This window comes from Natator depressus, chromosome 25 (assembly GCF_965152275.1).
Source record: "Natator depressus isolate rNatDep1 chromosome 25, rNatDep2.hap1, whole genome shotgun sequence".
Classification (NCBI taxonomy): Eukaryota; Metazoa; Chordata; order Testudines; family Cheloniidae; genus Natator; species Natator depressus.
This window is the reverse complement of record NC_134258.1, coordinates 5,823,585-5,889,964: the sequence shown is the minus strand read 5'-3', so window position 1 is coordinate 5,889,964 and position 66,380 is coordinate 5,823,585. Positions and strand designations below refer to the sequence as shown.

The 66,380-nt window shown below is 53.2% G+C and overlaps 1 protein-coding gene across 1 annotated transcript; it reads left to right on the top strand.

The window, feature by feature from the left end:
- Nucleotides 1–29,931: 29,931 nt before the first annotated feature.
- MKNK2 (MAPK interacting serine/threonine kinase 2) lies at nt 29,932–53,637 on the top strand. Its single transcript, XM_074939269.1, has 14 exons — nt 29,932–30,021; nt 31,447–31,616; nt 37,751–37,832; nt 38,440–38,541; nt 38,933–39,030; nt 41,949–42,028; nt 42,757–42,830; nt 43,534–43,638; nt 44,114–44,169; nt 44,755–44,850; nt 49,856–50,050; nt 50,495–50,659; nt 51,598–51,641; nt 52,779–53,637. Exons 2-14 carry the CDS (start codon nt 31,569–31,571, stop codon nt 53,041–53,043), a joined length of 1,410 nt encoding a protein of 469 aa, XP_074795370.1. The 5' UTR covers nt 29,932–30,021; nt 31,447–31,568; the 3' UTR covers nt 53,044–53,637.
- Nucleotides 53,638–66,380: the final 12,743 nt, after the last annotated feature.

The window sequence follows — 66,380 nt, the reverse complement described above, 5'->3', positions numbered from 1 at the left end:
TATTGACCTATGGAACCCTGTCGTCCCTTCATGCTTTAGCCACCATTCCCGAGGACAAGCTTCCATGCTGATGATGCTCGTTAAAAAAATAATGCGTTAATTAAATTTGTGACTCAACTCCTTGGGGGAGAATGGTATGTCCCCTGCTCTGTTTTACCCACATTCTGCCATATACTTCATGTTACAGCAGTCTCGGATGATGACCCAGCATATGTTCGTTTTAAGAACACTTTCACTGCAGATTTCACAAAACACAAAGAAGGTACCAGTGTGAGATTTCTAAAGATAGCTACAGCACTGGACCCAAGGTTTAAGAATCTGAAGTGTTGTCCAAAATCTGAGAGGGATGGGGTGTGGAGCATGCTTTCAGAAGTCTTAAAAGAGCAACACTCCGATGCGGAAACTACAGAACCCGAACCACCAAAAAAGAAAATCAACCTTCTGCTGGTGGCATCTGACTCAGATGATGAAAATGAACGTGCGTCGGTCCTCATTGCTGTGGATGGTTATCGAGCAGAACCCGTCATCAGCATGGGCGCATGCCCCCTGGAATGGTGGTTGAAGAATGAAGGGACATACGAATCTTTAGTGCATCTGGCACGTAAATATCTTGTGACACCGGCTATGACAGTGCTATGAGAATGCCTGTTCTCACTTTCAGGTGACACTGTAAACAAGAAGCGGGCAGCATTATGTCCTGCAAATGTAAACAAACTTGTTTTTCTGAGCGATTGGCTGAACAAGAAGTAGGACTGAGTGGACTTGCAGACTCTAAAATTTTACATTGTTTTATTTTTGAATGCAGTTATTTTTTGTACATAATTCTACATTTGTAAGTTGCACTTTCATGATAAAGAGATTGCACTACAGTACTTGTACGAGGTGAATTGAAAATAATATTTTTTCTATAGTGCAAATACTTGTAATCAAAAATAAATATAAAGTGATCACTGTAGACTTCGTATTCCGTGTTGTAATTGAAATCAATATATTTGAAAATGTAGAAAACATCCACAAATATTTAAATAAATGGTATTCTATTGTTTAACGGTGCGATTAATCACACTATTAATCGGGATTAATTTTTTTTAATCGTGCCATTAAGCGCAATTAATTTTTTTAATTGCTTGACCGCCCTCGTTCTTTTGTTAAAATAAAGACTCAGTTAGCCATCAAAGTTTGTCTACACGTATAGGAGTTTCTTTAGCAAGCATGATTTTTAGAGAGACTCTTTACTGAAACATTGAACGGATGTTATATTTATGGAATAGTGCACTGGAATTCCGCTGTGGGTCAGAGTATTTTCACAAAATAGGCAAGGATTGCTGTTGGGTAAAGTCTATTTTTGGGGGGGTATTTTTAGCCTTGCTACTGGAGGGCCTTGCACCAATCGTTTGGGCATAAACATGCAATGCAGGACTGGACGAAACCGAGAAGAAGGTTCCCCGCCAAGGGTCACCTAGCCGAGGGCCGGCCCCAGTGGTGGTGTTGTTGTTACTGTTCCGGGTCTTGTTGTCACCGCCACGGGTTCTGGCCCGCTCGTCCTCCTGCAGTTTCTTCAGATAGATGGGGTGGGTGCTCTCGGTGACCGGACCTGGGGAGAAGCCAAAGCCTGAGCTCCAAGAACAGCTCCTCCTCAGTGAGCTGCATGGCTGCCGCCATGTTCCTCTGCCCCACCGCCGCCACAGTGTTTCCTACACGCCCCGGCTAACAAAAAACCAAGCATTGTCATCCGCACATCACGAAGAATCTGGGATTCAAGTCCAGGTGGCAAACACAACAGCCTGAAATGATCGGGATACGGTGACAAGGAGGGGTGGTGTGGTGGTGGTGGAGGTTGCGGAAAAGTGAGAGCAATCTCATCGCCAGTCTCTTAAAGACTTGGGGTGGGGGGTTCTCTGTAAATCCTTCAGATGCACTCAGATGTTTTTGTTTTATACATCTATCTTTATGGTTTTCCACCGAAGTGTTGTTGAAGAAAACCCCCTAGGTATTTACCCTGTCCCTGTTTGCTGCAGTGGCTATCTGGCAGAATGGGTACAAGTTACAACGTACCTTTTTGTTGTGTGCACTTTAATGCTAAAAATACATTTTATTGAAGTTTTATAAAAACACCCCTTTTGAAGCGTGGGGCTTCTTTGGGATTGGGCTTGTTCTGAAACGGGATCAACTTGTTTTGGGGCTTGTTTTGAAAGCCGGGTCACTTATTTAAAGCGTGAGTTTCGGAGTGCCTGACTGCTGCTCTACCCACTAGATTTGACAGCCCATGTCCCAGTCACTGACAGCTTGCTCGTGTGTTCTTGCAAGGGTTGCTTGGCGAGGAGTGGGCAGTGCACGCTGGTGTGTTGTTGTATTGCTTGGTGGTTGAACTGGGATTGTGCAGCTGTGACCCCACACTTAGCAGTCACCCACAGGGGCCTGATCTGCTCCTCCCGGTTTCTTACTGCACCTCCTGTTCTGGTTTTGTAGGAGTGCTCGTGACGTCTCTGGTGTAACCCCACCAAACTTGTTACACCAGAGGTGCATTTGGCCCCTTTTTAGGGGAAAGAGAAACAGGTGGCTCTGTAAATAACAACAAATCTGCATTGGCTTTGCTAATTAACTGACCTGGACAACTTGCAAGTGGCAGAGCCCCCAAGTAGCTCCCCCTGGGCGTGGGTGGGGAGAGCCCCAGGCAGTGGGACCCCAAGGCCGCTGGCCTAGCGGCTGGCCCCTTTCCGGCTGGCAGAGGGGAACGTGTTCTGAGCGGCTCCGGTGTCTGCTCCTGAACGTTCTGGTTTTGCTGTAAAGGGAGCAGCTGCATCATGTTCTCCGGGAGCAGCCAGACCGTGTGCCAGCACCTGACTGTTTGCCTTGCAAAGCAGGCCTGGGCCAAACGCTGGCAAGCAGCGCACGCCAGAGTCACAGCGGCAGAGAAAAGACAGCCTGGCGCTGAGAGAACAGGGTGAAGGAGAGGCACGTAGCTTGGGCCCCTGGGGCAGCGGCTGGGGGACAGCCTGAGACGGCGACTTTGAGAGCTGCCACGGTGGTTCTGGAGCTGTCTTTATATGAAAGGAGCTCCTTAGATTAACAGGCCGGTGTGGTTTGGGTGGGGCCCAGCTGGGGAACGGGGTCGTAGGGCCAGGGAACGGCAGCTACTCTGATCGAGAGGCAGGATCCCTGCATCTGATGGACAGACCTGTGCTGTGTGCACGTAGGGCCCCGTTGCCGTACTCGAGGTGGGGGCTGGGGCTAGGCAAGGGGCTTTATTGTAGGGTTGCTCAGAAGGGCCGACTAGCAAATACCGGCTTGTCGTTGCACTCCGGAGTTTGTCACTGGGGCTAAGGTTGGGTTCTGTGGTTGGGGCTCTGCTGGGGACTAGGGCTGCACATGCTAGCTGGTTTTTGTAGGGTTGCTCCTGAGGACAGGGCTTCTGCCCCCTATTGTTTGCAAAACAAAAAAGCAGCATTAAAACTTGTGGCTTTTTGGGGTGGGGGGAATGAACCAACTGTCTGTATTGAATGGAACGGATTGTCGCCTACATCCAAGAAGCCATAAGAAGGGTCATGCTCTGGGCCTGCCAGTCTCGCTAGCACCTCCTCCTGGCTCCGCGCCTTGCGCAGGGCAGGGTCTCTCCCTTATGTGGCCGGGTTGGGGCTGGCCGTTCAGCAGGGTTTGAAAATGCAGCTTGTAAGATCAGCAGCCAGCGTACCTAATGCCTTCCTGCATTCTCCGGGCCGGGCGGGGTGCATGCGTGCCTCTGTGTGTGTCCGCGCTTCCTCGAGACCCCCAGGGGAGAGGTTTTGGGAGCAAAAGTTCAGACCCTTTCCGGGCCTCCTGAGTTTCCGAGAAACTTGAATTCCACTCTAAATGCTGCTTGTATAAAACCATAAAGAAAACCATGTTTTGCTGAAGCGCGGCAGGCTGGGGGGCAGGGAGGGGGTGAGTCAGTAGCCCATGGAGCCATGCCTGCTCCTAGCCTGCTGGGGATCAGAATGGGGAGATGTTTGCACCCTTATAGCAATAAGTGCATCCAATGCCCTTCTCACCCCACAGCTCTGCATAGACTCAACTGAACTGAGCCTCAGGGCCGCCCTGGGAGAAGGCAGATGTTGCTAACAAATGGCCTGGGTGTGTCCGCTGTCCTGTTCCTGCACGCGCTGGTGACACAGAATTTCACCATGAGACAGTAGGGACGGACTTTACAGCCTCCTGCTTTAAAAGCACATGGTCCTCATGTGCAAAGTGCATCTTCATGAGCACTATGTAGGCCCTGTGACGTAGAGGTGATATCAGCCCTGGTTCCATCCAGTAGGGGGCAGTTGTGCAGATACAGACTAGCCAGTTAATGTCACTGTTATCCCTGCTGACAGGTGGGGAAACTGAGGCACGGAACTTAAGTGGTTTGCTTAGGTCTTGCTGTGAGCCAGTAACCGAGCTGAGAATACACGCCCCTTCTTTTCTTATGATAAAGCTCTTACCTGTGCGGGACAAATGGGTAAAAACCTGTGTTTAAACAAAGCATGTCTCGTGCTATGCTATTACATAATGTTTGGCAGCTTGCCTGGGAGCGACACCATGTGCATGGTGATGTGCTCCACCCTCCCAACCCACCGTCTTATTTATTTTTGCTGTGGTAGCTGGATCAGCAGCTGGGGTGGTGCCAGATCCCGTGGGCCAGGTTCTGCTCTGTTACACCTGTGTAAATCTGGAGCAGTGGGCAGGGGGAGGGTGACAATCTGTCTCTCTAAAGTGCTTTGGGCTCTTAGGGGGAAGGTGCTCTTGGGCAGTGGGGTTGGCATTACGGTGCATGCAGCACGTGCAAAGTAGCTGGCCTGAGATGGACCCGAGCTCTGCTGTGATAGCCCCAGTGGGCTCCCCCGCTCTTTGCCTTCATGCTGAGTGAGCAGCCCAGGGCTGGAGCCATCCCAGCGTGCTGGGATTCCCTCCGAATCAGTCCTGCTTTCTGGAGGAGAAGGTAGTGGTGGGAGGCTGCTGAGGTCACAGCATATTGGAGGAGACATCCGGATGGAAAGCAAGGCTGGTCGGTATCTCTGGGCTCTGGCAGATGGCAGAGGGGTAGTGAGGCTGCACAGAAAGCCGGGAAGGGGTCAAGATATATCGAGGATTCCCCAAGCAGGAGATATCGGTTCTATGTCTTCTCTGCTGGGGAGAGGACGATTGCTAACTGTGCTACATGTGGGGACTGTGTTGGAATCGCAAGCTCTCACTTTGAGTGAATGTGTGGGGTGGGAACTAACAGGGGGTTTCCCTGACCCTGCTCGCAGGCTAGGGGGCTCCCCAGAGAAGCAGGAGGTCTGAGTCGTTCTGGAAAGAGCTGGTCTCGAACAAGATGGGGTGAGTTGTGTCTCGGTGCCTTGGGGAGCAGCCTGCTTTGTCTCTCTCTGGTTTTGGTTACTGTGTGTCTGTCATTCTGGATTCAAAGAATAAAGGCAGTGCTACACTGCAACCTTCCAGCAGGAGTATTTGTTGTAATCTAACGTCTCTGCATGTCTGCCCCGAACTCAACACTCACTCATGAGCAAGGCTGGATAGTCCCTTGGTAGCGACACATCTTCCATGCCCCGCCACGCCACCCCTCCTGTGCAGTCGTAACAGGGCAAAGTGGGTATAGAACAGGGGTGTCAAATACGCAGTTATTTTCTGCGGCCCGCCAGCTCTCCACGCCCACCCCGCCACTCCAGCGCTTACCTAGAGCGGCTCCAGCCTGGTGCTCACCAGGGGCAGGGCAGGCTCCCCGCCTGCCTGCCCTGCCCCCACGCCGCTCCGGAACCTGGGGGAGGGGGGGCACAGGGGTCTGTGTGTTGCCCAGGCCGCGCCTCCAGGTACCTCCCTCAAAGCTCCCATTGGCCACGGTTCCCTGTTCCCAGCCAATGGGAGCTGCAGGGGCCAGTGCCTGGAGGCGCGGCCAGGGCAACACACAGACCCCTGTGCCCCCTCCCCTCCCTGCCAGGTCCCGGCCGCTTCCCGGAGCGGCACGGGGGCAGGGCAGGCAGGCGGGGAGCCTGCCCTGCCCCTGGTGCGCGCCAGGCCGGACCCACCCCCTGAACCCCTCCTGCAGCCAAACTCCCTGCCCTGAGCCCCCTGCTGCACCCCACACCCCTCCTGCACCCCAACCCCCTGTCCTGAGCCCCCTGCCGCACCCTGCACCCCTCCTGCACCCCCTGGGGGTAGGGAGGGGGCGGAGTTGCGGTGGGGATTTCGGGGAAGGGGTTGGAATGGGGGCAGGGAAGGGGTGGAAAGAGGTGGGGCGGGGCCTCCTGGAAGGGGTGGAGTGGGGGCGGGTGGGGGGCTCAGTGGTGCAGCCCTTGGGCCAATGTACTCGTCCTCATGTGGCCCTCGTGGTCATTTGAGTTTGAGACCCCTGGTAGAGAACAACACCAGATCAGAATGGCAGCACAGTGGCAGTACAGAGCAGCAGAGTCAAGTTGGGCCCTGCAACATTTTAGACCCTTGCTCTAAATAAATCCACCAGCCTCTTCTTGCCTGCACCAGGCCGGAGCTGCGAGGCACTGTCGGTGCTGCACTTTCCCTACAGTCCCAAGCTCTCCCAGCTGCAACAATAGCAGGCTTCCTGGCTGGCAGGACAGAGGGCTTGGTTTCCTGTTTTGTCCCACAAAATTCTGAGGGTGCACGGACCCGACCGTCCATGCCAACAGCATCTCAGCCGGGACACGCTGGGTCCGACCCTGCCTTCGGTTTGAGACCAGTGCTAAATAACAAGCAAGCTGGTCAGTTGCAGGCCGGAGTCCCTTCCGTGCTCACCAGGCTCGGGCTTCGGGGGTCGTTGCGCACTGACACTAGACAGCTCAGGGTGGTAGCTCCAAAGGCGAAGAGCATCACAGGGTCGGTGTGTGTCCAGCAGCCTCCCTACAGACTCCCCATTAGAGTCAATACAGCCCAGTCCTGCCTGCTCTCTGCCACCCTTTGTCTGGTCTTGCACTTTGGGGCAGGGACTGTGTCTGCACAGTGGGGAGACAGTGTGGCCTAGTGGATGGGGCACTGGATCAGGACTCTGGAAACCTGGCTTCTGTTCTTTGCTCTGGCACTAGCCTGCTGGGTAATCTTGGGCCAGTCTCTTGGGCCCAGATCAATGGGAGTTTGGTGCCTAAATACTGCTCAGCATCTGGACCTGAGCTGTGCTTCCACTTCCTCACTTGACAGATGGGGATGACAAAGTGCTGTCAGGATTGGCTGATAGGAGAGCTGGGGATTAGCATGAGTTCAGTGGAGACCTGCGGGATTTACTGCGACGTCAATAAAAACCAACGGCATCTGTCTGCAGGGCCCGTAGCGCCAGCCCCTTTCCCTGGTGCGCAAAATGCTTTAAAACCAAATCTTAGTAGGAAAAGTTCAATGCACCAAATTGGCACGAAGGGGGGCGGTGTTTTCCTTTCCTCGATTTCACAGCGTGTTCCAGCTGGTGTGGCGGGAGCTGTTTCTGCCTCCAAGCCTCTCCAGCTGTGAGCTATTTGCTGACTGGGAAGGGAGGGGGGGCTTATTCTGAGCACAGTACATTACTCTGTCCCCTCCCCACCCCCTAGCAGCGTCAGCAGAGGATCAGAGCCCCTGGAGTAAACAGAACAGGCAGCTGGAGAGCAGGAACAGCGGGACGCCAGGGAAACCCGAGAGTCACCCACTGTCCCCTTCTGCCTGCCAAGGACCGGTAGTTGCGCGAGTTCCCAGCACTCACATGGGTCACTGGGTCCAGAGGGGGGGTGGATTCACTATTGACTCTTTAATCATGTACCTGCCCTGCCCTCCCCGCCCCTGGGAGCTGACACATTCTTGGATGCCATCGCTTGGCCCGGGGCAGGCTGGGAGAAGGGGCGAGGAGGGGGTGACCGTGCGGTTGATTCTGGGACAAATATTTTTCTGCTTGCTCTCTCCTCCCGTCTGTTTATGTCACAGCTGCAGCAAGGTCCTTGTGCCCAGTTGTTTTCACCCTGGCTGTTGCCTTATGGGGCACAGGATCTCCGTTCCCGATGCACAGGATTCCCCCACCCTGCAGTCAGCCCCTGACCCAGATTGCCTCAGCTGTTCCTTTGTGATCATGGCCCCTGCTAAAATCAAGCCCCAGCTGCTGGGGGGGCAGCTGTTTAGTGCTTAGGGTCCTGCGTGTTTGATGCTGAAGGTCCCAGGGTCAATCTCTGACAGTCTATCTGTGCGTAGCTGGGGTGTGTTACATGCACCCCGAACTGGAGCCCTGTCTGTGCCGCTGCACAAAGGGGCGCAGGAGTGGCTCTCTGCTGCATGGCCAAGGAGCAGGACAAAGGGGGCTGTGTCTCTGCAAAGGAGACCAGGGCTGCAGCCCCATCCATCCCGCCAGAGAGCAGCGTCCCGCAGCGCCCCAGGAGTTGGGCCCAGCCAATGGCTTGACAGACCTGCCAAGCTGGTTCCCAGGGTCTGATAGAAATGTACTACTGGACAGGACCTCCAGAGGTCAACTCCAGCCCCCTATGCTGAGGCCAACCTAGACCATCCCTGACAGGGGTTTGTCCAACCTGTTCTTAAAACCTCCAGCAACGGGGATTCTACAGCTTCCCTTGGCAGCTTGTTCCAGAGCTTCGCTATCCTTGTACTTACAGTTTTTACTAATATCTAACTTAAATCTCCCTGGCTGCAGATGAAGCCCATTGCTTCTTGTCCTGCCTTCAGCAGACGTGGAGAGCAATTGATCCCTGTCCTCTGTATAACAGCACTTAACAGATTTGAACACTGCTGGCAGGTTTCTCCCTCCCCAAGACTAAACAGGCCCATTTGTGGATTTTTAACCTTTCCTCAGAGGTCAGGTTTTGAAATCTTTTATCACTTTTCTTGCTCTCCTCTGGACTCTCTCCAATTTGTCCTCATCTTTCCTAGGGTGTGGTGCCCAGAACTGGACACAGGACTCTAGCTGAAGCCTCACCAGGGACAAGTAGAGAGGAAATGCTACCTCCCGTATCTTACAGACAAACACGACTGTTCAGACATCCCAGAATGATACTTTTTGGTCACCGCATCGCATGGTTGACTCAGACTCGCTTGGCGATCTGTTATCACCGCCGGATCTTTTCCACCTAGCCAGTTATTCCCCCTTCTGTAGTAATGCCTATGATTTATTTTTCTTCCTTCCTAAGTATAGTACTTTGCACCGGTCTTTACTGAAGTTCATCTTGTTGCTTTCAGACCAACTCTCCAATTTGTCAAGGTCATTTGAATTCTAATCCTGCCCCCCGAAGTGCTGGCGACTCCTCCCAGGCTGGTGTCATCTGCAGATTTTCTAAGCATCCTCTCCACTCCATTATCCAAATCATTAATGAAAATACCGAACGGTACCCAACCCAGGACAGACCCTGTGGGGCCCCAGTTTGCCAGCAAACCACTGATCACAACTCTTTGAGTACCCGTTGTGCACCCACCTTACAGCCCATGGTTCCCTATTTCCCTAAGGCGAACGTCCTGTGGGGCTGTACCATGCCTCACGGAAATCCAGATTTTGGTGAGGTGCTGAGCACTTGCATGGCCCCTGCTGTCACTAGGATTGTGCGGGGAGGTAGCCCAGAGCAGCCAGGCACTTCCATACCCCCTCATCAGAGAGATGAGCCTCTCTGGGGTGACCATGGCCTAGAGCAGACGCCAGCACTGTGCCCTGGCTCTGTGTGAGCTTTGCCTCTCACCTTAGCTGACCCTGGCACCGGGCTGCTCACCAGCCCTAGACAGGAGCATTTCCCAGGTTATCTGAAGGGGAACCCTCCCCCTAGCTGAGCCAATAGCCTTGCTGAGCTCCCAGCGGGAGGTGGCCTATATCCCAGATGTCTCTGCCCTCCTGCCTGCCCCCAACACACCCACCTGCCCTCTGAACTGTGTCTTGCAGCTGTGGTTATCCTGGATTACGAAGACCCTGGTCACAGCTCCATAGTGACAGGTTTCAGAGTAACAACCGTGTTAGTCTGTATTCGCAAAAAGAAAAGGAGGACTTGTGGCACCTTAGAGACTAACCAATTTATTTGAGCATAAGCTCCATAGTGAAGGTTGAGTTGCATTTAAATCAAGGATCGGAGGCTGTGTCCGTACAGCACGTAGGCCCATGGGGTCCTGGGCCATGAGGGGGGCTCCTAGGTGCTGGGGAATACAAATAATGAATAGCATTAACTAATTAGTAACATTCAGCCCTTCCAGCGCTTTCTGGCTGAGGATCACAAAGTGCTTTACAAACAGGAATGGATTTCCTCTCACATTAGTAGCAGTAGAAGGATTTGTGTTACAGGGGTGCCAAACGGCCGCCCGAGAACTGGGCCCCAGGGTGCCAGGCGCTGCACAGACAGTCAGTCCCTGCCCCAGAGAGATTCTGATCTCAACAGACCCCATCCATTGGGTGGGGGGAAAGGCTGTGAATGTTTGTGTGTGTGTGTGGGGGAAGGACAGGACAAAAGGCATGTTAATGTGGTGTGATTCCTGGGAGGGGATTGACTGAAGGAAGGGACAAGGGAAGGGACAGGAGACATTGACAGGAGGGGATCGGGGAGGGGAGGGGAGGGAAGGAAGGAAGGAGGGGAGCACCGAGGGTAGGTGTGGCATGAGGCTGGAGGGAAGAGCCTGAAGGAAGGGGTAGGAGATGAGTGGCTATTTGGGGGGACAGTAGGTGGGGTGTGCGTGTAGGGTCAACAAAGGGGGGGGTGCGTGTATGTGCACACGTGCGCAGGGGCAGTAAGGGGGGTGTCTGTATGCAGGGGCAGGACCCACTCTCATGGACCAGGCAATGGCAGGGTGGGCATGGGGGGAAGCTGTCACGGTGCAGGATGGTTTCCAAGGCGTTTGCGGTAGTCAATTCTCATGAGGTGCTGTGAACAATGCCAGGAGGAGCCCAGGGACAGGGCGGCAGGTCCCACTCCCATGCCTCAGCCACGGGGTCAGGTTCTGCTCTCAGATCCCCCGGGGCAGCTCTGCTGACCTCTGTGCAAACAGGAGCAGAACTCAGGCTGGCCCCCTCCATGCCCACACTGTGGAGTCTCTGCAGGGGACCTCCTCCATCGCTGGGGGTTCAGCGTTGGCTGAGGAGGAGCATTATGGCCACTCTCCCCACCAGATGAAGAACCTGATCCTGGCTGGGAACCAGTGTCACATCAGTGCAGCTCCACTCCTGATTTACACCAGAACGAGTAGGTGGCTTGCTCCTGGGGCCAGATAAGGGGCTTGATTCTGAGCCTCCCCCCCTCTGGTGTAAATAAGGCATAACTACACTGACAGCGGAAGGATTACGCCTGACTTCCACTGGAGTAACTGTGGGGAGAATCTAGCTCATTGAATTTAAAAATGATTTATCATCCGCCTGGAGAGGTGGGCTCCAGCTTGGTAGATCCCAGACCACGGCAAGGAAGGTGGTGGCTTCCTGCAGTAATCTGATGCCCTACTGCTCTGCCTGGCCGCCAAGAACCTGACCCAGACAGTAAATCAGACCTGCGTAGGTGGGAGGCATATGCTCTTGTTAAGTAAATCATTTGCCACTTTCCCACTGTCTTTACAAAAAGTTATAGATTCCAAAGGCTGAGGTGTTTGGATTAGGGGCTGCAGATGGCTCCCACCTCTGAGTCAAAGGGAGCTCAGATGGGGCTCCCAGTCTTCTAGGATTCATGAAGTCACAGATTTTTAAGGCCAGAGAGGACCGAACAAATCTGATCTCCTGCATCACCCCAGCCAGAGAGTGGACCGAGGCCTCAGCCAGAAAACTGTGTCCAATCTCTCGGAAAGATTTGGACAAATTAAAGTGAGCCCAGAGGAGTAACAGGTTTAGAAAAACTTTTAACAATGAGAACAGGAGGACTTGTGGCACCTTAGAGACTAACAAATTTATTAGAGCATAAGCTTTTGTGGGCTACAGCCCACTTCATCGGATGCATAGAATGGAACATATAGTAAGAAGATATATATAGATAGATAGATAAATTGGAAGTTGCCAACTTCTCTGTATGTATATATATATCTTCTTACTATATGTTCCATTCTATGCATCCGATGAAGTGGGTTCTAGCCCACGAAAGCTCTAATAAATTTCTGAGTCTCTAAGGTGCCACAAGTACTCCTGTTCTTTTTGCGGATACAGACTAACACGGCTGCTCCTCTGAAATTTATCGATGAGGAAAGGTTTCAAAAAACTCTGGGTATGTTTAGTCTTGAGAAAAGCAGACCTGATAACAGTCTTCAGATACGTTAAGGGCTGTTCTAAAGAGGACAGTGGTCAATGCGTGTCCATGTCAGTTTAAGCCCATTACTTCTTGTCCTGCATTAATCCGCAGCAAGGGACATTTAGGTTAGGTCTAGGTTTACTTGGTCCTGCCTCAGTGCAGGGGGCTGGACGTAATGTTCTCTCAAGGTCACTTCCAACCTGACACTTCCATGGTTATGACTTGTCCCTACAAGGGAAGTGACGCTCTTGAGCCCAATAACTCATGGCTGAGCTCAGTGGATCTTTCGGTAAGACGGCCAGGGAGAGATTGTCACAGGTATCTGGGCAGTACGGATGCAGATAGGGATCTGCTGGAGCTTTCAGGGGTTCCGAGGCGCCGAACGCCCCTAGAAATCACTAGGAGTTCGGCACCGAGGTGTTTTTGAAAAGGCTGGTAGGGGCCTACATTTAGGAACCTAAATTCCTTTGCATACCTGGCCCCCAGGCTCCGTGTAAAAGCAGCAAGATGAGAAATTCTGCATTTGACATTTCCAGCCGTTGAGGCCTAAATGTTCAAACATGGTCATGGATTTGGGGGGCTTCAATGATTGGAGCCCAGCTTGAGGGGAGCCTGGCTTTCAGAGATCAAGTGGGGGTTGTGGATGCTCAGTACCCTGGTGTGCCTTGGGTTGGTCAGCCAAATAAATGGACAAACCTAAAATCAGTGGGAGCTGTATGTTCCAAGACAGTCGGTTAGCATGTGTGTGAGTGTAATCTATATAATAACAATACAGAGCTTTTATCTAGCTCTTTCCATCAGTTGATCTCAAAGCACTTTACGTAGGAGATCAATATCATTATCCCCACTTTACAGATGGGGAAACTGAGGCACAGAGGTGCAGTGTCTTGCCCAAGGGCACCCATCAAGGCCAGAGCCAGGCACAGAATGCAGGCTTACTGATTCCCAGTCCAGTAATCCAGTGCTCTATCATTTAGGCAACACTGCCTCTCTCAGGGGAGAGGTTGGTTCATCAGCAGAGCAATCGCTCAGGGCTCTTATGACACCCCACTTACTGCATCCACCAATGAGCCAGAGAAGCAGAGAGGTGAGTGTTGGAGCAGGCAAGATGAGGCTGGAAAACCTCTGCAGGCTGGCTGTTAGGGTGGCAATAGGCAGTGAGCCCAAGCCAGGGAAGTAGGCAACGGGTATCATGGAAACAGAGCATGAGATTGCTGGAGAATCACTCTGAGAGACATTTGAAGCAGGGGTTGTATTTTGGCGGGCTCTCACGCTTTTGTAGGGTTCTCGGTAGCTAAGTAACAGAGGATGGGTTGGCCAGTTATCAGTGTCTGTGCAAACAGCATTGCTGAGTCTCATGAGATTAGGTATTTCTCTTAAAGCCCCAGCTCCTGGAACCCTGTGATCACATGAGAATCTCAGCTTTCATTTAAAAAACAATTCAGTTTCTAGACTTAGAATCTATGGCCAAAGTTTTCCAAAGTGAGTAGGGTCCAGCTCGTCATATGTATTTAGGCACCCAGCTCCCAACTGGAGTTAGGCACCTAAATACCTTTGAAGAACTCAGTCTAGGTCCCCAGTTTGAGACCTTAAAGGGACCTGACTTTCAGAAAGTGCCAAGCAACAGCCTACTGAAAATCTGCACCCTTTGAGATGTGAGCGACACAAGGTGGGAGAGATAATATCCTTTCCACCAACAGAAGTTGGTCCAATAAGACACAGAAAAGCTTTTGAGCTACCCTGAGCTCTTCTCCAGGGTTGGGAAAGATACTCAGTGTCACAGCTAAATACAAGGTGGAACAGATTGTTAAGCGTAGGAGTTAACACAGATGTTCCACCTTGTAGTTACCCGTGACACTGACTCCCTTTCCCAAACCTGAAAGCTTGTCTCTGTCCCTTCCACCCACAGAGGTTGGTCCATTCAAAGATATTACCTCATCTGCCTTGTCTTGCTCATATCCTGGGATCCAAACGGCTCCAGCAACTCTTTAAGATGTCTCAAGTTGGACACTCAAGGCTTGTGGCCCGGACTGGCCCCCAAAATCTTTAGTCAGTTGTGAAAATCTTGGCCTATGAATCTCTGAATAGAGACCCTTGAAAACAACATTTATGGGGGAAAATGTTGTTTCTTGTTACTGTTATTTGGGTCGATGTTTCATTTTTCAGTGGTTCTTTTTATGAATATTTTTACTGAAAAAATCAAATGAAATTAAAAAGTTCCTCTCTTCTGAATTGTTGTGAGGAACAGCCGTACCTTTATGTGACCAGCTCTGAGAGCCACCTGTAACTTGGCTTTAACATTCTTCAGTTTTTTTAAGGTTCAAGATACCTGCTTGTGTTTTGCTCCGTTTTCAGGGTGAATTTAATGCTGTCAAAGGGCACCAGATTGACAACTCTAGTATTATTATTTGGCTTGCAGTAGTGCCTAGAGGGCCCCTTTGTGCTGTACGTACAGAGTGGTCCCTGCCCTCAAAGAGTTTACAGTCTAAATAGGAAGGCGAAGGGTGAGAGGCATCCCTATTTTATAGGGGGAAACTGAGGCACAAAGAGACTAAGGCTATGTCTACACTAGGGACCTAGCAGCTGCACCGCTGTAAGATCTCTCGTGTAGCCGCTCTATGCCGATGGGAGAGAGCTCTCTCGTCAACTTAATTAAATCACCCCCACAAGTAGTGGTAGGGCAAAGCTCTCCCACCGACATAGCCCGGTGCACACTACCGCTTACGTCGGTGAAACTTTTATGTCGCTCGGGGGGGTGTTTTTTTCACACCCCTGAGCGTCATAAGTTTTGCCGACATAAGTGCTAGTGTAGACAGGGCCTAAGTGACTTGACGAAGCTCCCAAAGGGAGACTGTAGCAGAGCAAGCTTTCCCCTGCTCCTTCCCAGGCATCGCCTTCCCATGTGTCCTCTGTAGGCAGGGGATGGATGGGGAAATCGTTCCTTAGCCTCCTGTCTGAGGGTGTCAGCCAGGCTGCCGGTCAGTGGTGGCGAGATCACAAGAGTGATTTCTGCAGCTGCCGCGTGAATTAAAACACGTGAATGCCTCACCTTAGTGAATGAACGAGCTCTGGCTAAGCCACCCTCAGAGCCAGGGGCAGCACCCATCAGCCTGACGCTGCATCTTTAAAAGTGCAAAGTGAGACAGCCACTGTTGCTAACCCCATGCATTCAAAAACCACGAGTCAGCCCCTAAAACGTCATGACTGGCTTAAAAATAAGAAACGTGGGGTTCTTTTATGTGCCTTTCAGGGTCACATTGTCAAGCATTTTGCTGCAACATGGCAGCCAAGAATCGAGTTTAAAGGAAGCAAGCTCAGCGTCTCGCCTAGTGTCAGGGTTCCCGGGGCTCGGGCTTTAAGGAAAACATCAGCTAGCCCAAGCCCCAGTGGTAACAGCATGAGAGCTGACAACACTGCCAGTCCGTGGACCATGTGGTTGTCACCACACTGAAAGCCACAATTGCTCAGCTGCCCAGCCACTTGAGGGGTACAATCTGTATCCCTCCAATGCAAAAGCACAGGTCCCCTACTGCTTGACCTAAAGGGGAATCTCCATTAGCGGTGTGGGGACTATGACGTGCAGCTGAGCAGCCCTGATTCCGTCCAGGGCTAGTGTGTCTATTGCTAAGGGTGAGCATCATCCCTGGCCAGAGGCCTGGGTCTACGGTTGGGCGTAGGATTGTGTAGCTCTGCTGATGACAGGGGATGGGAGCAGCTGTGCGTAGGCAGTCACACCAACTGTCCAACCCGCAGACAGCACTGCCCTTCAGCTGCCGGTCCCTGTGCTTTGAAGTGGGTTAGTTCTGAGTGCGAGCCCTGGGGAACCCCAAGCTCCTGGACCCCCCCCCCCATACGCTGTGTCCATCACCTCTTTCTTTCTTTCCACTCCAGCAGAAATCAGTGAATAGATTGCAGCAGCCATCCAAATGGGTTTGTGATCTACCTAATCCGTCCCTTTCAGAGCCCCCCCGCCCCACCCCCGGAGACCTTTTCACCCGCAGGGCGCTCGCTGCAGTTTATTTCTGCACAGACAAAAGCCCCCTGAGAAGACCAACTGCTCCTCAGCAGGGCCTTATTTCTCAGCCGCCTCCACATCACTAGATTTGTAGCCCTGCCATGCAGTGGGAGCCACACAAAGGAGCTCCTGCTCCCCCGCCCTTCCTTGTAAACGAGAGCCGAGAGGAAAAATACAGGAATTTTGTTCTGGTTTGGATGCCGGCCCTATTACCTGGCTGCCTGCCAAGGCAGCAGTATGCTGCAGAGGAAGGGGAGGAGATGGCAGCCCTGCTCCATGGTGTCATTGTTCCACTTGTGTACCCAAGTCTGCACTCACTGACCCACACACACATGTATCTTCATCTATACACAGGCACGCACACAGACGTACATCCACAGTTACACAGCTCCATCCATGCAAAGCCTTCTGCAGAAATAAATCCACTTGCAACGTGGTACAAACCGATGGGGGCTTGGGCAATGATGCACATAACTAGGCGTGCAAATGTGTGCACAAACATGCCTGGACAATGATTACACATGCAGACTCATGTACCGGCGCTATGTGCATGTCTGCACACGCCCCCCCCCATATGCACAGCGACACATGTATGCAGGCACACCCCTGTGCATTAATCAGTGCACGTGCCCACATCATACAGGCGGATAGGCATGTGCACGGGAAGGCATGCAAACGCTGGTCTACCTGTAAACGCAGGGACAAATATCACAACCAAATGCCCCTCGTGGGCTAACATGACACACCCCAGGATGCACACACACACTTATCCACAGTGACAGGCATGCAAGCACCTGTGCATAACTGTGTTTGCAAATGTTTCAGGCATGTGCATGCAGATTAATGCATTAACGTTACCTACTCCCCTCCTTGCACATACAGGCTTATTCACACCCCCCCACAACCCCCTGCGCGTAAATAAATGTGGATGCACACACGGTACAGACTGATGGCTATGCGTACAGTGATGCACATAAATGCTGGCATAAACATACCCAAATACATGCGTGGATGAATATCCCATACACAGCTGCATGCACCCACCTGCAGACTACTGCACACACACACATAAATATCGCTGCCCACTGCGGGTGGTGGATCGGCCCTTGGAATAGAAGTGGGGAGAAGACCCCATTTGGCTCTGCTCCAGACCCTGGACAGAGGCGTGTCTATGTGGACCACCTTCCTCCCTGCTGCTTTGCCGTTTCCCTCAGAGGCTCCTGCTCCGTGGGTGGAGAACACTAGGTGGCTACATGGCTGTGTTTTTCCGTGCCAGCCCTCGCGCTGGGTTCAGCTCCCTGGGCGTGCTGCTCCAGGTCAGAGCCATCCGGCGCGTTCCAGGCCTTGGGAACAAAGCCAGGCAGCCCCTGCTCGGCGCTGGAGGAGGAGACCCGTGACAGCTCTGGGAGGAAATGCACCAGCTGCCTAGAAACAGCCAGGAGCCAATGCAAGCAGCTGAGAGGTGGAAAGTGAAAGAGAAGTGAAACCAGTATGCACGCTTCCTCGGGGGCTGCTTGGCCTTAGCCCCACCGTCACCATGGGGAAAACACACCTGGGGTATGCAGAACAGCTGCACCGTCAGCAGAGTGACCTCCCCCACCGCTCCCACCAACGTGCCTCAGCCCCATTCTGGAGGCCACTTCTAGGGGTCAATGGGGAGTTAGTCTTTAGGGCCCATCCACGGCCCCTCTGCTGAGTTTCCTGCTGTCCATGCCACCTTTTTGTTGTGTCCCAGGCCCTGGCTACCTGCTTGATATGTATCCAGAGGTGGCAGCACTGATATTTGCATCAGAAAGGGGGAGTCTTCAGCCAGGAAGTGAGGCACTGCCCGCAGGGCCGAGTCCGCAGCCAGAGAGCCCCAGCGTTCGGGAATCAGGTGTGGGGCTGCCAGCCTGGGGGGCCTGTGGATGTGGCAGCCTTGTGGCGCTGAATACAGTGGTGCCAGAACATTGAGCAAGCTACAGTCGCTCTGCGGGGAGATGAATAACCAGCTGCGAGGGGCTCAGTGCTGACAGAGGCAGGTGTTGGCGTTTGTGTGTCTGGGAGCTGATCAGTGACAGTGCAGCCATGCTGGTGGGTCCTTCATGCAGTCGCTTTAACAGTCGTTTTGTGGTGTGGGCGGAAGAAAAAAAAAATCCTTTTGGGTCTCCTTTCTCTAGCCGAAAGAAGCAACGGATAGCTCAGCCCCTGCCCTCTTCTTTTCCTTGACAGATCACCTTTGATCAGGGAAGTCTCTGTTACTATAGGTGGAGGAGAAAAGGTAAAACAGGTGGAGGAAAGTGGGGATCCAAATGCCCGTCCCAGCTCATCTATACAAGTAACTGAGGGTTGTGCCCTCATCCCACTTTTATGGGGTGTGTTTTGGGAACCCCAGCCAAGCTCAGGGCTCTGTTGGGCTGGGCACTGCACCCATGCATGGTAAGAGACAGTCCCTGCCCTGAAAAACTTACAATTTAAGTAGGCAAGACTGCCAAAGAGTGGGAGGGGGAACAGAGGCGGGCAATGATTTACTCAAGGTCACAGCTGGGGCTAGAGCAGGTCTTCTGTGTGCCAGCACAGGGCTCTAATCACTTGGCCGTGCTCCCACGGAATTCAGTGCGAGCTGGATCAGACCCTCGTGCTGGCTTTTTGGTTCTGGGTCAGGACCTTGGGCCATCACATGCGGAAAGACAGCTGCTCTGCTCAGCAGTGCTCCTGGCTGGTAGTGCCTTGCTGCACGGGGAGAGTGGGGGAAATCACTTGCTGCCCTCCTAGTGACCGGGGTACGCCCTACAACATGAGATCTGATCGGCCTTATCCTGCATGGCGGCACACATCCGAGCTCCGGGCTGGCGGTGCTGGAGCTCCCTTTGCCCCGCATTTAATTTGGTCCCTTCCTGCTTTTAAAAACCACAGTAAAGCTTCTGACTTGCAAGGGTTTTTAGGTCAGCCACATAGAAGGGGTCAGGCCCACCCGCGGGGTGTCCCTTGACCGGGAGTAACCAAAGCAAGTAACCAAAGTAACCGTTGTGCACTGCGCCCCGGCGTTATCATCGGCACAGCTCCCAGCCCAGCTCACACGAGGGAGGAATTATGGTCCAGTGGTCTGTAGGTGATTAGATAACGTCATGCAGCCAATCTGCAACCAAGCTAGAAGTGCAGTGAACCCAGGCCAAGCAAGCAGCTCAGGGCAAACCCTGCAGCCGTGTGTCTTTGAGACTTGTGATGATAATGGATTGTCACGCTAGCACCCACTCTGTGCCAGGTACTTTGCAGACACGCGGGGTCCAGTGACTAGGGCACTAGGGCGGGACCTTGGTTCAATTCCCAGTTCGGCCCCTGGAGCTGCTGGGTGACCGCGCTCAAGCTACTTATCCTTCGCCTCGGTTCCCATCTGTGCAGTGGGGTAATAGCACCTCGCCCTGCCCCACAGGAGGGGTGTGAGGTGCTGCAATGGGGAGGGCCGTGTCAGTACCTAGCTAGACAGAAGAGGGGTGGTCCCTGGTGTGAGGAGCTCACAGTCTATGATAAGAGAGGTCCCAGGGGTCCTGACCAATTGCTCTTTCCCAGGGACAACCAGGTCCTCCAGCAGCCAAAACCGCCTGGCAACCAAGGCCCAGATTCACAGAGGTATTGAGGCGCCTAACTCCCCTTGCTTTGGATGGGAGTTAGGCACCTATGCACCTTTGTGAGTCTGGGCCCAGGTGTGCAGTGACTCCGGGGAGGAATGGACCTGGCCCCTGAAGCAGAGGTGGGCCCAGAGCTGCTCCTCTGGAGGCTACCCGTGTTCCCTCCAAGCTTCTGGGGATTGGGAGAAATGGGGCCTACACCCACATTCCCCCTGGCCTATCTCCCTGGCTCCAGGGCTGTATTCAACACCTGACCCAGGAGGCCTTGTGAAAGCCAGGCCCAGCCTTGCCTGTGTCTATCCTGTCACTTGGTAAAGTGCTTTGGGGCCGCTTGCTTTTCTAGGGGCTTAATCCCACCCCCTCTTCCAGCCGCAGTGGAGCAGGACTTGAGGAGCTTGCTAAGGGGACCCTGCCACTGCCCGGCTTCTCCGCGAATCACGGCACTGCAGGGATTTGGGGAGGGGGTTGCCAGTGGGTCTGCAGCTCCATGGCTCCAGCAGTATTCCCCCACCCCGCCAGTAATGCGGAGGGGCCGCAGGGCACAAATGTTCTGGGGTGGGAGTGGCAGCCCTAGAGTGGAGCGGGCCTTCCCCCCACCCTAAGACCCTCCCGGCCGCTTGGCCCAGAGCCAGGTGGCCCCTGAAATTCAGCATGCGGCTTTGTCAAAGGGAGATTTCCGCCCCACCCCCCAGCTTGGAACTCAAGCCAAAGCCCTTTGCCACCCCCATGGTGGTCCTGGTGCCTGGGAACCACCCTGGGTCACAGCTTTCCCCTCCCCGCTGGGGAGCAGCACCGGTTGTGTATCATGCTAGAACCCTCAGCGGCCCGGCCCAGCCACTGTACTCTGTGTAACTCCTGTTGTTCGCTGATATGCAATTACCATCTCAGGCGCCCTACATAAAGTCTTGCTCAATCTCTTTGCCATGTCGGTTTGCACTCTGAAGGGGTGGGGTGAAATGGGCAAATCCAGCGTTGCTTACAAAGTTCATGTGTTCAGGACGCTGAACGTCACGGCGACGGTGAAGACAGAGCTGAGGCTCTTCTGCTGGAGACTCACAGGCTTCTATCACGTAACTAAAGGAAACTCTCCATTTGCAATACAGGGCTTATGACTCACAGTCAAGCAGTTCTGATTCTAGGCCTAGACACCACTAGTCCGCTACTGCGAGATGGGTGGGTGTAAATAAAACACAATGGCTATGCAAGTTTAAGAAACCTCTTTGCAAACTCATCTGAGCTCTGTGAGAGGCAGCAGAGACTAGTGGCTAGAACAGATGACGGGATATCAGAAGAGCTTTGTCTATTTTGATTGCAAGCGTCTTGGGGCAGGGACTATGCGGGTACAGTGCCTGGCACAACAGGGTGCCAATCTTGCTTGGGGCCTGTAAGTGTTACTGTAATACATATCATAATAAGAGTGGTGGAGAAGCACTGGAATGGGTTCCCTAGGGAGGTGGTGGAATCTCCATCCGTAGAGGTTTTTAAGGCCCAGCTTGATAAAGCCTTGGCTGGGATGATTTAGTTGGGGTTGGTCCTGCTTTGAGCAGGGGACTGGACTAGATGACCTCCTGAGGTCTCTTCCAATCCTAATCTTCTTTGATTCTAATGTTGCTTAGTCTAAAGAAGACTGGGGACTTCTTGTGTATTCACAAGTTTTATTACCCAAAAGAAACTGCAAAAGATTCACAGATTCCACAGCCAGAAGGGACAATGGTGATCATCTAGTCTGACCTCCTGTATCACGCTGGCCAAAGAACTTCCCAAAAATAATTCCTAGAGCAGATCTATTAGAAAAACATCCAGGCTTGATTTAAAAATTGTCAGTGATGGAGAATCCACTGTGACCCTGGGTAAATTGTTCCAGTGGTTAATTACTCTCACTGTTAAAAATGTATGCCTTATTTCTGGTTTGAAATTCTCTAGCTTCACTTTCAGCCACTGGATTGTGTTAGACTTTTCTCTGCTAGATTGAAGAGCCTGTTATCAACTATTTGTTCCCCTTGTAGATACTCATAGACTTCGTTCAAGTCACCCCTTAACTTTCTCTTTTTAAGCTAAATAGATGGAGCTCCTTGAGGACACCACTGTAAGGCAGTGGTTTTCAGACTTCGGGTCGCGACCCAGTACTGGGTCGCCTTGCTCAGCACCCAGGGAGACTGGCGGCCGGTCAGTAAACACGAGTAGTCCCTACCTGTTCTGACACTGCGCTGCGCCCCGGAAGAGGCAAGCAGCAGGTCCGGCTCCTAGGCAGGGGGGGCCATGGGGCTCCACGCGCTGCCCCTGCTCCGAGCACCAGCTTCACACTCCCATTGGCCAGGAACCGGCCAATGGGAGCTGGGGGGTGGTGGTGCGTGGGGGCGAGAGCCCGCGGAGCTGCTTGCATGCCTCTGTCTAGAAGCCGGACCTGCTGCTGGCTGCTTCTGGGGTGCAGCGTGGTCCGTGGTTCCAGGACAGGCGGGAAGCCTGCTTCTGCACCCCGGCTGTGCCACTGACCAGGAGCCGCTGGAGGTAAGCCCGCGCCCCAACCCCTGCCTCAGCCCTGAGCCGCCCCCAAACCCGGAGCCCCCTCCTGCTCCCCAAACCCCTCATCCCCAGCCCCGATGTGTCACGGGCATCAACAGTTTCCTTCAACTGGGTCGCCAGAAAAAAAGTTTGAAAACCACTGCTGTAAGGCACGTCTTTAATCTTTCTCCTGGCTCTTCTCTGAGCCCTCTCCAATTTATCAACTAGCTAGGAGCCCCGTTGTGTTACAAGCTGCACGACCCCCGGCCAAGAGAAGATTCAAACCCCACAGAATGTACAGCTTGAATACCAACACCAATACACTTACCAAAGGTTGCTAAGTGACACTGCCACCTAGCACATTATTCACAAGCCCCTAAGCTATCACAAGCAAAGACATGAATAGTTAAAAGACAGTGGTTCCCAAGCTGTACCTTTTGCTGTTGGTCTGAAGGGCCAGTCACATGGTGCTGGCTTTTTCTCTTTGTTTCCAGCTGCTGCCCCACATTAAAGAAAGCTTAGAATACACTAGATGCGTTCCATCACATTACTTTTCCATATAAACAGTGGTTTCCATAGGGCTGTTATATGACTAGGTCTGGCCCCAAAATGCCACTGTTCTGCTGGGAATTTCAAACGATTTTTCAGATTTCCCCCCCTCGATTTCCATTGGTGAAAAGTGGGGAGCTGAAAGGGGAGGGTCGACAAAAGCCCAGGTTTTGGAAAGGAAACGTTTCAGTTTCAAAAATTTCAAACCAAACCATCAGGGCATTTTTTCATTGAGAAATGTTGCCACTGGGACATTTTTGGACCAGCTGTACATGTGGTCGTGATAAGAGAGGACGTGCCCACAGGATGATCTCTCTGTTCAGTTATGGCCTACACTGTGGAAACATGTGAGAGCCCCAGGCTAAGAATATCCTTAACTTCACACCACCCACATACCCAACAAACACATTCCTCTGATCTGGTACTAAAGAAATTAGTGGTTTTGCCCTCATCACCCTCATCACCCTCTCTGGCTCCTGACATCCTTCCTCCTGCTATAGCTCCCTCCTACGCCCCCAGCCCCAACTATCTCCCTTCTGCTGTGGTGCTCAGAATCCAAAATCCATACTCGGCACGGAGGACCTAAGAACCAAGATCTGACCAGTGCTAAGAGTGGATTCAATCTATCGCTAATTTTGATACAACCAGAGGGGGGCCCAAGACTCAAAATTCAAGCCCAGATGGGTTCTAAACTTTCCTAGCAGGAAGAAGTGCTTGGATCAGCTCCATTGTAAGGTGTAATCCCAAAGGGAAAGAGAACAATGAACCCAAGTTTGTAAATCATACCCACAGCTGGGGAAGCAAGACTCAAAGGCTGCTCTTTCAGGGTCAGAAACACAGGCCACTCTTACTAGAGCTATAGGACATCTCCAGTTTAGGACTGCCAGTTTCTAGTCGCACAAAACTGAACACCCTTGCCCTGCCCCTGCCCCACCCCTTCCCTGAGGCCCTGCCCCTTCTCCGAGTTTGGGGTGCCGGAGGGGGCAGGGGAGGTGCGAGCTATGGCTGGGGGTATGGGCTCTGTGGTGGGGCCAGGGATGAGAGGTTTGGGGTGCAGGAGCGGACTCCAGGATGGGGCAGGGGGTTGGGGTGTGGGGGGGTGCAGGGTGCGGGCTCCGGGAGGGAATTTGGGTGCGGGAGGGGACTCCAGCCTGGGGCAGAGGGTTGGGGTGCAGCAGGGGATTCAGTGTGCGGGGTCCCAGTGGCGCTTACCGCCGCTCTCAGGAAGCGGCCGCCAGGTCCCTGTGGCCCCTAGGCACATGGGTAGCCAGGGAGGCTCTGTGTGCTGCCCGCCTGGTCGGCGGTGCCAACCGGTGCCACCAGGGTCCCTTTTCGGCCGGGCGTTCCAGTCGCAAACCGGATGCCTGGCAACCCTACTCCAGCTGTCAGCAGTAATAGGACTCTTATCCTGCCTGTGGGCTTAGCCACTAGAGAACAACATCCCACTCACTCATACCCACAAAGCCAGGCCACAGCAAGAGAGCATTATTTCACAATCAAGGTTGGGGCGTGAGTCCATGTTCCCATTCTTTTCACAAGAACAACAGGGTGTAAATCTCACTTGCCGGAGCCCGGGGCCAGTTTCAGAGGCACGGTGCGTCTGAGGGTATCTGTGCACTGCAATTGCAGGGTATAATTACAGCACATGTAGACAGGCCCCAGCTGGCTTTGCTCTAGCTAGCTCACACACCGATAGCACTGAAGCTGGACTTTAAATCAAGATTTGAGGACTTTAGTAACTCAGCCAGAGGTTACGAGTCTATTACAGACGTGGGTGGGCGAGGTTCTGTGGCCTGCGATGTGCAGGAGCTCAGACTAGTCAGCGGTTCTCAAACTTCATTGCACCCGACCCCCTTCTGACAACAAAAATTACTACATGACCCCAGGAGGGGGGACCGAAACCTGACCCCTCCCGAGCCCCGCCGCCCCAGGTGGGGGCGGGCGGCCAAAGCCCAAAGGATTCAGCCCCGGGTGGGGGCCCTGTATCCTGAGCCCTGCCGCCCAAGACTGAAGCTGAAGTCTGAGCTTCGCCGTCCAGGGCTGAAGCTCTCGGGCTTTGGCTTCGGCCCCAGGCAGTGAGGCTCAGACTTCGGCCCTGTGCCCCAGCAAATCTAACGCCAGCCCTGGTCACCCCATTAAAATGGGTTCCCGGCCCACAGTTTGAGAACCGCTGGACTAGACAATCATGGTAGTCCCTTCGGGTCTTAGAGTCTGGGAGTCTATTAGACTTCAGCACGGATCCAGGGTCCCAGAATGCGCTTTCACAGCCCTCTGGCTTCACTGCTCTTGGTAACCTGAGCTAGTTTAAAGCTAGCTTGGGTCTGCTCTGTCTACACACGCTGCAACCACACCCCACGATTGCAGCGTAGACAGACCCGAGCATGTGCAGTAACTTACCACGGTAATGCCTGAAAAACTAATTTGGGCCCCATGATGCTGAGTCAGCCACTCAGAAAGTGTAGTAAGTGTCCTCTAAAAGAGAATTACATTTTTCTCAGTTCTGATTGGCTGAAACACTGTCTGACCTAAAACAGTTTTGAAGACTATTCCAAAAGGGTATTTGATACATTTAAATCAGGGGCTCCCAATGTGGGATCCCATCATTGTGGGGGGATGGGGTCATAAACAGATGTCAGGGGGTCAGACCATCTCACACTGCCCATAGTGCTGAATGGAAGGGCAATCCTGGCTACAGGGGAGGGGCATCCCAGTAGCTAAAAAGTCGAGAACTGCTTATTTAAATGCTTTGAGAGCGAGAGATTAAAACTGATTAAATAAGTCAGCTGCAGTGCGAATGCCGTAAATTCACAAAACTGCCCTAGGGCAAAAGGGATCATTTTGGGGGGAGAAAAGCACCCATTTTTGTGATTCCATCAAAAATTGATGGTTCCTCTTTACCTGTGAAACTTTTCATATGCCTGTTCCTAGCAGCAGTTGTCTTTGCACTAATGTGGTGTTTATGACAAGCAGCCAAACCATGCGAGAGAATGGGCAGTTTTCTAGTCAGTGAGAAAAAATTTTCTCCTGGGCGGGTGGGAACTGGGGCAGGAGCCGTTTAAATTGCTAGTCTCTGCCTTGGGCTGGAGGAAGTCTGGGGCATGCTTTACTTTGGGATCAGAGTGGAGGGAAGGCCATGAACAGATGTCTAGAAGTTCTTCCCACACCTTGAAATATTGTGATGGATAAAAATATGGGTGAGAAATAATCAGGGCAGCCAAATTTGGGGAAAGTGTTGAACTGAGTCATTGAGAAGGTGCCTGTAGATGGGGAACTGTGTAATGTTCATTTTGGTCACACCCTGCTCTCACCTGGAGATTTGACTTCTGTGCCTCTGTAAACTAAACAAACACCACTGAATGCATCCGATGCAGTGAGCTGTAGCTCACGAAAGCTTATGCTCAAATAAATTGGTTCGTCTCTAAGGTGCCACTAGTACTCCTTTTCTTTTTGCGAATACAGACTAACACGGCTGCTACTCTGAAACCAAAGGGCCAGTTTCCCCATTACGTCAGTGCTTGTTTACACTGGTGCAAAGTGGGTGTGAAAAGCTACCATTCTGATTTGCCAACACTTTGCACACACCTTGCACTGCTGACAACTAGGTAAAGTGAGAACCAGGCCAGCTACCTGTTTGCTCTTTTTGTGAGGAAAAACTGAACTCAGATGACACTTAAAATAACAAAGCAAAACATGTCATGAGTCCAGTAACACAAATAGGCTCACCAATCAGCCAATGATTATTGGTTCTGATGATGTCATGCTCCGCTCTTGTGGTTAATTGGCTGGGTGTGTTGTCACTCTTTATCCTACAGTATGAGCAGTGTCTTAATAAGCCTGAATCTGGTTTTAGCCTGCTCCTATAGTTGAAGTCATCTAGTTTAGTGGAGCAGCTGTGTGCTTTCCAGTCCACCTCCTACCATATCAGCATTGCCTCAGGCGCAGGCAGATGGGAAGCATAGTCATGCAAAACCGTGGCTAACTCGGGAATCTGAAGGAATACAGGAAGAGATTTTAGGAAGGTAGGAAATGGCTGGAAGTGGATGCTAGCCAAATTCAGACTGGAAATAAGGGTACATTTTTACCAGTGAAAGTAATTAACCCTTGAAACAACTGACTAAGGGTCATGGCGGATTCTCTGTCACTGACAATTTTAAAATCAAGACTGGATTTTCTTAAAAGATCTCCCCTAGGAATGATTTTGGGGCAGTTCGCTGGGCTGTGTTGTACAGGTCATACTAGATTATTACAATAATCAATCAAGTGTTGGAATCTATGAAATACACCCCAATTTAGTTTAGTATCCTGTTCTTCCCCCCCCCACACACACACACTGGCCAGCTACCACCATGTTCCCCCAATCGAGGAGAAAAATTTCTTCCTGACCCCAGTTGGTGATCAACATACGCTCTGAAGCATGAGGAGTGCGACTTTTATCCTCGCTAGTTTGAAAGCAAGTGTTGTTATCCTTATTGCTACCCAGTCAAGATCCAATCTGAACAAGCTATTTGTCTCAATAAGTATCTTGTAGCACTGAGTTCCACAGGTTGGTTGCATTTTGCAAAAAAGAAACTGCAGTTCTTTTATCAGTTCTAGATGTGCCCCTAACCTTCTCTGCACACTGTATCGCCCCCTCCCCTCTGTGTGAACATCACAATCAGCAGTTGAGCTGTAAACCCACAAAGACTTATACCCACACACTCAAAGCTGTCCTGGGTCCTTTCATGTCTTATGCCTGCGAAGATACCGGTAAACAAATCCCATGTTTCAAAGCTGGAGACACTCACCCCAGAGCTCAAGAAGGAATTGGCTCCCAAACTCCTATCTGTTGAACACTGAGCGAGGTCTAGTGTGTCAGGGGGAGCCCTGCTGGAGGCAGAATGCCAGACTAGCGGGAATCAATGCTGGGATCTGATAATGGTAAACCCTATGCCCCTAAGACTCTGTGCCTTGAGAAATAAAACCAGAGCCAACTTGCTGATAAAGGGATAAAAGGAAAAAGTATAGTAAGGAACAAATACATGTTAGGTACCCGCCATTGCTCTTGAAATGGGTGGTGCACACGTGCATAAAAAGGGTGCAAAGACAATAGCATTCTTTGTTTTGCGGGGGGGGGGGAGATTAGTGTTGCAAAGAGTTCTAGCTTTCTTAAGAGGCCTCGGAAAGTGGTTGTACTGGCTTCAAAACAACCACCAAGCAGCGAAGTGCCGACAACAGGAAAAGCCCTGTGCAGAAGTGATCCTGTGTGGTCGCTGTGCTGGGGGGGGGTGTTAACGTTTGGCATCCCATGCTGTATAACGATATCAGAGTTGCACAGTGGAAGGACGCAGAGAGAGGGAAGGGGGGGTTCTTTGCAGCCCTGGGTTGTGGGGGTGTTTCTGGAGAAGCGTGTATGTCAGGAAGCGGGGTTAGATGGGGGATTCAGGGGTGGGCTGTCCCTGATCAGGGTACATCTTGTGGGCTGGAGCTTGGGAAGCAGCAGGGGGCTGTGCATTGCTGGGTTGAGTTGATGGAAAAAGGAAGGCAAGAAAATAATCAGGGTCTCAAGCTGCAGGATGGCTCTGGGACAGTGTTGTGTCATGCTGTCGTGTCAAAGCAGCACTGAGAAAGGGGGGGAAGAAATGGGGGTGTCTCTGCAGCTGTGAGTTGGGGGGGAGGGGCTCTGCAAGGCAGGGATGGGCATTGACTTCTCACTGTAAAGGCCCAAGGGGTCTATACGTGTCCTTGTAGCCATGTGTGTGTTGGGCGTGTGTGTAGTACTGGGGGAACAGGCAGGGCTCTGTCCCTGTAACTGGGGGGTTGGTGTAATACTGGGGCAACAGACAGGGGTCAGTCTGTCCCTGTGGCTGGGGGCGGTGCAATGCCAAGGGAGCCTGGGGATGGGGGGACAGTCCTTGTGGTTGGGGGCGGTTCAATGCCTGGGGAATGAGGGGGGCAGTCCCTGTAGCTGGGAGCGGTGCAATGCCAGGGGAATGGGGGGGAGGTGCAATGCCAGGGGAATTGGTGGGGGGGGGGTCCCTGGGGCTGGGAGCAGTGCAATGCCAGGGGAATGGGGGGAAGGTGCAATGCCAGGGGAATTGGCGGGGGGGGTCCCTGGGGCTGGGAGCAGTGCAATGCCAGGGGAATGGGGGGAAGGTGCAATGCCAGGGGAATTGGCGGGGGGGGATCCCTGGGGCAGTGCAATGCCTGGGGGGGTTGGTCCTTGGGGATGGGGGCGGTGCAATGCCAGGGGGTTGGGGGTGGGGTCGGTCCCTGGGGCTGGTGCAATGCCAGGGGAATTCGGGGGCGGGGGGGGGGTGAGTCCGTCCCTGGGGCTGGGGGCGGTGCAATGCCTGGGGAATGAGGGGGGCGGTCCCTGTAGCTGGGAGCGGTGCAATGCCAGGGGAATGGCGGGGGGTGTGTGTGTGTGCAATGCCAGGGGAATTGGCCGGGGGGGGGTCCCTGGGGCGGTGCAAAGCCGGGGGGGGGGGTCGGTCCCTGGGGCTGGGGGCGGTGCAATGCCGGGGTGTTGGGGGTGGGATCGGTCCCTGGGGCTGGGGCTGGTGCAATACCAGGGGAATTGCGCGGGGGGGGGAATCGGTCCCTGGGGCTGGGGGCGGTGCAATGGCGGGGGGGAGGGGTGTCGGTCCCTGGGGCTGGGGGCGGTGCAATGCCAGGGGCATTGCGGGGGTGGGGGTCGGTCCCTGGGGCTGGGGGCGGTGCAATGCCGGGGTGTTGGGGGTGGGGTCGGTGGCTGGGGGCGGTGCAATACCAGGGGAATTGCGCGGGGGGGGAGTCGGTCCCTGGGGCTGGGGGCGGTGCAATGCCGGGGTGTTGGGGGTGGGGGTCGGTCCCTGGGGCTGGGGCTGGGGCTGGTGCAATACCAGGGGCATTGCGGGGGTGGGGGTCGGTCCCTGGGGCTGGGGGTGGTGCAGTGCCGGGGGGGAGGTGGCTCTGTCCCTGCAATAGCTTGCGGGGGGGGTGGCCTGGCCTGGCCCAGACCGGTCCGGGGTGGCTGCTGTCGGGCGGCACGTAGGGCGCGGATCAGCTGACGAGCGGGGCTGGCCTTGGAGCCCCGCCGCGGAGGGGAGGGATATAAAGGGCGGCGCGTCCCGCACCCCGGCCCCGTAACTCCCCCTTGCAGCGCCGGCGGCCCGGGCCGTGTGTACCATCAGCAGTGGCGGCAGCGCTGCGGAGCCCGGGCTCGGTAGGGACTGAGCCGGGGGGCGGACTGCAGGGCATGGGGGGGGGTGTCCACGGGGCGGGGGGGGCAGACTGCAGGGCATGGGGGGGGGTGTCCGCGGGGCGGGGGGGGGCAGACTGCAGGGCATGGGGGGGGTGTCCGCGGGGCGGGGGGGGGGGGAGACTGCAGGGCATGGGGGGGGTGTCCGCGGGGCAGACTGCAGGGCATGGGGGTCCCCGGAGGGGGGAGCGGACTGCAGGGCATGGGGGGGGTGTCCGCGGGGGGGGCAGACTGCAGGGCATGGGGGTCCCCGGAGGGGGGAGCGGACTGCAGGGCGTGGGGGGTCCCTTTAGACAGGGGGTGGCTGCAGCGGCTACCCCAGCACTGGGGGGGGGGTAGAGGCTCCCCCAAGCAAGACGCCTGTGGGGGAGGGTGGTTGCAATGGAAGCCCCTGGATCCGTGCAAACGCCTCCCCACCCCCGCTGATCTGGGGACGAAGCGCGGGGACCCCCGAAAGCAGCTGCAAAGGAGAGACCTTTGTGGCGGGGGAATTGCTGCTTTTCTTGCATGGATTTCAAGTGGGGGGGGCTGACCCCAAGCCATTCCTGCTAGTGGGCCCGGAGCTGAAGCTGGTTTAAGGAGTGTGTGTGCGGGGGGTTGTTTTTCGGGGAGATCAAACCCTTATAATCTCTCCTTTACAGAGACCTAGATCTAATCTTGCAGGGGGTGTGGTTGTGTGTGTTTTGCATTAAGGTGAAATCCCCCCGCCCCCACCACCAAAAAAGGTGGATCTTTGAGCTGCAGATGGCTCGTGTGTGCTGCAAAACCCCTTTCTCCTGGGGGCCTCGGGGTTGTTTGTAGCCCAGAGGACCCCCGCAGCGCACAAGGAACCTGAGTTGGTGCAGTTTGCCCTGTCCCCCAAATAGTCCTGGTTCAGAATAATTCTCTTTGTTGTCACTGTGGTGCCTGGACGCGCAATGGCTTCAGATCTTGCAATGCCAGAAGCTTCCCCTCTCGCTTCTCATTTAGAACCAAACACCGGGGAGTTTTATTGACCTGGCTACTGGGATGGGGGGAGAGTCTGATGAGGTGGGGGGGGGGCTATTCGCATTGTAGCCTGTTCTGCCTTGTTTTGCATGGATCAGCTGGCGGGGAGCACCCTGGGGACCTGGGGGCTTTGTTTTGGTTCAGGTTTTGTGTGCTGGGGAAGCAGTCGGAAGAGGCCCAGGGAAGTAGAAGTTAGGGCTATTGCTTTGAAAATAATCTTCATTTGTATGTGCAAGATTGAGGTGCTGGAGAATTAATGGCTTTATAGGGAGAGCGGGCAGGCCATTCATCCAGCATTAAAATGTATCTGTGCCCTCTCTTTGAGTAAAAATGTCACAGGATGTCGTATAGGCTCCCCAGAAGCCGTCTAACAATCCCTGTATCTTTTTCCTTTTCCTCTAGGGTCTCCATCCAGCCAATCAGAACTAGCTCTCCTGCTTTCCCAATTTACTTTTTCCCCCCCATCTTTTTATTCAGTTTTTTTTTCCCTTCCTCAACGTTTTTTGGTCAAAAATCTCAACAAAATGGTGCAGAAGAAAACAGAAATCAAAGGTTTCCATCGTTCTTTCAAGGTAAACCTTACGAAGTTCTTTCTTTTGTTCTGCATTTGAGCCTCTGTGTTGTGGTGGTTTTTTCTCTTTTTTTTTTAAATTGACGTGTCAATTGATTTTTGGTTTGTTTACATCAAAGTTAGAAATTATTTTTGTTCTTATTTTTTCATGCTGGGACTGTAAATTCTGGAGGCGAATTTACAATTTGGGTGGGAATCCTTGGAAATCAAGAGGAAATTTATCTTGTCCAAAAAATGCATGCCGAGCTTCAGGGACGCTGGAAGCAATAGTAGATGGGGAACCCTTGGAGCATTAGAAACTGGCTAGGGCAGTCCTATTTATGTCTCTCTATTGAGACTAGTTCTTTAGGTAATAAGAGTATGTGGCGCTTTTACAGCTTAAAAGAACGGCAGACACATGAATATACAAATAACCAATGAGGTGGTGGACTGCTTGCATGTTCATTGTTAGTTCAAAGGATTTTTAATCTTAGGGTCTTGCTAATTTAAGGAACAAATGACCGAACTGAAATGTTTCTCTATATGGAGAAATATATGTGAAACCGAAAACAGTGGGCTGATTTGCGGGAGGTGCACAGAGCTTTTGTGTTGGAGTTAGGGGTGTTCAGTAGCTCAGCCAATCAGGCCTCAGTGGTTATGTCTACACAGAAACTAAACACCCACAGCTGGCCCAGGCTTGATGAGCTGGGACTGAGGGGCTGTAAAATTGCAGTGTAGACATTTGGAGCTGTGGGACCCTGCCAAGAGGTCACTAAGCATTGGCTGATCAGGGTCCAGAGTAGCTACCTATTCCCAACGGCTCAGTAGCTTGAAATCAGTGTATGTTACAGGATATTGCTTCACCTATGCACGGTGGATGAACTTCCTTGTTAGTGTTGCAACTATCGCATGGCTTCTGCTACCCCAAAAACCACCCAAAGGAAATACAAGTCCTTCTTGGTATCTGAAAATGGGGGTTAGAGATGTTTTGAAAGTGCCAAAGGCATTTAGGTACATGAGTCCTATTGAGAGTCAGTGGGCTGCCTTCTCCTAAATCCCTTCAGTGGTGTTGCAGATCTCTGCCTTAATAAACTCCTGACCATATTAATATTAAAAAAAAAAAAAAAGTCTCCAGCTACATACTTGGGATAAAGGGGATGGGAAGAAAGAGAAAACATTATCTACAAGAAGATTTCCTGTTGGAAGGTGTGGTATAGATACCCGGCTTCCTGGATGTGGGTTATTGACGTGATTGCAGGGGGATTTCACCAGATGCCTCTATTAGGTCCATGTTTGCCCTGGGTCTGACTCTCAATGATGGATTGAGGGTTTTAAAAATTGTGCATGGGGAATAAATTTTCCAATGTTACGAAGACTCTTGCTCTTAAAATGACCAGAGCAGCACTGTGGATTAGGATCCTCTCCCTCTCCCCTCCCTCCCTCCCTCTCGGTGAGCTGGGGGTTTTGAACTATAAGTTGTTGTCAATGGCACAGCCACGGTTAGGGCAATAAGAGCGTTGGTTCTACCGGCAGCGTGGCAAGGTGCTCTGGTGGGAGCTGATGTAGGTCTTGGTGTTGTGCAGGCCTCTACCTCGGAAGAGTTAGTGGGATGGACCAAATATTGCTGGTTTCAGTATCTTTTGCATAGGGTCGCTGAGCACAGGCTCCAGTGCGTTTACATGGAAGAAACGTCTTTGGCGCTGGTGGGAGACCCAAGGGGATGTCAAAACAGCCTTGTCTGCTGCTCTTGGGATCCTGCCACCCAACTGCCTGAAATCCACCATGAATGTCCCTGGAGCCTCTGTTTCCTGCAGCCTCATGGAAGTTGTTCCATGGCTACGCACTGTACTGTGCCAGGTCCCAGGCCTGGCAGGCAGGAGGCAGCCGGCTGTGAAATAGGTGCTTTCCCCAAAGCTTGGCGGTGCCCAGCTGCCGCACCACCACCTCCTCCTGGTATAAGGCTCCCAGTCATGACTGAGCCCTCCCTGACTCCTCCAGCACCCAGCTAGGAGCGTCCCTTTTTCTTGCTGTGTCTTCAGTTCTCTCTCGGATCAGGGCCCATAAAGAGGATTCGGGTTTAGTGGGATTTTTTTTCCCCCCTATGGTAAATGTCTTGTCTGTGCACGACTCCCTATTTCTGGAGGTCCTGCTCTCTCTATTGTGCGGCTTATGTGTCATAGATTCCCTGGCCAGAAGGGGCCATCATGATCACGTAGGCTGACCTCTTGTAGAACGCAGGCCAGAGAATTTTCTCCAAAATCAATAACTTACTCCAGCCGTCACCTAATCTTGGTGTAAGGGTTTTTCAGCTTTTATCTTGGGGCTACATCTCTCTAAATAGCGCGGATTAAAACCGAATTAGTCCGTTGCTCTGAACCAGCCAGAAGGGCTGCATTTAACAGCCCAGTTCTCTTGTATGTGTCAGCATGTTGTGGATTCAGGATATGGCAGCTGGCACAGGGAGTTGAGACTCCATGAATGGTCTCGTTTGTTCGACCCTCTCCTTCTTTCAGATTTAAGGCCCTGTCCTGCCAGATGCTGAGCGACCTCTCGAGTCATGCTGTTGAGGGTGCTGAGCACTCGGGGCATTGGGTGATTTGTTGGGGTTTTTTGTCCTCTCCTGTTCTCCCTCTGTCATTGCCCGCCCCGCCCCCCCCGGCATAACTGGCTCCTGGAGCAGTGCCCGTTGCAGGGTGATGTAACTTCTGTTTGGTCTCATGGTGGGGGTGCTGTTACGCAACCCCCTCATTCCATAATAAACCTGTTGCTGGGGGATGATGCGGAGTTAGTGGGTTGGTCACAAAACTTCTAAGTGGAGAAAGAAAATAGTGGTGGGGGGGGCGGAGGAAAAAAGGAGCCTTGCAGAAGGAGGCGAAAGGGAAATGCTTAGATGGTCTCTAGAACAGAGGGAAATTCCGGAGACCCTGCACTTCTGGTGTTTAGCGTGCCTTTGCTACAGTGTCTCTCCAAATGATTAGAAAGCAGCTGGCTCTGGGTGACCTTGGGTAATAAGGGGCACAGTAAAAATGGGCTCCTTTGGAGGTGCTGTGCCTGCAAAACGTTGATTCTTACTGTGACAAACCCAGGAGCCCTTCTGACAGCCGAAAAGACACGCAATCGCCTGCAGATTCTTGCCTGCAAAGCGTCCTGGATTCTAGGGGTTCTGAATTGTCCCCTCTTGGGCCGCGCTGCTGAAGGCAATTGGGCTGGCCTTCCACCAGGGAGAAAGTAAACACGCGCTTTCTAGCTGTTTCTAGCCGTTAGGGAAGCTGGTGCCAAGCCCTGCTGATTGGCTGCAGGGGCAGCCGTTCGTCTGACACAGCCTTCCTCCTGGCTCGCTTCCTCGCAGGCATGGCAGTGGGGCGTGTGTGGTTTGTTTTTAATTCAGAGAGAATTCCACCTCCACCCAAACACATTTCATAACAGGAGGAAGGCTTGTACTTCGGTTAACGAGCTCTCTTTGGGGGGATGGGAGAGAAGCGTCCTGGATCTTTAGCTTATAATACTTTCTTAGTGCTTTCCATGCAGGGATCTTCGTGTTCTCTCCATGTTACAATTAGGGAAACTGAGGCACAGAGTGGTGATGTGATTTCCCTCGCTGTGCCCCCCATGAGTCAGAGATAAAGAAGGGAAATTGGTCCCCAGGCGTCCTATATAGGCCATCCCCTAATTCAAGGCAGCAGCCTGCCTGGCTGTTTTGGGCCTGCGTGAATCTCCCAGATAAAGACCCAAGGCTGATAGCTCGGCTGGTTGCCAGCACTGTACATGTTCCTTCTCTAGTGCTAGCAGTGCCGTTCACTGGTGACCTCTAACCCCACCCCTGAACACTCTGCTCTGCCAGTCGTGCCAAAGTATGTATCAGCTCAGTGATGGGGGACAAAAACTGACGCCAGGCTCGTGTACAGCGCTTTTCATTGGTAATCGCCAAGCGCTTTTCATTGGTAATCGCCAAGCGCTTTTCAAAGGAGGGCAGTATCATTATCCCCATTTTACAGATGGGGAAGTTGAGGCCCAGAGAGGTGAAGTGACTGGCTCAAGGTCACCTGGCAGGCAACTGGTAGAGCTGGGAGTAGAATAGAACAGAACCTGTCCCCACCTCCTGGTTGCATCTGGACCAATTTTTGTTGCTTTGGGACCTAAAATGAGAATGGCTTCCAGGTCTCTGAAAGCACAATGCTAGCACAGTGACCCAGGCCCCTGTCCCCTCTCTGCTCTTGCCCATGACTTGCCAGCTCAAGCATTCAACTAGTCTGGGCCAGTTTGTCCCCATCCTGCCGCTCTGGGGTTCAGTGGCTGTACTCATGTCTCTACACAGGAATTAAACCCTCACCGCTGGCCTGTGTCAGCTTCCTCAGGCTGCGGGGCTGTAAAATAGCGTGCAGATGCCAGTGCCGGCTCCGGGACCCTTCCCCCTCGCAGGAGTTTGTTTGCTGTGTAGACATCCCCTTCGTCCCACCCAGAGCTCATCACTGCAGGTTTCGTTAAGAGCAGCAGCAAAGTGTTCAACGCCTCTCCAGCACCCAATCCTGTGCTTCATTCAAACCTCCCTCCGCTCTGAATGATCCCAATACAGCTGCCACCTGGCACCATCCCGTGCCATGTTTTTTCCCCTCCCCGGCCCTGTGCTAGAGACTGGCGGGGGGGAACCGTCCCCGGGGGAGTGCTTGGTGATGGCCTATCCTTGTGGCCCTGGCTGGGATGGCTGGACCGAGCTCTCCGGCACCAGCTGCAAAGGCTGCTGCGGCTCCAGCTTCCCTGCGGCAGTCCGGTGACTAATGGGTCCCTCCCTCTGAGGAGGTGTGAACTGTGAACGAGCAGGCCCCAGGGGAATGTGCTGAGGGAGAGGGCTGGCCTGAACTGCCACCCTGTCATTTGGGCTCGCAGTAGCATGGTTTAAGTTGACACCCAAGCAGCCAGCCCCTGCTCATCTGGGAGCTGATGGCAGGTCAGGGTCATGTGGCATACCAGTCATGCTCTATTTTTGCGCCCTCTTACTGGCATCGAGGCTGTCGCTTCGTAAAACAGCCACTCAGTCTGGGGTTTGTGAAATGCTGGGCAGATCGGGGGGGCTGGGCAGGCCCGGCGATTGGGAGGCAGGACTCCTGGGACTTGGTCCTAGCTCTGCCGCTCGCTTGCTGTCTGACCCTGGGGCGAGTGGGCAATGGAAACTGTGCCTCAGTTTGCCCCGCTGTAAAGTGGGTAGAAGACTGCCCCCCCCGGGGGTGTTGAGGCTGAACATAAAGCGCGTTGAGATCCTGGCTGACAATGGAGCTGGCTGTGCTGTTAGCTGCCTCTGCCAATCCAACGTGGGAGCAGCTGGCTTTGTTCTTACCACAGCTCGGGGAGAACTGTGGATTTCTTCTCTCTGGTTCGGTCCAAACAGCCCCCACCCCCTTTCCTTATCGCCAAGCTCTGGATCAACCAGCCTAACCGTGACTCCAGAGCCTCACCTCAAACAAGTGACCTGCTGGGTGTTCCAGACAGCTCCTTCTACTGCTTCCAACGATCCTGAGTCACTCCACTACAGGAACCAGTGACCGGGCACTTCCATCCTGCCTGGGCTTCTGCGCTTGAGCCAGGAAGGGAGGGACAGGGAGCCATCTTTCTGCTTGGGTTTATCTTAATGAGCAGAGACTGCCAGCTGTGCGGGGATGCTCTCCTTGAAGGGCCCATTCTCTGTTCCAGAAACCAGTGTAACTTTGACCCACCTCAATTGTCGGGGACCCTGTGCATGTTGCAGCTCTGATTAGTTGGTGTTGGGTATTAAGTTGTCCCTCCCGCAAGCTAGCCACTGTCCCTGGGAAGGCTGTTACCAGCCGACCTCAGACTCCAAGGAGATTTTCTCTAGGCCTACGTGTAAGGGTAGAAAAATGAGCTGGGCCATGGTGGAGGTGAAGGGGACTTGGCGTGACTGCGACTCCCGAGTACGCAGCGAGGTGTGTTGGTGGGATTCCCTTGGGGGGGACCCAAGCCAGGGTGGTGGAGCCACAAGTGGCTCCACGGGACTCGTGTTAGCTGGCTGACGGGTGGGATGAAGATATTCCAGGGGAGCAGAGCAGGATGTCGAGACCTAGGATAAGTGGCATGGAGACCCTCAGCGGCTACCAGCATGTTCGTGTGTAACTCACCCTGTTCTCTTCCATTCTGAACCTCCAGGGCCAGAACCCATTCGACCTGGAATTCTCCCAGTCAAGTCACCTGGATTCTGTCTTCAACTTTGAGTGCCCGGCCCGCCCCGGTGAGCTCTGCAGACTGCGCTTGACTTTAATACATGGGTGGGGGAGGGATGAAGACTGTTGAATGTTGGTTCCTTCTCCCCTCCTCCCTCTTGCAAACAGCCTTCAGATGCCTGGCCAGATGCCAGAAATACCGCCCCCAGCAGCTCTGATGCAGGGCAGTACTTAAGCACGTGTATGATTTTAAGCACGTGATGTGTGTAGCCTCCCTGAAGCCAATGGGGCTGCTTGCTGGCTCAGACTCATGTCTGGAAGATTGACACACCTTCCAAAATTTGTCCCAAGCTTAGGCCTCATCTCCTGCTGTTTGCTAGGATCCCACTTTCCTTCCCAGGAAATCTCACGACCTCCAGGGATCCTCTCCCCAAACCTCTCTGCTCCAGTCCCTGAACTGTTCTCTCATATCATTGTCTTGTCCGCCTTGCGGTGAAGGCACCTGGAAGCTAGGGTCATATCTGACCATACAAAGCGTAAACCAAGTGTGCTATATCGGGTCCTGTGTGGCTAGTCAGTACCTGAATCCAGAGGGTGTATACGGGAGATGAGGGCTGCGCTGTATGGATGCTGGTGTGGTGTTAATGCTTTCTGCATGGCTTTGTTTTGGGACAGACATGCCTTCAAGTCAGCCCATCGATATCCCTGATACCAAGAAAAGGAACAAGAAGAAGAAACGATGCAGAGCTACAGACAGCTTCTCTGGGAGGTTTGAAGGTGAGAGGTATAGGAATTCGCGGGTCAGGGGTGGTCCTGCTGGCAGTTCGGGGGGAGCCGTTTGCCCTCAAAATCCTGGAAACCTCCTGCTCAAGCGGGCACTTGCTTTAATGAGCTTCCCACCTGCCCCAGATCAGAGCTGATCCAGTCGTGCGGACTCACCCATGGAGCAGAGAGGAGCAGAGCGCGATGTCATTTGATCACTAGCCAGGCACTGTAGCGGCAGCTGGGATGTGTGGCAAGAACTCTGTGCCCCGTCTGGCCTTGCAGCTGCACATCTGGGACTCTGCCCCGAGCGCTGGGGCAGGAGCTAACTTCTGCAAACCTCCCCACCCCCAGAAACCAAAAAACCGAAACTGTACTGAAGCGAGGTCCATTCTGCTCCCCACAGATGTCTACCAGCTGCAGGAGGAGGTGCTCGGGGAAGGCGCCCATGCTAGAGTCCAGTCCTGCATCAACCTCATCACCAACAAGGAGTACGCCGTGAAGGTATGGGCTCTAAGAGGCCACGTGGTCGAGTGGGTAGGGCACTGGGCTGGCACTGGGGAGAGCGGGGTTCTGTTCCTGGTTCCGGCAGTCACTTCCCTCCTTTGACTTTGCTTTCCACTGCCACCCTTAATTTGTCCTGTCCCTTTAGATGGCATGCTCTTGAGTGCTTAGCACGTTTGAGCTCTGATCTCTGTAGGGATCTGTCAGCGCTACTGTGATACACATAATAATGAGGCTGGGAGACTTACCCCACCCCTCAGCCTAGAAGCAGGAGGAGAGGGCAGAGGGAGGTAGCTACGTCTCTAAACTGTCCATTCACCCCAAACTTGCCTAGGGCTGTTGGTGAGAGAAGGAGACAGACTGGAGTTTGGTGGTGCCTAACGCTATGGGGCCGGCTCTGCTTAGCCTGTTTTGATGGGCTTCAGCTGTCAGCCTTCCAAGAGACGGGAGGATCTGAGCCAGCCGGGTGCCCATCAAATGGCCTGGATGGGCCAGCGTTGGTGCTGGAACTTGCAGAGCGGGTGGCAGCGCTGTGCCCCAAGGGGAGGGGAGACGGCTCTGTAGTAACCGCTTTACTGAGCAAATCAGAGTAGCTGCGGCTAAGCTCAATTAAAAGGGGTCGTCCAAAGATAGCCAGGGAAAGGAAGCTCTTGAGAAGACTGGCTCACTTAGTGTAGGAGATCCCCCCGGTCCAGTCCCTGTGAATTGCTGAGGGTTCGTCCCTTGTGTGCGGTGCCCGAGGCCATCCTGTGTGTGGGAGGGCAGTGCAGTTGGATCATTACACAGCCCTGAGTAAAAACCCAGGGCTCAGTGGCCACCCTGGTCCTGAACAGATGCAGCTGAAGATCCTAGATGTGGTCCAACTTAAACAAGAAGCCTGTGTAAGACTAGATCCCCCACAGATAGAAATGGGCTCGCTGCCTTTTGACATCGCTCAGCTTGTCTGCCCCGGTGGGGGGAAAGGCGGCCTTATAATTAAGGTGCAGGGTTGGGGGTCACAAGACCTGGCTTCTGCTCTTGGCTGTGCCACAGACATACCTAGGGCAGGTCTCTTCACTTCTGTAATGTGGGGTTGATCCCTACCGGGCAGGGGAGTCTGGGAGGGTAAATTAGTGCTCCCAGAGCACCTGGGGAGGACAGATGAGTGGGAAGGATTATGTTAGTGGGACGGTTACTCATTTGTCTGTTGGGCGTCTTGACGCCTCCCAGCAAGCGGGCGGGAAGCAGAACAGGTCCTGGCGAGCCGCCTCCCTGCTGTCTGTGTGATTGCCTGCCGGGCTGTTGGAACTCCAGACGAAACCTGTCGAAGTGCAGTTCTGTCGGGGCTCAGATTACCGCAGCAATGCGGGCTCCTCCGGGCTGGGAGCCATCGCGCCGAGTTCTTTGCAGGACTCCCGGGAAAGAGCGCCACTGTATGGCTGGCCCACACCCAGCCTGTTCGGTCTGTGCAGCTGAAGCTGCAGCAAGCGGAGTGGGGCCGGCCGGAGCCCCTTTGTACTGAACAGCGATTGGCTCCTTGGCATCAGGCATTGCCATTGCGGTGTGCTGGCATCTGCCCGGAAGCGATAGGCTGTGGCTGGGTGCCTGTGTGGAGGGGGGGGCTGCGAGAGCGGGGGCTGCGCGCAGGGTCATGCCCTTCTGAAAAAGGGAAGCGTGTTGGGTTTGGAGGAGAGCAGCTGTTGGCTGTTTGAGCTGCAGTCTCTGGGGAGCGTCTTTGCTTGTACAGGGGGCCGCTGGGCAAGCGGCCCACGGGAGGGGAACAATGCCGCCCTTCTCCAGCAGCTTGGCACGCCTCGTGCCTCAGCAGAGCAACAAGGGCCGTGTGTATCGGACCAGAAATCTGACCCTCCATTTCAGACACCGACGTTTTTTGCTACAATAGAGCAAAGGGGAGAAGCCGTTCTGGGCAGTCTGAGGCCGTTCCATGAGCCAAAGCTAGCAGCCTGGCATGGAACTGCCCCGTACCGTATTCATCAGGGTGAGGCTCTCAAAGCACTTTACAAACACCTGAGCCTCAGGCTCTGTGCTGGGGGTCCGGGAAGTAGAATTTCCCATGTTCCCCATGAGGAAACTGAGAGGGAAGTGACTGCCTGATGTCATGCAGCAAACTGGTGGCAGAGGGGGGCACTGAACCTAGGAGTCCTGATTGCCAGCCCTGCACTCTGCCCCCTACGCTGTCTTGGGCGCTTCTTAGAACTCCCTGCCCTGAGCCGCCTTTGCAGGAGGTTGTACTCTGACCTCTCCTCTACTGGTGTAAATCCAGAGTGACTCCACCGCAATCAGTGCTTACTCCAGATTTACTCTGCTGTGGCCGATCCCAGCCTGTGGCCCGGCTTATCTTGTATATTTATGGCTGTCTTTGTACAAGCTCTCCCCCCACAGAGCCTGGGGAGGAGGGAGAAGGGGCCCTTATCTCTGCAGCCAAACCCCAGGGCCCGCCCTTTGAAGTGTGTAGGGGCCTCTGTTTTGCTTGGCGCATTAGACACGTGACCCATTGTTTGGCGGTCCCCCTGGAATGAGAGCAGCTCCTCCCCTGCAGAGGGAAGGGTGTGGAGGAGAAGCTGGCATGGCTAATGCTGTCACCTCCCTGAGGGGTGGGGGAAGGAAAGCAGCCTTCTCTGCAGCTGGTTAACCCCTTCAGGGATCTCTGAATGGAGCCACCCTGCCTGGCTTGGTCCCTGGGCTCTGGGATCGTGTGGACAGGGTGCTGTTTGGCTTGTTAACTGCTCTAGGGGTGTGTTTTGGCTTATGTAGCTAGGATGCTGTAGCAATCCAGTTTGGGATCTGAGCTCTGGCATCATTCCTACTGGATCCCCTCCCCGTGCCCTGGGACTTTGGGGGGTCCAAGGCCCCCCCTCCTCGAGCAGCCTGTGGGGCCACGGTCAGTCTCCAAACTCCTCTCCCTACTTCTGTTTCAGATCATTGAGAAGAGCCTTGGACACATCCGGAGCCGGGTATTCAGGGAGGTGGAGATGCTCTACCAGTGCCAAGGACACAGGTATGGGGGGAGCTCCCTGCTAGGCCAGAGGCATACTGGTTCTTGGGATCTCTGTCGCTGGGTGGGTGGGCATTGCTTTAGCTTACGGCCAAGATTTGCCACCCCCCTTCTCTTTGCAATCCAGGGTAAAGGTGGGAAGATGTGCTTGCTCCCACCTTAACCTTGGCGGGCCACGTGAGCATCTCTGGCCTACGTTAACACCTGTTCCATAGCAATGAGTACAGATCTCTTTTTGGCTGCGTTGACCCACCAGTGACCTGCTGAATGCTGGAGATGACTCCGAAGGGCTCTTCCCTCTTGTAGGCCGCGTGCAGGGTTTGGGAAGAGGGGGTTTGTTGCATTTGTGGAGAGTTTAGTCTCACTGGGCAGAATAGTAAGACCAGCTCCCTGGATAAAAAGCTGAGCGATGCTCTTTCTCGATAGCAGCGTGTTGGCCAAGGGAAGCATCTGCTGACAATTAGGGCTGTGGTATAGCTAAGTCGTTAAGCGGGACACTGAGAAAACATCCCCTGGAATGCTGGGAAACCAGCTGTGGGCCCAGGGCCTTCTGGTTCCAATAACTGAAACCCAGTTCTCCTTGGCGCCTGTCCTGTGTCTGCACGCCCATGCGCGCTCGTGGCGTGGAGGAGCCAGCTCTGGGAAGGCCCTGCGGCTGGCTGGAGGGGCAGCCTTGCGGGACAAGAGGGCAGAGCTGAGCTGATATCCCCCCCCCGCTGCTCTCCTTACAGGAACGTCCTGGAGCTGATCGAGTTCTTTGAAGAGGAAGATCGATTCTACCTGGTGTTTGAGAAGATGCGAGGAGGTAAATATCCCTGCAGGAGCACTGCCTCCTCCTCCCTCTTCGTGGCACTGTTCACCTCTGGCTGGCAGGGCGGGGGCCGTGTTTTCTAGGAGCTCTCAACCTTTTCCTTTCTGAGGTGCGCCTCCCCCCCCGCCCAAATATGTTAGAAAAACTCTGCAGCCCACCAGTTTCACAATTGTTTTTTCTGCATATAAAAGCCAGGGCCAGGATTAGGGGGTAGCAAGCAGGGCAATTGCCCAGGGCTCCACGGCACAGGGGGCCCCACAAAGTTGCTTGGGCTTCAGCTTCAGCCCCAGATGGCAGGGCTGGGAGCCCTGTGAAGCTTCAGCTTTCTGCTGTAGGCCCCAGCATGTCTAACGCTGGCCCTGCTTGGTGGCCCCCCTGAAACCAGTTCACGGTCCCCTAGTTGAGAACCACTGATCTAGGCTCCCCCCTCCCCCCCGAGGCCTGATGGAGACCCCTTCTGCCAGCAGGGAAGCTCACAGCTTGGCAAGGATGGGTCCCGTCATAGCCCATCACCATTCAGCAGCGCGCAATTCCCTCCAGACTCTCACAGCTGGCTCCTGGCCTGCAAAATCCCTGGTCCCTGCTTCCCGAACGCTCTGGTGGGGAGACGCTTTGGAGCCAGGGGGTGGGATGCTGAGGGAGAAACGCGGGGATGAGGCCCTGCTAACAGCCGCCGTCTCCCTCTCCTGTGCCCTAGGCTCCATCCTGACCCACATCCACAGGAGGCGTCACTTCAATGAACTGGAGGCCAGTGTGGTGGTGCAAGACATTGCCAGTGCCCTTAACTTCCTGCACAACAAAGGTGAGGAGCAAAGGGCGGGCACTTGCCTGGCTCGGGGGGGGGGGGGGCGTGGGCTGGAGGAGGTTATTCCTCCTTGCACTGGGAGAGCCCATGATCCTAAGGCCTGAGAGTTCAAGCCCAGCTCCACCCCTCGGCCAGTCTCCGGGAGGACTGTGTGGTGGTGCGAAGGGAGTGGGCGGGGGCTCTGCGTAGCCCGTTCCCCAGGTTCCTGGGTGCTCCCTTCCCCAGGCAGATGGGGTGACGGGCTGCACTGGCCTGCCAGAGCGTGCAGGGTGTCTCGGGCCCAAGCACTTCTCTTGCCGTTGCGCTTCCCAGAGCACCCCGTAGCAGGGTGGCTGGGGCTTGCTGATGGGGGGAGCCAGCCCCCCTAGTCTTCCCCCACTGTGCAAGCCCTGGGCTGCACAAGAGCCAGGCTCTGAACTGTCCCAGGAAAGCAGCAGCCCCTGTTGACTCTGGGGTTTCTTGTTTTTAACAGGTATAGCGCACAGGGATTTAAAACCAGAAAATATTCTCTGTGAGAGTCCCGACCAGGTGAGTGGCAGGCTGCCTGGCTAGCAGCACGTCCAGAGACACGCCACTCTTTCGTTCCCTGGCTTGGCAGGAGCTGGGGTGGCTTGGAGGAGGGGAGCTCCTCTCCAGCGGGTGGGCTAGCCTCTTGCTGGGACGTGGGTCTGGGCTCCTGGGGAGCCTGGGCCCTGCTTGTGTGGGGAGGGCACTGGTGGGAAGGAGGTAGCACGGAGGTGGGGGAGGGAGGTGGGGGAGGCAGAGAGTTCAGTGGGCAGCAAGGCTGTGATGTTAACCCTTTGCATGCAGGTTCTCAGAAGGGGCCTACCCCCCCAGAGAAGGAAGCCAGCTCAGAGCTGGGGGTGGGGGCATGGCTGGCTGACTGGGCAGAGTTTTGCTGTTGATAATCTCCGGTGGAGGGCAAAGGCCAGATTTCAATTTGCTAAGAAGTGACTCCCAGGGGGGAGATGCTGGGGTGATGCATGTGGGCCATGGACACGTCTAGTGTGTGGGGGATCTCCAGGTTACCTCTGGCCTTGCATGGTGAACTTCACAGGCGTGTCGCAGTTCAATTTAGTGATCGACTTCTTTGCCTCTTCTGTCCTGTCCTAGGTTTCCCCTGTGAAGATCTGTGACTTTGACCTGGGAAGTGGCATCAAATTAAATGGCGATTGTTCCCCTATCTCCACCCCTGAGCTGCTCACACCCGTAAGTATTTCTGCCCCCTCACTAATGTGTGAGGGAGTGGTTTAGTTGGCTTTTGCGGGGAGGATGGGACTGTCATGGAGAGAGAGAGAGGTCTTGAACCATGGACTGGCTAGCCACCAGCTGGCTGGTGGGAGACTAAGGCTGCTTATAGACGTCTGGGAAGATGACCAGCATTGTGCATTTGTGGCAGGAGTCCTGGCCATCAGGGCTAGACTTCTATCAACGGATGCAGCCTGCTTGGCTCTCTACTCCCTTTGGAGTACCAGCTGGACTTCTGCAGTTACCTCTGCTCTGGCACCAGTGTCCATAATCTATTGTTTTTAGTCGCTGTTGGACTTTTCAACAAGGCTCCCTTTGCAACTCTGGCCCCCTTAACTACCCTGTACCGCGGCTGGCATCGGCCCAGGGGCATTCCTGTAACTGGTTTCCACCCAGAGTAGAAACTGGGGGTTGTAATTCGACGGGGAGCCTGAGAAGTGTAGGCACAGCCAGGCATGCTGGGAAGGCCGTGGCTGAGGGAGATAGAACAGCCGTCCCTGGGCACTGGGGGATTCCTGAAGTAGGCAAGCCTGACACTGGGTCTCTCTAGGCAAAGGGCCTTCGAAGGGAGCTGGGAAACGGACCCTGCGGAAAGGGGGGAGCATTAGGAAACCAGAGGCTGTGGGTGGATGATTGGAGAGAGTAAAGCACTGGGCAGGGTTGTGGGGCAGAGCGGGGTTGTTGCATACACTGGTTTCTGCCCCCTATGGGGATGGGGCGATGGGGAGAGCAGCGCCTGGCAGCCGGTTTTCTGAACGCCTGTCCTTGAGAGGCTCATGCATTATTCATTCCTCTCGGAGAGGGGAGCGAATTCGAGAAAGGGTTACATAATGCGTTTTTTAGCATGCCCGGCTTGCTTTCAGACGGGGGGAGGGGGGTGGCGCACCGCCAAGCCAGTGCAGAGGAGAAGTTAAAATCTAGCCTTAGCAACAGCCGGCCCGATTGGCTGCGGGGAAGGAGCCAGAGCGGCTTGGGCAGGGCGGGATCTGCCGTTCCCTGGCGGAAGCTTACAGAAGTGGGTCAGGCGAGATATGGCTGGGAACGGGATGGCAGGGGAGAGGCCCGGGGGGGGGGGGGGTGAATGTCTCTGACTTGCAGCGGTGGTTGCACTGGGGTGGGGGCATGGGAGGTAGTTGGGCCCAGTGCTTTAGATTTCAGCACTTCCTTCTACTTTCAAGGCTGGGGGGTGATGACTCCCTGCCCTGCTTTTCCTGGAAGTAGGGGCTTTGGCACATAGACTTGCTTTTCTCCCTGCTGCCTAGATTAAGGCCAGGAGGGACTATTATGATCATCTAGTGTGAGCTGGTCCAGAGAATTCCAGCCCCGAACTGACCCCTCTCTGCTCAGCGGATCTGCAGCCAGCAGAGTCCTGCAGAAAGGGTCCCACTACCCCGTCCTGCAGCCGCCAGAACCCCTGGGGGAGCAGGGCTGTCGCTCACCCGGGCAAACGCTGCCTGGTTCTGGGAGGCAAGGACTGCCTGGCACATGGGGTCGGGCAGAGGCAGAGCCCCACGCCCTTGTTTACTGGCATCGAGGTCGGCTTGGGTTCACGTGTGCTTCAGAAGGGCAGCGCCGCGGCTGATGCAACGGTGGCATCGGGAACTTCTCCTGAGCTGAAGAGCGCTGCTCCCGGCTGGCCTGGGAACGCTGGGTGGGGGTGGGAATTTGGTGATACATGCCAAACACGCCTGCCCTCCCGGGGGAACTCTCTGCCTATCTGCCCCCGTGTGTTTATCTCTGGGGGCCGCTCTGCTTTGCACCTTCCCCCCCCCCCCCCCCCGGCGCCGCTTATAACTCTGTCTGGGGTTTCTGGGGGACAAAGTTCTGCTTTCTGTTTCCTATGCTGTTGTGGGGGGAGGAGAAAAGCTGCTCAGGGCCCCTTGTGCGGGCACCAGCCCTGCCTGGGGTTCTCATCTTGCAGAAGGTTTTTTCTTTTCTGTGGCATCAGCTGTTCCTGTGCTCGCCTCTCATTATAAGCAATTATCTGATTGCTGTGGGGTTGTTTCCCTCCCCCACCAGGCCTGTGTGGGCTGATCCATCACGTGGGCTGGGGCTGGAAAGCCCCAGACTGCCTAAGGGCGGGAGGGGGAAGGGACAGGACTGTGGAGACATCTGTGGCTCTGGTTACATCAGCTGTTTAACTCCTGCCGTTCCCTTCGCTAGCTCACTGAATGCAGGGCCTTCCAGTCCCTTGAATTCTGATGTCCATTACTCTCTCCCACGGGGATCAGCCGGGGGCGGGGGTGTGTGGGGGGGAGATGAGAGGGTGACTCAGCTGGTTTTTGGCTGCTGTTCACATCTGGGGGGGCCGTTGGTGTAAGAGGTGGAGAAGGATTCCCCCTCCGTTGGTACAGGAGATGGTGGGTGGTTTCCAAACAGCAGCCCTCTCCCCAGTACGGTGCATTTCTCTGATTACCTCTGGTTTCCTGGAGGATGGATCAAGGTGGCTGCGTGGCCCAAGGCACTGCACCAGGTTTGCTGCCTTTTTTGGAAGCGCAGGTTCAATACCAGCTTCTGGGAGAGAGTGGAGAATTCAATAGGGAGGGATCTTTTCCTATCCTTAAAGTCTGATTCTTGCGTAAGGGGCACCAGGCATTCAGTTCCATTCCTGCTGCTCCCATTTCCAGGAAGAATGTGGGGGCAGAAGCTTCCCTCTCCCCCAGGACCCTTCACTGTAATAAAGAGGGAAGAAGCCTGTATAAAACGAATATGCTGAGTTCAGAGGGAAACCTGCAGAGTGGAAGGGAAGGGCTGGGTGTGGTCGGACGAGATGAGCTGTAACTTCTCTTAAAACAGTGGTCCCCAAACTGTGGGGCGCGCCCTGCTAGGGGGACACAGAGAAACATTCCGGGGGGGAGGGAGCACCACCCAGCCCTGCTCCTGGCCCCGGCCGTGGCTCCTAGGGACCAGATTAGGGAGGGAGACACGACCAAAAAAGTTTGGGGACCACTGTATTAGAAGGTCATGCGCTATCAAGCTACCGCCCATCAAGGGTAGAGTTGGGACATAGCATTCTGGGTCCATCCTGTGACTTCATCCGGACTGTAACAAACTTAAACTGATTTGAGTGGAGGAGGCAGGATCGTCTTGAGGTTGAGCCACTGAGTTGGTCCAGTGGGCTGAGCACTAGACTGGGATTCAGGAATCTTGGGTTCTGTTCCTGGTGCTGTCACTGGCCTGCTCCTTGGGCATGTCACTTCTCTGTGCCTCAGTTTCCCCATTAGTAAAATGGGGATAATGATGCTAACCTCTTTTGTTAAAGCACTTTGCAATCTGGTCACGAAAAGTGCTACATGAGAGCTAGGTATTTATTATTAAGCTAGATATTTAGATACAGGACAGGGGACTTATAGAAGATTGCTTTTCTCCAATGATTAGACGCTACTGATTAGCCAGAATACAGCCAGGGATGTAACTGATCCGTCTCTGCACGGCCTCTCCTTCGGGGACATCTGGGTGTCTTTACCGTGTGCTTCATTCCCTGTGGCCCACCTGGTGGTCCCAGAGTCGTATCTAGTTCTTCACTGCTCTTCAGTGGCATGTTAGGACCTCGGGGGATGCTCATAAGGTGGTTGTGTGCAGCCCTTCCAAGAAAAATGGGTCTGCTTATAGCTTGTGATCATCTGCTCCTGCCAGAGCAATGCTTGGGAACAATTTCCCAGAGGGACTGTTGTGCATAATTAACCCAGCAGTTCAAGCCAAGCTATGTCTGGGAGCCTGATCTCAAGAGCCCTGGTCAGAAAATCCTGGAAACCCCAGTCAGTTATTTAAAGAACTTCTCATGTCCTCTACCTCCTCCCTCTCTGAATATGGACAGCGCGGCGGCAGGGGCTGACCTGGGGAGCAGAGGGGTGTAGTGGTTTTCTAAGCTCGGCCCACAAAATAAGCCCTGCCCTCCTGAGGCGAGGTGCAGACGTTGTTCCCAATGCACTCCTGCAGCAGTGCAGTTCCAGCGCTCCCTGCTGGTGGAGCGTGGGTGGACAGGGGCAGACTGCACTTCCCAGTGCGGTGGCTGCATCCGCTACCACCCCGTCACCTCTTTGGAGGTTTTCTTTGTAAGCATCGGAGCTCGAGACTCACTCTTAAAAAGAGTGAGATTGGAGGTTCAGGGAAAGATGTCAAGTCCTGGGAGCAGGGTAAATGTACCAGCTGTGACTTTTCACTTGTCTCTGGCTGCTATAACTGGAGTAGAATCCCACTGCATGGCAGAGACGTTTGCAGACCCCGGGAGCTGGTGCTGCCTGCCCTTCCTTGGCCTTCTGTCTCTACTACGAGCAAATCTCTCTTAGCTGAATTATCTCATCTGAGGACAGGGTGGCGTGGCTCAGTTTGTTGCTTCTGCTCCTTGCCTCTGGCACGGCTGTTCCTTTGTCTTTCCCAGGTCCCTTCTGGCTGGAGCAACGCTGCCCACTCGGGCCTCGCTTCACTGCCAGCTCCGATCTAGGTTTTTAGTCTGTGTTTATATTTGGGTGAATTTGGCGCTCAGGCAACTTGTCCACTGACCACAGGGTTTGGTGCCAGCTGTAGCGAGGGGAGTTGCTGCACCATCAACAGGCTAACCTCCTGGTTACTGGTTCGTACCTGCAGACGCTGCCGATTGCACCATAGTGGTTCTGTGATGGGGCATGAACGACTTGGTGATGCCCATCAGACCCAGGCTCTGCGCTCTGGCACGGCCTGCTTTGTAGGGGTCCTGCCTCCATGTTTGGGCCCGGGCCGGTCGTGGATCGTAATATTTGGAGCCAAACCTTCAGGGTGAGGGTTGGATCTGGTGTCTTGGTTTACCCGTGTCTCATGATAGCAGCGGACTGAGCGTTTGTGATGACCTGTAGCATCTGGGGGCGTCTGTCACGCCTAGTCTTCCCTTCCCCTCCGAGGCATCTCGTCGGATCAGTCCTGGATTCTGGAGGCCCGATTGCCTGGGGCCCAGCTCTGAGTAACCCTGCCCTGCTCTCCCTTTCTGCAGTGCGGCTCTGCTGAGTACATGGCCCCCGAGGTGGTGGAGGCCTTCAACGAGGAGGCTTCCATCTACGACAAGCGTTGCGACCTGTGGAGTCTGGGGGTCATCCTGTACATCATGCTGAGCGGCTATCCACCCTTTGTGGGGCACTGTGGCACCGACTGCGGCTGGGACCGTGGCGAGGCGTGCCATGCCTGCCAGGTGAGCCAGCCCCTCTGCCTGGCAGCTTGGCCCTTGTGTTAAAGGAGATTTCTCTTAGCTAGGAGCAGTAGTAGGTCCATTATCCTGTCTGGCCCAGCCCCCCACACTGCACAGCCCATCTCCTTCAGCATGCTAAACCCCTGTCTGAAACAGCCACATTGAAGTTGCCCCGTGTGGCTTCTGGTGCAATGGTTAAAGAACCCTCTCTCTGGCAACTAATTCTTGCTGGCCACATAGAGTGGCTTTGCTGGACATCTGACATCAGCTTTCCCTGCATACAGAGAATGCAGCTGGTAGGGCTGTGAAGGCTGGAGATTCTCTGCTTAGCTTCAAGCCTCCCACTCGCCTTGGGAGGCAGCTCCTCCCAAGTCTAATCAGATTGCGCTGAGGATCACTTTCACTTCTCTAAAAATAAACTTTGCTCGGGTGCCTCTTCTCTTCCAGAACATGCTCTTTGAGAGTATCCAGGAAGGGAAGTATGAATTTCCTGATAAGGACTGGGCCCACATTTCTTTTGGAGCCAAAGATCTAATTTCCAAGCTGCTGGTTAGAGATGCCAAGAATCGGCTCAGCGCGGCCCAGGTCCTCGAGCATCCTTGGGTGCAGGGGGTGAGTACTGCTCTGAGGAGGTTTGATTGTTGGCTGCTGAGCTGCAGATCTTGGAAGACACTCTTCTAACTTCATACGATTCTGAAACTGATTGCGTGGGTTCTTGGCACAGCTGTGTAACACGGCTAGGAAGCTATGGCCACGCATAAGGGGTCGGGCCCAGACTGAGTGACCTGAGAGAAGAGAAAATGGCATTAAAAACTAACTTATCTGGAGGCTCACACTTCCAGAGAGAGAAGTTGCTTTAAACCAGCATTATGATCTTTCTTAGCACTTCTATTGAGCCTCCCACCTGGGGTTCTCAAAGTACTTGACAAACAGCTGAGCTTCATGATTCCGTCCCTCCGCTGCACCCTGAGAGACGGATGTTTTATTCCCATTTCACAGCAGGGTAAAGTGAGGCACAGGGAAAGGAGAAATGATTTTCCCCAGGTCCCTCTCGGAACCACACTAAAGCTTGGGTCTCCTGATTTCTAGTCCTGTGCTCTAACCACTCAACTGTCTGTCCCTAAAGAAAGAACCTGGAGTCTTAGAGCCATCGATGCAGGATTTGTTGGTCTTGGGTACTTATCTGGCCCCATTGCTGGCGTATCTGAGCACCTCATAATCTTTAATGTATTTCTTCTGGGAGGTAGGGCAGTGCTGTTATCCCCATTGTACAGATGGGAAACTGAGGCACCAAGCCACTAAGGCCACAGTGGTATTCAGGCTCCTAGTGACATGTCCAAGGTCACCTAGGAAGTCTTCGGCAGAGCAGGAATTGCACCCAGGCTTCCCAGAAGCCAAGCTCGCCCTACCCACTGGGGCCTTCTTCCACTAGGACACCCACCACTTCCACTGGGAGGCGGGTTCACGGATGATGACTGTAGGTCCCATATCCACTCCGGAGCGATGAGCTTTGCCACCCGACTCTAAATCTTGCTTCTGTTCTATTCCAGTGTGCTCCAGACAACACTCTTCCAACCCCCATCATCTTACAGAGGTGAGCGAGTCCTTTCTCCTGCACCCTGGCTGTGTACGCGCCGGGGGTGGGGCTGCTGCAGAGGGAGACGGTGTCTCGGCAGCTTCTGCGGTAGTTAGTGCAGCCCTCTCCATAGTAACATGATGAGCTCATCTGCTGGCAGATCTTGCAGACCTGACAATCCAAAGCCAGAGTGCATTGGTGTGATGCCTGCACCCCAGGGTGCTGAAAGTCCTCTGCCCCGCTCCCAGGAGTGCTGACGCTCACGCCCTGTCAGCCGAGGGAGGCTACAGGGGCCTTGGTGTGGACCAGGTGACCCACCCGCTCTCCTGGAAGGCGTGCCCAGTTGCCTCGTCACCTCCCTGGCACTTGTAGCCCCTGCTGACCTGGTGAGGTGGGTCATCTAGACCCAGAATTTGAAGCAGGCTCTCCCATGTGGCAGTCCCAAGCATAGGTGCCGACTCCGTGGGTGCTCCGAGGCTGGAGCACCCACGGGGAAAAATTGGAGGGTGCTCTGCGCCCACCGGCAGCTCCCTGCCCCGCCCCCCTGCCACAGCTTTCCTCTGCCTCCTCTGCGAGCACGCCGCATGCCCGCTTTTTCCCCCCTCCCAGCGCTTGCTGCTGCTAAACAGCTGTTCCGCGTAGCAAGCGCTGGGAGGAAGGGGGAATGCAGCATGCTCAGGGGAGGGGTCCAATAGGGGCAGGGAGGGGGCGAAGTTGGAGTGGGCACTTTGGGGGGGGGGGCAGGGTGCGAGCACCCACCGGCGCCATGAGAATTTGGCGCCTGTGGTCCCGAGTCCTAACCAGCTGCAGGAGAACAAGACATTGGGGTGTCTTTCAGCCATCCTGTTCGGGTACCTACTCAGAACTTCAGGCCAGTTGAGGAGACAGACCTGGAATGAGTTCCCTGGGGATCCAGCGCTGGGCCCGGTGCATGCTGGGTCAGAATGTCAGTGGGGGCGCTGGGTCAATGCTGTGGCTGCCCGTGCACCATGAACACTGATTAAGCTCGTGTTCCCCACTCGTGAATGCTCTGCCTTGGTTCAAGGAGCGACGATGGGAATGGGAGACCTCCTTCCAGCAGCTGCTGTGCGGGGGCGGGGTCTCATGCCACCCGTCCAGCCCCTGCTCACTGACCTTGGCCTGTCTCCCCTCCAGGAACAGCAGTGCCAAAGAACTCACCTCCTTCGCCGCTGAAGCCATCGCTGTCAACCGTCAGCTGATGCAGCGTGACGAAGACGAGGAGGAGGAGGAGGAGGAGACGCGACCAATCATCATCAAAGCTACCTCACGCTCCATGCAGCTGTCGCCCCCTTCGGAATCCAGGCTGGCCCAACGGAGGCAGAAGAGCAGCATGACGAAGGCGGGGGCTGCGAGCCAGCACCTCGGCGCTCCATTAGTCCTGGTGGGCGATCACGCGTGATCGCCTGCCCGCTGTGGCCCCCCCCACCACTCCCTGTACATACGTGCGTGCTGTATCCGGGCGTCGTCCTTCTTTCTTTTCTTTTTCTTTTTTTTTTTAATGCCGTTGTTAGCTAGCAACAAGATCAGGACTCTGTCCTATTGGCTGGTTTCCAAGGTTTCACTGATCTTGCAAGTTCCTTTCTTTTGTTTCTGTTTAAACCCCCTTCTCCCCCCTCCTCCTCTTTTTTTTTTAAAGGTATTAAATCAAGTGTGAGGTTGCTTCACCCAGGGCACATTTAAGGACATTTAACAGACAACGTATGAACTCTTCCTTGACTTTTCTTTTTTCTTTTTCTTTTTTTTTCCCCTACACCAAAGGACTATTTGTATAAGCGACACTTTTACAACTTCAGCTCATTTCATACTGTGAAAAAACGACGACGAAAAAGACCCTCGGTTGTATTTTTAACAACAAAACGTAGCATTTTAACACTTATTTTCCTACCGAGCTGCAGGGTTTTCTTTGAATTGGGGCTGAGATGAGTCAACCGTGGGGAGCTCTTTTTTTAAAAAAAAAAAAAACCAAAAAACCAAAAAACAAAAAAAAAAACAACTGAAGAAAAAAAATTAATCATTCCGGAGCTGGAATTGGCTGATCTAAGCTAAGGTGTTGAAAAGCTAACGTGTCCAGGCATCGCACCTCTCAGAAAAAAAGGGGTGAGGGTGGAGAGGGATAGTCCTGAGCCACCGTCCCTCCCAACGCTTCCCCTGCCGTAGGGACTCCAGAATGCAGTGGGATGCTGTAGTGTTGAGGGAGAGTTTGGTTGAAGCTCCGTTGGGGAACTGGATCTTCATCGAATGCCAGGGCTTGGTGTTGGGGCATGGGGGGGTTCCGTGACATTGGAAGGGGGTGTCATTGTCACTGCAGGTGCCCCTGGTCCTGGAAGCTTGGTGCCCTCTGCTCCCGCTGAAGTCTGTGGAAGTGGGGGGCGTTCTGCAGCTCACTGGAGAGAGAATGTGGTGCTGGCAGATGGATTTCTCGCTAGAAGAGAGGGGCAAGCTGCGCTCATGAGGGCAGTTGATCTCCCTGGTTTGGATTGAAACTCAGCTCCCTGCTCTAAGATAAGCTATTTAAACCACTTGAGGGTTTTTGTTTTTGTTTTTCTTTAAACCGCCTAGTTGTGCTTTGCTAAAGCAAACCCTGCTTGAATAGGGCGTTGAGAAGTGTCTTCCTTCGTTCCCCTAGGTTCTGTCCTTCGGACTCGGACTGGGAACTGAGCTGTACTGGCATGGTGCTTCCTAGGGTTAGATGATGTGCCAGGTACAGCTTGGATATGGGGGAGCGGAGGTGGGGACTGGTGGCATCTCCACCAGTGTTCCCAGGTTTTTGAAATGTTCGCAGAGTTAGGAAGTAACTCTGAACGTGTTATAGGGCTGGTCCTGTCCTATGAAAGTCTGTAGGGGCTTTGCCATGGAGCAGGATCCAAGCCTCTTCTGAGGAGTGAGTGTGAGCGCGCGCGTGTGTGTGTGTGTGTGTGTGTGTGGAGGGGGTCTCTGCCCCAGTTACCAGCTGCCAGTTTTGTGAGATCACACGAGCAGCTGGATTCCCAGTAAAGGGCAGGATCAACGCCGAGCTCCTGTCCTTACAGACTGTGGCTGGCGAATCCCCTGCCTTGGAAATAATCTGGTGCTTTTTAAAAAGGAAAAACTTGTTCTTGCTTTGTGAGCTTTCTGTCCTAGGGCAACGAACTGAGTATTCAGGGAGAGGATCCGAGCAGCTCTGTCGCCGGGAGGCAGAAGCAAGTGAAAAGGAGTATTGTTTCCGTGGGATCTGTGTCGCTTAAGGGGTTCCATGGTGTATTTCATTTATTTTTTAAATGCAGATACCTTCCCAAGGTTCCCCCTCAAGAGGGAGGAGATGCTTTTTCAAGGTGTGATCAGCCTTCCTTTCAGGTGGGCATAGAAATCCGTCCAGGGCTTGCCCGTGACGGTTGCCTGTGGGCTGCTTTCCCTTAGGAAATCCAGTCTCTGGCGTTGGATGGGCAGAGAGCTCCCCCAGCGGGGTAAACCGAAGGCGGGTTTCTGGGTCTTCATGCTGAAGCAGAGGTGGACTAGAGGAGGAAGAGCTTTAATAGTCTTTGAGGGAGGCGTGGTCTCGTGGAAGTTGGGTTTTTGGGTTGAGACGCTTGCAGGGGAGCAGATTTAGTCAGCAGGGCCTCTCGGGGAGGTCTGAATTGGAGGGGAGCATGTGTGGTTCGAATGCGCCTTCCGGAGGTTCCATAGAAGTGATTTTTTTTTTTTTTTCCCGGAGTTTAATTGTGACACAAGCCTTCCCAACTGGAGGCTGACCAATCAGGACGAGTCTGTCAGTGGGGCTGGGGTCCTAGGTGGGTGGCGGCAATTCTCCTTGCCCATGGTGTATCTCGTGCTTCCATTTGTTCTGAAGTCTCTTCCCTAGTTTCCTGATCCAGCCTGGCGTGTAGCGCCTTCCCTTTGCTTGATTTCCTCTCGAAAAATGAGGGCTCTGGGCCTGATCTTTCAGAAGCGCTGAGTCTTAGATGGGGGCATGCTGGGGCTTGCGCACGCCCAGCTGTTCTGCAAATCAAAACCCCGTATCTCCCTGCAGAATATCGGGCCGGATTTGCCTGCCCTTGCCGGTGGTGCAGATGAAGGGTAGCACCACTGAGCTGAGCGTAGCTGTGCTGGTGCAAAACTGACAGTGAATTCAGTGGCTTCATTCTGCCTCCCCGGAAGCTCCTCTCTTAAACAAGGCCGACATGTTTGTCTGAGTCTGTCCAGACTGAGGGAAATGTGCCCCCTGCAAATTACTGGCCTCCCTTGCTCTCTAACTGGACGAGTTACTGGCCTCCCTTGCTCGTCTAACTGGATGCATCAAGCTTTATATTTTAAAAGCCACCTCAAACTTCTGACGTAGGCACAGCTGGGGTTTTTTGGAACCTTTGAGTTGGGAATCCAGCCTGCCTCCTCTGAATTTTGGATGCTTTCTCAGACTGCGGACGTTCTGGGTCGTGTGTCGTCCCCCCCCCCCCCCCCCCCCCGAAGACTGCTGACAGCAACACTATGCAATACATGTTTAGTTGATTTCAGGGAGGCAATTGTGAATAGCATCAGGGGTTAGCTGATTACTGGGTGTTTGGATCTCGATGAAGCTCTGGGAAGGGACGGGAATGTAAACTGTAACTGTTCCCTACCCTGTTTTGCAGAAGCAATTTCAGTTCCATCTGTAAGTAAAACACCTTGATTTCCAAAATCCACACATCTTGCTTACAGTGATCAGCACTTGCTTCCCTTGACCGCAGAACTCCAGGGTAGCAAGGAGAATACGGGGGAGCACTGTATTGGAAGCAAGGGGGGTACTGTACCTCAAAAAACAGGCTGCAATACTCCTAGAGACCTCCTTTAAAAAAAAATCCATTATCTTGATTGTACATTGTTACTTTTTTATAGCTTATTTTGTTTTTATCAGTTGTAGATAATTCCTTGTTGTCTTATATTAAGAAATACTTGAATGATGTACAGTATGCGATGCCTCGAGCTGGTATTGTGAAAGCTATTTGTAATGCTGCCGGTTGCAGCCTTTTAAAAAACAAACATGGGAAGGGAATTGCAAGGGGGGGGATGTTCTGGTTTTCCATGATTTTGTTGGCAAACGTCCCCGCCTCCCACCCATGAAACCTTTTTTCCTCCCCTGAAAGGTGGCTTACAAAGGCAAGTGAACTGGGTTGACCTTTCTTTGCTGCTTTGATGAGTAAAGAAGGTCTGGGGTCTTCTGTCAGACCTCAGAAAAATCAGGGAGGCAGGCCTGGGGTTGCCTGGTTTTTGCTGGAGGACTAGTTGAAGATCTCTGAACAGATCCTCAGTTGGGGTCAGATCTGGCAATTTACACTTGCTGCTGATCTGCCTGCTCACATGTCTTGTGAGCTTTTTCTTCTCTTGGGGGAGAGGTTCAAAGTCACAGATGGCACTTTTAGGGCCATTAGGCTCTTATCTCCTGTCTGTGCCTCTGAAAATTCCCCCCTTTAAAGAGGGGACAGCCTCACTCCGTTGATTATCAGGAGAGCTTTTCTGACGGCTTGCCCGGCAGTTTGTTTTAAATCCACACCGGTTTAACTTGGTGTTTTAAAAGTCCATCCAAATACAGTTCACTTTGTTTCGCTGGCATGGTGCATCTATCTGTCGCAATGCTAGCAGTCCTCCCATCAGCCAAAGTCTTACAGGAAAATCTGTAGACAAGACCCTGGATTGCTAATGAAGGGGAAACTTTGGAAGAAACACTTTCATGCCATTTAAGAATCAAATAGGCAGCCCAGTTACTCTTTCCTTTTTAGGTTGCCTTTAAGAAGCACGCTTGCTCTGAGGAAGTGCACAGAGCAGTGTGTGTTTGGAGGGAATTGTGAAATGCCTTGCACACTTGGGCTGAGAGTTCAGCTTCATTTAGGCACCTCCATGATCAGACTTCATAGTATTTGGCCCCGAGTAGCTGCCATTATTCAGTGGGAGCAGAGGGCTCCATTGAGGGTGTCTAAGTGGGAGATGGATGCTCAGGTCTTTTGAAAAATTTGGCCCTTGGTCTGTAGGTGTTAACAAGACAGAAGAGACGCTAATGCTAGTGCCCAGGATTGGGCCCGCATCCCACCTCCTCACTGGTTACTTTCCCTTGGTTTTGTTTCCAAAGACAATGCTTGCCCAGAATCTTTCTCTCTAGCACTTACATGGTTCTGTGCCCAGTTTTAACCCTGTCTTGCCAAAGTCCTTTTTTTTTTTTATTTTAAACCCATGTTTTCCTCCTTTATTTTTTTTAAAAGCCTTTTTTTCCTCGTAAAGCATCTGTCTTGGAGACTTTTTTTCTTTTCAAAAAGTTTCTTGCGAGTTTCAGCAGGAAATTAAAATATATATTTTTTTGCTTATTCCCCCCTTGGTCCTCCTTCAGTCAGTTAACTCAATTTAGAACTGGTTAGAAACTTTTACTGTGAATCAGACTTTTTTTATCAATACAGGAGAAAGCCCTTTCTCCACTTTACAATTGATGAAGACTGCCAAAGCTGGGTTTGACATAAAATCACCTTAACGCACTGTTGGTTTGTACAATGGATGCCTCGCGCCAGGGGCTGGTTTAAAAATAAAACTAAAGTAAAAACAAAAAATAAAAACAAAAATAAAAAAAAACAAGCACTTTATTGTATGTACCAGGTGAACTGATACAGCTCAATCGAAGTTTTCCTTTGTAACAACTGTTGATGCCAGAATTTTGTATTCTGTTTTGTAAGAATTTAATAAATGCGTTGAAACCTACCTGAGAATACTTGGCAGGTTTTTTTTCTTATGTCTTGCAGTCGTGTCTAGGAGCCCCAGTCACGGATCAGGGCTCTGTGTGTGTTGTGGAAAACAGGATCATTATCGGTTCACTTAAACCTAAGGCCCTGCAGGAGATTCTGGGGTTAGGTCTTGTTCCTCTGAGCATCCTCATCAGTGATGTGGAAGGGGGAATGACCCTTTAGTGAAATCTGCAGATGATGCTAAATGGGGTGGTGGGGGGGAGATGAGGGCAGTAAACAAGCCCAAGTGGTCAGAGAGATTAGAATCGCAGGCAGAAAAGTACAATGTCGCTAATACATCTAGAGGGGAAACCACTCTGCAAAGCAGCCGAGGAGTGGGACGGAGAGGCGGGAAGAGCTGAAAGAAATGTTTGAGCTGCTAGACCAAATAAGACCCAGGTTTGCAACGTGACTGGGGCAAGGCAGTTTTAGGCTGCCGATGCCAAAGGATCCTGGCTTGCAGCGGCAAGGTGATAATGGTCCCTCTCTAAGGTGCTGGTGTCAAGCTGTAAACTCTGCCCTCGCAAGGCAGGGCCTTTCCAGCACTGGTCTGGCAGCTGAGCTCAAGGCAGGGTGCTGCTGCTCAGCTTGATTCCCTCCGCCGTGGAGTGCCCAGCAATTGGCTGCTGGCACGCTTGGCTGGTGGCGCTTCTGCTTCTGCCCACCCTGAAAATCTGATCCCTGAGTTGAGAGTGAGGTATGGTGGCATCGATTCAGCCTGCAGCTGGCTGATTCAGGCTGCAGCATTGGACCCACTCCTTCCCTTTAACAGGTGAGTATGCGGCACGTCACCGTGTGGCTACGCATACGGGAGCAGGATGCTTGGTTCTGGCCTGACCGCGCCTGGCGTGCTGCGTTTAGCTCTGGGTGTCCTGTTCGGAGAAAGGCTGACAGATGGGAGGGAGTTCAGAGAAGTGCAGCAGAGATGGTTGGGGGCTGGAGGGACTGACTTCAGGGGAAAAGGTTAAAAGAGCTAAATACACTTTGCATGGCTCAGAGGAGAAAAAGCTGCCACTTAAGCTAAGCTCTAAGGAGGGGGGGGTAGGAGGATTTCATTGGGTCGCACAGGGCGAGGGGGTGTCAGAGCAATGGGATGAAACTAAGCAAAGGAAGCATCTGGCTGTGTCAGCAAAAAGCTCCCTGCTACCAAGCTGTACTGTGCGGGAGTCACCTTCCCAGGGAGAAGGGGAGCACGGTTGCTTTGGGCTTTTTGGTCTAAACTGCCTAAAATGTGCTCTAGGGGCACAGCCCTGCCTTGGCTGGGGAAGTAATTGGATGCTCAATACGTCTTCTCCACTCTAACTGCTGTGATTCCATGATCCAAGCTTACATGGCCAATCTTCTGGCCCCCCCAGCTGGCAGGGACTGGGAGTATGGTACAGGCAGCATGCTCAGCCCATGTGTGGGCATCCCTCCTGACCTGCCTGGTCCAAAGGTGGGACAGCGTTATGGAGCCCTACAAAGAACAGGGGACACACATTCATGCAGGAAGCTTACGATGCCAGAGCATTCTTCCCTTGGCGTAAATGATGCCTGCTGTAGCCTTTATTCAGCCAGACTTTATTTCTGATGACCATTTCCAGCAGTAGAAGTGAGAAGGGGGCCCGATTTGTGCCGAATGGAGGGGCCTTGGGACTGAAATGGGTGGCGTCCCTTGCAATGAGGGATGTTTGAGAGGGAGGCTTGTGGGAATGTCTCTCATTGCTAAACAGTGTCCCCTGCCGGCCACTTCTGGCAGCACTGTCAAGCATCCCAACTACAGCCCTGCGCCGATACAAAATTTGAATCTGCATCTGATTCCCCGATCCTCAAAAATGGTCCGTGGATTTGCAGGCCGCTAACCCAGACCACCAGAAAGGGAGATAGCGGGGTGTGAATACCTCCATCGTGCTGTATGACTACTAACTAAACCCCACAGCCTCCCTCCCTTGCCCCAGAGGTGGTTGTTACCAGTTCACAGATGGGGAAACTGAGGCACAGAGCAGGGAAGCAACTTGTTGTACCCGGGTCCTGCCGCACAGAAGCCGATGAAGTTCAGATAGGCGCTCTGGCTCGCTGCATGGCTCACCCAATTGCACAGCAGGGTTTTAATACGTGGGTGGTTTTGATGTGGTCAGAAAAAAGGAGCTAATTTCCTTTTGCAGGTGTGGGGGTAGGCTGCTGTTAAAAATGGAAAACCTTGCTGGGACTTCCTTACCTGCTGTGCTTTTGTCAGATATGGCAGAGACCAAAAAGCGCAGCCTTGGTTTGTGGGTTGTTTTTTTTTTTAAAAAAAATGGCATGAAATTGATGGGGTACGGATGGCATTATGGGGGGCAAAAGTTGCATGCCGGAGAACTCCGGGCAAGTTATCTCTCAAAACATTGCGAAAATGTTCCAAAAGGCATTGCACTGGACAGCTGCACAGGGCACCCTGGGATACCTTCCCACGGCACGGCACTTTACATGGCCACAAGCGCTGCGGGGGGGGGGGTAAGCGCAGTGCCAGTGCCGACAACCAAGCATGCACGCACCTGAGCTAACTTCGGCAACTGTATGTCGACTGCACTTGTGTCACCGAATGATTGTAAGGCAGACAGAGCCTTCGGTTGGAAGCTCTTCGGGGCAGGGCCTGCATTTTTGTTGTACATTTGTGTAGTGCCTAGCACAATGGGGGCCTGGTCCCATAGGCGCTGACTCTGTGGGTGCTCTGGAGCTGGGGCTCTGGGCCGCTGGCAGCCAAGCTCCCTGCCTTGCCTCCGCCTCCTCCCCACTCCCTCCCTCCCAGCGCTTGCCACCCCCAAACAGCTGTAGCAAGCTCCAGGAGGAGCGGGAATGTGGTGCGCTCAGGGGAGGGGGCCGGGCCGGGGTGGGGATTTGGGGAAGGAGTCAAATGGGGCAGGGAGGGAGCAGAGTTGGGCTGGGGACTTTGGGGAAGGGGTTGGAATGGGGGCAAGCGGGGCAGGGATGGAGTCAGGGCAGGGCCAGGGGTGGGGGGTGGGGGCGGTCGAGGATTAGAAGTCGGCGCCTATGCCTGGTCCATGACCAATAATAATTTGTTTAAGGGGGCCAATGATGTTTTTTTAAAAACAGCTTTTTATTTGTTTAAAAAAAAAAAAAAAGGGGGACCATTCTAGTTACAACTGTTGTCTGACATGGGGGCTATTGGGCACCTTCCCCCAAAGCCTGTTTTATAGGCAGGGAAGCAAAGGGACAGAGAGGGTTAGTGACTTGCCCAAGACCGCAAATGAGTCAGTGTCCGAGAAAGGATTAGAAGCCATGGGGTTTCGAAAGCACACAGCACTGGGCTAACTCTGCTGCCATCAAGTCAATGGGCAAATGCCCATCGAAGATTTCTGTGGCCTCCTCATTCTTTCCCTTTCAAAATATAACTCTTTGTACGACCTTGGCAAGAGTGTCCTGGGCAAGGCCTGAAATGGTCCCATCAACTCTCCTCCTCTCCCTGCAAAGTTTGAATTCAGCAGCCAAGTCAAACTAACGCACTCAGGAGTAGAAGCCATCTCGTAAACACGTGCTTCCCCATTTACCATTCAGTGATGCCACAGGCCAGGGTGATTAGCCATCAAGGTCATTTTAATGGCTCGAGACAGGTTTTCTCCCCACATCTCTCATTTCTTCCCTCTCCATTTTGTCCTCAATTTGCCACAGCTGCCTTTCTCCTCCAGTTACTTTGGTTATGCCATACCCTTTGCCCCTCTCCTCCTAACCCATTCTCACTACCACTCAACTCCTCCCAGGTTTCAGCTTCATGCCTTCCAGCCTGGTGTCCTCTACTGGGAGGGTCTTCCAATTCTTGCCCACTGAGTTCTGTCCTTTAAATCACTCCTTAAAATTCTATACTCCCAGAAATCCTTTCTCCCTTGACCTCCTTCCCTACAAGCTCTTCAGACTCTCCATGCCCTATATTCTTGCCTTTCTTTATCTCAGTCAGATGTCAGCCATGTTAAAGTCAATGGGAAGTTTGCTGTTGACTCATAGAATATTAGGGTTGGAAGAGACCTCAGGAGGTCATCTAGTTTAATCCCCTGTTCAAAGCAGGACCAACACCAACTAAATCATCCCAATCAGGGCTTTGTCAAGCCGGGCCTTCAAAACATCTAAGGATGGAGATTTCACCACCTCCCTAGGGAACCCATTCCAGTGCATCACCACCCTCCTAGTGAAATATTTTTTCCTAATATCCAACCTACACCTCCCCCACTGCAACTTGAGACCAGAACTTCTTGTTCTGTCATCTGCCACCACAGAGAACAGTCAAGCTCCATCCTCTTTGGAACCCACTTTCAGGTAATTGAAGGCTGCTATCAAATCCCCCCTCACTCTTCTCTTCTGCAGACTAAAGAACCCCAGTTCCCTCAGCCTCTCCTCGTAAGTCATGTGCCCCAGCCCCCTAATCATTTTCATTGCCCTCTGCTGGACTCTCTCTAATTTGTCCACATCCCTTCTGTACTGGGGGGACCAAAACTGGACGCGATACTCCACGTGTGGCCTCACCAGTGCCGAATAGAGGGGAATAATCACATCCCTCAATCTGCTGGCAATGCTCCTACTAATACAGCCCTTGGCCTTCTTGGCAACAAGGGCACACTGCTGACTCGTATCCAGCTTCTCGTCCACTGTAATCCCCAGGTCCTTTTCTGCAGAACTGCTGCTTCGCCAGTCGGTCCCCAGCCTGTAGCAGTGCATGGGATTCTTCCTTCCTAAGTGCAGGACTCTGCACTTGTCCTGGTTGAACCTCATCAGATTTCTTTTGGCCCAATCCTCCAATTTGTCTTGGTCACTCTGGGCCGTATCCCTACCCTCCAGCGTATCTACCTCTCCCCCCAGCTTAGTGTCACCTGCAAACTTGCTGAGGGTGCAATCCATCCCATCATCCAGATCAGTGGTCCCCAACCTTTCAGTGGGAATAGCATATTCCTATTCCCAGAAGACTGTGGCGGGCACCGGACACCCGGCAAAGAGCGTTGCTGCCAAAATGCCACCGAGAAATGGCAACATTTTGGCAGGCGGTTCTCCGGCGGCATTTCGGTGGCGGCATTTCGGCTGCGTGGTGTCCTGCTGACGCACACGACTGCCCTGGGAGGTGCCATTGCGCCCACGGGCACCGCGTTGGGAACCCCGGATCCAGATCATTAATAAAGATGTTGAACAAAACCAGCCCCAGGACTGACCCCTGGGGCACTCTGCTTGATACCGGCTGCCAACTGGCCATCAAGCTGTTGATCACTACCCGTTGAGCCTGACAATCTAGCCAGCTTTCTATCCACCTTATAGTCCATTCATCCGATCCATACTTTTTTAACTTGCTGCCAAGAATACTGTGGGAGACCGTAACAAAAGCTTTGCTAAAGTCAAGACTCCAATGGTAGCAGGGTCACAGAGCTTAAATTGCAAGCTCTTTGGGAAATTCTCTTTCTTTCTTTCTCTTCCCCAAGCTTCCCCTTCCCCCCTCCACGAGAGCCTGGAACTTGGAAGCCAGTTTAAAACATGAGCAGAGGAGGACAGTTCTGAAAATAGCCCGATGCAACATTAAAATAGCCCGAGCCATTCGACTGCTTTAGCATCACCTCAAAATAAGCTCCCTCAATCCGGGGGAGAGCTATAAATAAGTGTGCAGCAATTCGCATAATAAACTATTCCCCAGCAGGAACCGAGCAGAGCTCAGCCTTATGTAGAACCTGATCTCCTCCCACGCTGGACTGAGTTAGCGCAATGCAGATAACTGGCATTCACAGGGTTATTTATCACGGTAGCACTGGAGAATGTAACTGCAGCACGGGTCAGTCGCAGGGCATGTGGTGTACAGTTACTTACTAGATCGGGTGATCTTCGGGTGACCCAGTGGAACATATCACAGCTCTCCGCTCTTCAGTCTTAATCAGGTGCATGAGATCAGAATCCCACCCCAGTGTGTTGCCATTTAGCAGACTCTGAGTGCTAACAGCAAGGAGGAGGTCAGGCTTGGCCAAGCTGAAATAATTAGCATGCCAGAGAGGAGACAGGTAGCCCTCTGGAATGGGAGGCCATTCCGTCTCCATGCTCATCGCTTCTCACAAGCTAAGTGTGGCCGTTTTGGGGAGTGTTTAGACAGGAGAACTCCAAGGAACACTTGGGTACTCAAACCAGTGGGGCTGCTGTCTGATCCAGCAAAAGGAGGATGGGGGATGCTCTTGCAGCTGAAGGTGCTGCCTTTCTGTTGTGATGTGACACCAAGGTCTTGACCACTCGTGGTTATCAAAGATCCCACTGCACTCCCTGCCCCACGGCCACAGCCACATTCCAGCTCAAAGTTGGAGGTTCTTCTTCCTCTTTATTAAGCGCACAGGCACCCAACTTTTAGGGGCCTAGAAAATCTCAGGAACAACACTGCAACTACAAAGCCTGAGTTAGATGCCTCGGCTCCTACACAATGCATGGGGAGCGATAGGTGCCTATCTGCTAGCAATCCATGAACCAGAGGAAGATATGCATTCAGCTGCCTAAATTGCATGTGGGACCTGAAACAAAGCAGCTTGGGGGTAGGCCCTCCCTTATAATCTTTAGCCTAGTGGCTAGGGTACTCACCCAGCAAGGGGGAGACCCTTGGCTCAAGTCCCCCCTCCTCCAGGAGAGAGAGAGGATTTGATGTGGTGTACAGCAATCTGTCACCTCTCAGCTGGGTGCTCTAATCCATATGGAATATTCTGCTGCGGGGCTCCCTCAATCGCGCCTATCGAAGTTGTTCCACTTTAATTAAACAATGGAAGATGGGAATGGTCATTGGACCAGAGAGCTGGTTAGCAAAAAGAACAGGAGTATTTGTGGCACCTTAGAGACTAACAAATTTATTTGAGCATAAGCTTTCGTGAGCTACAGCTCACTTCATCGGATGCTGTAGCTCACGAAATCTTAAGCTCAGATAAATTTGTTAGTCTCTAAGGTGCCACAAGTACTCCTTTTCTTTTTGAGGAGAATGTACACTTATCCCTTCTCTTTTCCTAGCATGTGTCTGTCTGACTTTGGACGCTCCTCTGCGAATGGAGCTGCCAATAGGCGATGAGTCATTTTGAACATGCCTGGATCCAGAAGGCATCATGTGGCTGATGATTCATGTGTCTCACCTGTTTGACTGTTTAAATAAACTATGATTCCAAGGGCATGTAGCTGTAAGAGAGTTATCCTGGGTTTCACTGAATGTGGAATTGCATTTCTACTCGGTTACATAAATTTATTTCTAGTGGGGTGTTTCCATAATGTATTTTTATTACTCTCTAGGTATCTGTGTATATGAGCACTGTACGGTAGTCACATTGCCAACTCAACCATCACCATACCAGGTAATTGCTGTAACCCCTATACTTAGGAGATCCATCAGTACCACGATCACGATGGAGTGACAACTACTGTGTCAATTTTGCAACAGAAAAGCTTCTAAAACAGACTCCAATGAGAAGCTGCTGAACTTGAATTAATATGCAAACTAGATACCATTAACTTAGATTTGAATAGAGACTGGAAGTGGCTGGGTCATTACACTAATTGAATCTATTTCCCCATGTTAAGTATCCTCACACCTTCGTGTCAGCTGTCTGAAATGGGCTGAGTCAATGGCATTATCATGGTGGAAGAAAGATCAGAATCAAGCCTGAAAACTACAAATAAATTTGGACAATAAGTCCTCTGACATATACCTCCCCCCCCCCAATGCTCTAAGCCTGCGTTTCTTGTGTGCCCCAAAATCCTGTTGAAAGCATGTGAGGAAAAAAGATACACATTTTCTGCTGGACAAACAAATATAAGGCATTGTGTATTGATGACTTAGGCTATGTCTACACTAGAGATTTTACAGTGGCACAGCTGTACCACTGCGGCTGCATCGCTGTAAGGTCTCCCGTGTAGCCGATCTATGCCAATGAGAGAGAGCTCTCCCATCAGCATAATTAAACCATCCCCAAGGAATGGCGGTAGTTATGTTGGCCGGAGAGCATCTCCCGCCGAGATACCACTGTCCACACCAGCTCTTCTGTCGGTGTAACTTATG

Coding starts and splice junctions, on each gene's coding strand:
- MKNK2 (XM_074939269.1), top strand. CDS start 31,569: ATGGTGCAGAAGAAAACAGAAATCAAAGGTTTCCATCGTTCTTTCAAG. Junction 42,029..42,756: donor TACCAGTGCCAAGGACACAG/GTATGGGGGGAG, acceptor CTCTCCTTACAG/GAACGTCCTGGAGCTGATCG. Junction 42,831..43,533: donor GTTTGAGAAGATGCGAGGAG/GTAAATATCCCT, acceptor CCTGTGCCCTAG/GCTCCATCCTGACCCACATC.